This window comes from Xenopus tropicalis, chromosome 4 (genome assembly GCF_000004195.4).
Source record: "Xenopus tropicalis strain Nigerian chromosome 4, UCB_Xtro_10.0, whole genome shotgun sequence".
Lineage (NCBI taxonomy): Eukaryota > Metazoa > Chordata > Amphibia > Anura > Pipidae > Xenopus > Xenopus tropicalis.
The window spans coordinates 490,863-562,496 of NC_030680.2; the positions used below are offsets into that span (position 1 = coordinate 490,863).

The 71,634-nt window shown below is 52.0% G+C and overlaps 3 protein-coding genes across 14 annotated transcripts in view; 1 reads left to right on the forward strand and 2 right to left on the reverse strand.

The window, feature by feature from the left end:
• Positions 1-5,342: 5,342 nt before the first annotated feature.
• Positions 5,343-15,488, forward strand: ldha (lactate dehydrogenase A). Of its 2 annotated transcripts, none has more exons than XM_031899948.1 (8): positions 5,343-5,429; positions 8,859-8,993; positions 12,278-12,395; positions 13,175-13,348; positions 13,837-14,010; positions 14,417-14,534; positions 14,606-14,729; positions 14,960-15,488. In XM_031899948.1, exons 2-8 carry the CDS (start codon positions 8,868-8,870, stop codon positions 15,122-15,124), a joined length of 999 nt encoding a protein of 332 aa, XP_031755808.1. In that variant the 5' UTR covers positions 5,343-5,429; positions 8,859-8,867; the 3' UTR covers positions 15,125-15,488.
• An 8,695-nt stretch (positions 15,489-24,183) lies between these two features.
• On the reverse strand, positions 24,184-39,532 carry tsg101 (tumor susceptibility 101). 2 transcript variants are annotated; one of them, NM_203935.1, is given in 13 exon segments: positions 24,184-24,609; positions 27,329-27,568; positions 27,966-28,168; positions 30,507-30,616; positions 31,039-31,099; positions 33,154-33,280; positions 33,911-34,074; positions 34,697-34,762; positions 36,734-36,754; positions 38,240-38,251; positions 38,254-38,260; positions 38,262-38,306; positions 39,424-39,516. In NM_203935.1, coding segments are annotated over 13 exon segments (1,188 nt in total). In that variant the 5' UTR covers positions 39,466-39,516; the 3' UTR covers positions 24,184-24,519.
• Positions 39,533-58,997: 19,465 nt separating this feature from the next.
• The window catches only part of ush1c (USH1 protein network component harmonin), a 66,224-nt gene continuing 53,587 nt past the window's right edge, over positions 58,998-71,634 (reverse strand). For 6 of the 10 annotated variants that reach the window (XM_031899754.1, XM_031899756.1, XM_031899755.1 and 3 more), the window contains 5 exons: positions 70,757-70,810; positions 70,249-70,348; positions 65,482-65,591; positions 63,323-63,378; positions 61,246-61,456 (listed from right to left, as the gene is read on the reverse strand). In XM_031899754.1, the coding sequence (XP_031755614.1) occupies positions 61,261-61,456; positions 63,323-63,378; positions 65,482-65,591; positions 70,249-70,348; positions 70,757-70,810 (516 nt within the window). In that variant the 3' untranslated portion in view covers positions 61,246-61,260. 10 annotated transcript variants of the gene reach the window in all.

Sequence of the window (71,634 nt, forward strand, 5' to 3'; positions counted from 1 at the left end):
TCTCTGGGCTGGGGGTATGAGGCTGTCTCTCTGGGCTGGGGGTATGAGGCTGTCTCTCTGGGCTGGGGGTATGAGGCTGTCTCTCTGGGCTGGGGGTATGAGGCTGTCTCTCTGGGCTGGGGGTATGAGGCTGTCTCTCTGGGCTGGGGGTATGAGGCTGTCTCTCTGGGCTGGGGGTATCAGGCTGTCTCTCTGGGCTGGGGGTATCAGGCTGTCTCTCTGGGCTGGGGGTATGAGGCTGTCTCTCTGGGCTGGGGTATGAGGCTGTCTCTCTGGGCTGGGGGTATGAGGCTGTCTCTCTGGGCTGGGGGTATGAGGCTGTCTCTCTGGGCTGGGGGTATCAGGCTGTCTCTCTGGGCTGGGGGTATCAGGCTGTCTCTCTGGGCTGGGGGAATCAGGCTGTCTCTCTGGGCTGGGGGTATCAGGCTGTCTCTCTGGGCTGGGGGAATCAGGCTGTCTCTCTGGGCTGGGGGAATCAGGCTGTCTCTCTGGGCTGGGGGTATCAGGCTGTCTCTGTGGGCTGGGGGAATCAGGCTGTCTCTGTGGGCTGGGGGTATCAGGCTGTCTCTCTGGGCTGGGGGTATCAGGCTGTCTCTCTGGGCTGGGGGTATGAGGCTGTCTCTCTGGGCTGGGGGTATGAGGCTGTCTCTCTGGGCTGGGGGTATGAGGCTGCCTCTCTGGGCTGGGGGTATGAGGCTGTCTCTCTGGGCTGGGGGTATGAGGCTGTCTCTCTGGGCTGGGGGAATCAGGCTGTCTCTCTGGGCTGGGGGAATCAGGCTGTCTCTCTGGGCTGGGGGAATCAGGCTGTCTCTCTGGGCTGGGGGTATGAGGCTGTCTCTCTGGGCTGGGGGTATGAGGCTGTCTCTCTGGGCTGGGGGTATGAGGCTGTCTCTCTGGGCTGGGGGTATGAGGCTGTCTCTCTGGGCTGGGGGTATGAGGCTGTCTCTCTGGGCTGGGGGTATGAGGCTGTCTCTCTGGGCTGGGGGTATCAGGCTGTCTCTCTGGGCTGGGGGTATCGGGCTGTCTCTCTGGGCTGGGGGTATCGGGCTGTCTCTCTGGGCTGGGGGTATGAGGCTGTCTCTCTGGGCTGGGGGTATCAGGCTGTCTCTCTGGGCTGGGGGTATGAGGCTGTCTCTCTGGGCTGGGGGAATCGGGCTGTCTCTCTGGGCTGGGGGAATCGGGCTGTCTCTCTGGGCTGGGGGTATCGGGCTGTCTCTCTGGGCTGGGGGAATCAGGCTGTCTCTCTGGGCTGGGGGAATCAGGCTGTCTCTCTGGGCTGGGGGTATCAGGCTGTCTCTGTGGGCTGGGGGAATCAGGCTGTCTCTGTGGGCTGGGGGTATCAGGCTGTCTCTGTGGGCTGGGGGTATGAGGCTGTCTCTCTGGGCTGGGGGTATCAGGCTGTCTCTCTGGGCTGGGGGTATCAGGCTGTCTCTGTGGGCTGGGGGTATCAGGCTGTCTCTCTGGGCTGGGGGTATCAGGCTGTCTCTCTGGGCTGGGGGTATCAGGCTGTCTCTCTGGGCTGGGGGTATGAGGCTGTCTCTCTGGGCTGGGGGTATGAGGCTGTCTCTCTGGGCTGGGGGTATGAGGCTGTCTCTCTGGGCTGGGGGAATCAGGCTGTCTCTCTGGGCTGGGGGAATCAGGCTGTCTCTCTGGGCTGGGGGTATGAGGCTGTCTCTCTGGGCTGGGGGTATCAGGCTGTCTCTCTGGGCTGGGGGTATCGGGCTGTCTCTCTGGGCTGGGGGAATCGGGCTGTCTCTCTGGGCTGGGGGTATCAGGCTGTCTCTCTGGGCTGGGGGTATCAGGCTGTCTCTCTGGGCTGGGGGTATGAGGCTGTCTCTCTGGGCTGGGGGTATGAGGCTGTCTCTCTGGGCTGGGGGTATGAGGCTGTCTCTCTGGGGCTGGGGGTATCAGGCTGTCTCTCTGGGCTGGGGGTATCGGGCTGTCTCTCTGGGCTGGGGGTATCGGGCTGTCTCTCTGGGCTGGGGGTATGAGGCTGTCTCTCTGGGCTGGGGGTATCAGGCTGTCTCTCTGGGCTGGGGGTATGAGGCTGTCTCTCTGGGCTGGGGGAATCGGGCTGTCTCTGTGGGCTGGGGGAATCAGGCTGTCTCTCTGGGCTGGGGGTATCAGGCTGTCTCTCTGGGCTGGGGGTATCAGGCTGTCTCTCTGGGCTGGGGGTATCAGGCTGTCTCTCTGGGCTGGGGGTATCAGGCTGTCTCTCTGGGCTGGGGGTATGAGGCTGTCTCTCTGGGCTGGGGGAATCAGGCTGTCTCTCTGGGCTGGGGGAATCGGGCTGTCTCTCTGGGCTGGGGGTATGAGGCTGTCTCTCTGGGCTGGGGGTATGAGGCTGTCTCTCTGGGCTGGGGGAATCAGGCTGTCTCTCTGGGCTGGGGGTATGAGGCTGTCTCTCTGGCTGTCAGTGTGTAAGACAGGGAGGAAATTAGACAGTTATTGCCCCCCCCCCCCCCCCATAGTGGGACCCGGGATGAACCCGAGTGTTGGGGGCCCCCGAGCTGCACCCACAGGGCAAAGTCTGGGTCTGACGGCAACTGGGCAACTCCCTGCAGCCTAAATATACACGGGGTAAGGGCCCCCCCTCTATGGATTAACCCCCGAGTCACAGGCCCCTCCCTGCAATGACTCAGCAGGAAACAGCGACTGTATCATCTCCCTGCAGCCTCCTGGGGGGGCAACATGGCAGCACCCACAGCCCATCCCCACACTGGGGGTTATTGTTATTATTTGATGTAGGTACCCCCAAAGGCACTGGGGCAACACTTGGTCGGTGCCGGGGTAATAACCGGTGTAACAGGGGCCCCCCAGCAATATTCCCTCTAATTGCACTTGGGCAGTGGGCGGAGTTTGCTATATGGGCTCCTGGGGGGCAGTGCCAAGGGCAACAGCTTTGGGGGTCAGTCTGTGGGCTTCCCCCCTGCCCAGTGTTGGACTGACCCACTGGGAATCCAGGACCCCCCCCCCCCGGGGCACTTTGGCCCTTCCCTGCTTCTGTACAGGAACAAAGAGACCAACTGAATGGGGGCAGAGACCCAGTGTGGGAGAGTTATAGTCTGGGGGTTGTTATGCCCCTGGCACCCCCGCCCCATATGGGCCCCCTGACCTGCTCTGATAGCTGGGGGGGGGGGGGCGATATACCAAGATTTGCCCCAGGGTGTGGGTGATGGGGGCTATTCTCATTTCTCCAACCCACTGTAACAGCTCCTGGTACCGCAGGGGCATCATGTTCCTACCCCGGGGGCAAATGTACCTACCCCAGGGGCATCATGTACCTACCCCGGGGGCATCATGTACCTACCCCGGGGGCATCATGTACCTACCCCGGGGGCATCATGTACCTACCCCGGGGGCAAATGTACCTACCCCAGGGGCATCATGTACCTACCCCGGGGGCAAATGTACCTACCCCGGGGGCATCATGTACCTACCCCGGGGGCATCATGTACCTACCCCGGGGGCAAATGTACCTACCCCGGGGGCAAATGTACCTACCCGGGGGCATCATGTACCTACCCCGGGGGCATCATGTACCTACCCCGGGGGCATCATGTACCTACCCCGGGGGCAAATGTACCTACCCCGGGGGCATCATGTACCTACCCCGGGGGCATCATGTACCTACCCCAGGGGCATCATGTACCTACCCCGGGGGCATCATGTACCTACCCCAGGGGCAAATGTACCTACCCCGGGGGCATCATGTACCTACCCCGGGGGCATCATGTACGTCCCACAGTCACTATTTATTGGGCCCCAGGGGCGAGTCTGAACCCCAGTCCCGGTAGGGTTAATGGTATAACGGGGGCACTTACAGGACTATGGGGGGGCCTCTATGCAATTGGTCACTTCTAACAATCTGCGCCAGTCCTGCCCCCCCCCCATCTGGCACTACTTGGGGTAACTCACCCCAGTATCCCCCCCCCGCCCCCCCCCACCTGGCATTACTTGGGGTAACTCACCCCGGTATCCCTCCCCGCCCCCCCCACCTGGCATTACTTGGGGTAACTCACCCCGGTATCCCCCCCCATCTGGCACTACTTGGGGTAACTCACCCCGGTATCCCCCCGCCCATCTGGCACTACTTGGGGTAACTCACCCCGGTATCCCCCCCCCCCATCTGGCACTACTTGGGGTAACTCACCCCGGAATCCCCCCGCCCATCTGGCACTACTTGGGGTAACTCACCCCGGTATCCCCCCGCCCATCTGGCACTACTTGGGGTAACTCACCCCGGTATCCCCCCGCCCATCTGGCACTACTTGGGGTAACTCACCCCGGTATCCCCCCCCATCTGGCACTACTTGGGGTAACTCACCCCGGTATCCCCCCCCCATCTGGCACTACTTGGGGTAACTCACCCCGGTATCCCCCCCCCCCCCATCTGGCACTACTTGGGGTAACTCACCCCGGTATCCCTCCCCCATCTGGCACTACTTGGGGTAACTCACCCCGGTATCCCCCCCCCCCCCCCATCTGGCACCACTTGGGGTAACTCACCCCGGTATCCCCCCCCCCCCATCTGGCACTACTTGGGGTAACTCACCCCGGTATCCCCCCCCCCCCCATCTGGCACTACTTGGGGTAACTCACCCCGGTATCCCCCCCCCCCCCATCTGGCACTACTTGGGGTAACTCACCCCGGTATCCCCCCCCCCCCATCTGGCACTACTTGGGGTAACTCACCCCGGTATCCCCCCCCCCATCTGGCACTACTTGGGGTAACTCACCCCGGTATCCCCCCCCCATCTGGCACTACTTGGGGTAACTCACCCCGGTATCCCCCCCCCCATCTGGCACTACTTGGGGTAACTCACCCCGGTATCCCCCCCCCCATCTGGCACTACTTGGGGTAACTCACCCCGGTATCCCCCCCCCCCCCATCTGGCACTACTTGGGGTAACTCACCCCGGTATCCCCCCCCCATCTGGCACTACTTGGGGTAACTCACCCCGGTATCCCCCCCCCATCTGGCACTACTTGGGGTAACTCACCCCGGTATCCCCCCCCCCATCTGGCACTACTTGGGGTAACTCACCCCGGTATCCCCCCCCCATCTGGCACTACTTGGGGTAACTCACCCCGGTATCCCCCCCCCCCCATCTGGCACTACTTGGGGTAACTCACCCCGGTATCCCCCCCCCATCTGGCACTACTTGGGGTAACTCACCCCGGTATCCCCCCCCCATCTGGCACTACTTGGGGTAACTCACCCCGGTATCCCCCCGCCCAAACCCAATAACCTGCTGCGCGGCACGTCCCTCCGCCTGGGTGATGTCATAGTCCGGCCGGTGAGTGACAGCTGCAGATATCCGTGCGCGGCCGGCCCTCCCACTGACAGGTATAAAGATCCCTCCGCGCCGCCTCCCCGCACTCACTGACTCACTGACTCACTGACTCGGAGGGAGAAGCCGCGCAGGGTGAGTGGGGCCCGGGGGTCCGGGGTGGAACCGTTATTTCCCTGTCTCTATGGCAACTGCTCCTGCATCCTATAATATCCCATCAGCATCAGGGGGACCGGGCCCATCGCGTTATTAACATTTATTTATAAAGCGCCAACATACCCCGCAGCGCTGTACAGTAAGTGGGTTCCATACATTCCCTTACCTACCCCCATGCCCCATCCCATTGCCCCCTTACCTACCCCCATGCCCCATCCCATTGCCCCCTTACCTACCCCCATGCCCCATCCCATTGCCCCCTTACCTACCCCATGCCCCATCCCATTGCCCCCTTAACCTTACCCCCATGCCCATCCCATTGCCCCCTTACCTACCCCATGCCCCATCCCATTGCCCCCTTACCTACCCCCATGCCCCATCCCATTGCCCCCTTACCTACCCGCCATGCCCCATCACATTGCCCCCCTTACTACCCCCATGCCCCATCCCATTGCCCCCTTACCTACCCCCATGCCCCATCCCATTGCCCCCTTACCTACCGCCCCATGGCCTTATGCCATCCATTGCCCCTACCTACCCATGCCCATCCCATCCCCTACCTACCCCATGCCCCATCCCATTGCCCCTTACCTACCCCCATGCCCCATCCCATTGCCCCCTTACCTACCCCCATGCCCCATTCCCATTGCCCCCTTACCTACCCCCATGCCCCATCCCATTGCCCCCTTACCTACCCCCATGCCCCATCACATTGCCCCCTTACCTACCCCCATGCCCCATCACATTGCCCCCTTACCTACCCCCATGCCCCATCACATTGCCCCCCTTACCTACCCCCATGCCCCATCCCATTGCCCCCTTACCTACCCCCATGCCCCATCCCATTGCCCCCTTACCTACCCCCATGCCCCATCCCATTGCCCCCTTACCTACCCCCATGCCCCATCCCATTGACAGTTAACCCCTGCATGGCCGGGGAGGGTGCCAGGGAGTAGCATTGACAGTACAGAGAGTTAACCCCTGCATGGCCGGGGAGGGTGCCAGGGAGTAGCAGTGACAGTACAGAGAGTTAACCCCTGCATGGCCGGGGAGGGTGCCAGGGAGTAGCAGTGACAGTACAGAGAGTTAACCCCTGCATGGCCGGGGAGGGTGCCAGGGAGTAGCATTGACAGTACAGAGAGTTAACCCCTGCATGGCCGGGGAGGGTGCCAGGGAGTAGCAGTGACAGTACAGAGAGTTAACCCCTGCATGGCCGGGGAGGGGTGGGATAAATGGGGTCCCCGGTATTTAGGGGCAGTGTTACAACCTGTGTCAAGGACGACCTGTGCAGGGCATAGGGCAGTTACCATAGCAACCAGTCAGCCGGTGGTTGGGCAGTTGCTAGGGGGAATGGTAACTGCAGAGAATAACTATGGGATGTGTAATATGGGGGACCAGAGTGCATTCTGGGATATTTCTGCTCACTGGGGGGTCAGACAGCAGGGAAGAAAACAGACTTCAACCCTTGAAACTCCCAGAACCTGCTCTCTATTCCTACCTGCCCCTGTTTGTACCCCAGCGGGGGTTATTTGTGCGACAGAGTGGGGGGCTGTGGGTCTGGCTGGTATAGGGCTCACCCCTTTAATCCCTGCATGGCTGGTATAGGGCTCACCCCTTTAATCCCTGCATGGCTGGTATAGGGCTCACCCCTTTAATCCCTGCATGGCTGGTATAGGGCTCACCCCTTTAATCCCTGCATGGCTGGTATAGGGCTCACCCCTTTAATCCCTGCATGGCTGGTATAGCGCTCACCCCTTTAATCCCTGCATGGCTGGTATAGGGCTCACCCCTTTAATCCCTGCATGGCTGGTATAGGGCTCACCCCTTTAATCCCTGCATGGCTGGTATAGGGCTCACCCCTTTAATCCCTGCATGGCTGGTTGGCAATTCATTTACCTGCATGGCTGCATTGCAATCAGTTCAGTCTGCAGCATGGAATGTGATAGCCATTCAGGGTGTGGATTCAACATGTGGCCCCCGGCTGGGGGAGTGGGGGCAACACTAGGCTGGGGGAGCGGGGGCAACACTAGGCTGGGGGAGTGGGGGCAACACTAGGCTGGGGGAGTGGGGGCAACACTAGGCTGGGGGAGTGGGGGCAACACTAGGCTGGGGGAGTGGGGGCAACACTAGGCTGGGGGAGTGGGGGCAACACTAGGCTGGGGGAGCGGGGGCAACACTAGGCTGGGGGAGTGGGGGCAACACTAGGCTGGGGGAGTGGGGGCAACACTAGGCTGGGGGAGTGGGGGCAACACTAGGCTGGGGGAGCGGGGGCAACACTAGGCTGGGGGAGCGGGGGCAACACTAGGCTGGGGGAGCGGGGGCAACACTAGGCTGGGGGAGCGGGGGCAACACTAGGCTGGGGGAGTGGGGGCAACACTAGGCTGGGGGAGCGGGGGCAACACTAGGCTGGGGGAGTGGGGGCAACACTAGGCTGGGGGAGTGGGGGCAACACTAGGCTGGGGGAGTGGGGGCAACACTAGGCTGGGGGAGCGGGGCAACACTAGGCTGGGGGAGTGGGGGCAACACTAGGCTGGGGGAGTGGGGGCAACACTAGGCTGGGGGGAGTGGGGGCAACACTAGGCTGGGGGAGTGGGGGCAACACTAGGCTGGGGGAGCGGGGGCAACACTAGGCTGGGGGAGCGGGGGCAACACTAGGCTGGGGGAGCGGGGGCAACACTAGGCTGGGGGAGCGGGGGCAACACTAGGCTGGGGGAGTGGGGGCAACACTAGGCTGGGAGAGTGGGGGCAACACTAGGCTGGGGGAGCGGGGGCAACACTAGGCTGGGGGAGCGGGGGCAACACTAGGCTGGGGAGCGGGGGCAACACTAGGCTGGGGGAGCGGGGGCAACACTAGGCTGGGGGAGCGGGGGCAACACTAGGCTGGGGGAGTGGGGGGCAACACTAGGCTGGGGGAGTGGGGGCAACACTAGGCTGGGGGAGTGGGGGCAACACTAGGCTGGGGGAGTGGGGGCAACTCTAGGCTCTAAGCTCTTAAAGGGGCGGCGCCTGTGACATCCTGTAACCCGGAGAAACTGCCCGGCGCCTCCGAGGGGGGGGGGGATCAGAACCGCCCCCAGGCCCAATTCCCACAGACTGTATCTGGGCAGGGAAAGGCTTGGCCCCCCTCCCTCACTGCTGGGCCCCCCGTATTCCCTGCACAGTAACAGCAGAGACGCCTCCATCACTCACACTCAGACTCACACTCAGACTCACACTCAGACTCACACTCAGACTCACACTCAGACAAGATCGATACAAAGCCTGACACTCCCGTCTCTTATCTGCCAGGGTGGGGGCCTCCTGTCTCGCCAGCTGATTCCCAGGGTGGGGCCCCCCAGGAGATAACCGTGCCCTGTGGGTTAATGGGTAACGGGGCAAATCCCCAGATTAACCCCTTGTCTCCCTCAGCAGAGCAACATGGCGACCGTAAAGGATAAACTCATTCACAATCTGCTCAAGGAGGAGTCGCTCCCCCAAAACAAGGTCACCATTGTGGGTGTCGGGGCCGTTGGCATGGCCTGTGCCATCAGCGTCCTGCAGAAGGTATGGGGGTACGTCTGTTATTGGGGGGCAGGTTTATCCTGCAGAAGCTATGGGGGTACGTCTGTTATTGGGGGGCAGGTTTATCCTGCAGAAGGTATGGGGGTACGTCTGTTATTGGGGGCAGGTTTATCCTGCAGAAGCTATGGGGGTACGTCTGTTATTGGGGGGCAGGTTTATCCTGCAGAAGGTATGGGGGTACGTCTGTTATTGGGGGGCAGGTTTATCCTGCAGAAGCTATGGGGGTATGTCTGTTTCTGGGGGGCAGGTTGATCCTGCAGAAGGTATGGGGGTACGTCTGTTATTGGGGGGCAGGTTTATCCTGCAGAAGGTATGGGGGTACGTCTGTTATTGGGGGGCAGGTTTATCCTGCAGAAGGTATGGGGGTACGTCTGTTATTGGGGGCAGGTTTATCCTGCAGAAGGTATGGGGGTACGTCTGTTATTGGGGGGCAGGTTTATCCTGCAGAAGGTATGGGGGTACGTCTGTTATTGGGGGCAGGTTTATCCTGCAGAAGGTATGGGGGGTACGTCTGTTATTGGGGGGGCAGTTTATCCTGCGAAGGTATGGGGGTACGTCTGTTATTGGGGGGCAGGTTTATCCTGCAGAAGGTATGGGGTACGTCTGTTATTGGGGGGCAGGTTTATCCTGCAGAAGGTATGGGGGTACGTCTGTATTGGGGGGGCAGGTTATCCTGCAGAAGGTATGGGGGTACGTCTGTTATTGGGGGGCAGGTTATCCTGCAGAAGGTATGGGGGTACGTCTGTTATTGGGGGCAGGTTTATCCTGCAGAAGGTATGGGGGTACGTCTGTTATTGGGGGGCAGGTTTATCCTGCAGAAGGTATGGGGGTACGTCTGTTATTGGGGGGCAGGTTTATCCTGCAGAAGGTATGGGGGTACGTCTGTTATTGGGGGGCAGGTTTATCCTGCAGAAGGTATGGGGGTACGTCTTGTTTCCATATGGGGTTGGGGCAGGTTTATCCTGCAGAAGGTATGGGGGTACGTCTGTTATTGGGGGGCAGGTTTATCCTGCAGAAGGTATGGGGGTACGTCTGTTATTGGGGGGGCAGGTTTATCCTGCAGAAGGTAATGGGGGTACGTCTGTTATTGGGGGGCAGGTTTATCCTGCAGAAGGTATGGGGGTACGTCTGTTATTGGGGGGCAGGTTATCCTGCAGAAGGTATGGGGGTACGTCTGTTATTGGGGGCAGGTTTATCCTGCAGAAGGTATGGGGGTACGTCCTGTTATTGGGGGGCAGGTTTATCCTGCAGAAGGTATGGGGGTACGTCTGTTATTGGGGGCAGGTTTATCCTGCAGAAGGTATGGGGGTACGTCTGTTATTGGGGGGGCAGGTTTATCCTGCAGAAGGCTATGGGGGTACGTTGTTATTGGGGGGCAGGTTTATCCTGCAGAAGGTATGGGGGTACGTCTGTTATTGGGGGGCAGGTTTATCCTGCAGAAGGTATGGGGGTACGTCTGTTATTGGGGGGCAGGTTTATCCTGCAGAAGGTATGGGGTACGTCTGTTATTGGGGGGGCAGGTTTATCCTGCAGAAGGTATGGGGTACGTCTGTTATTGGGGGGCAGGTTTATCCTGCAGAAGGTATGGGGGTACGTCTGTTATTGGGGGGCAGGTTTATCCTGCAGAAGGTATGGGGTACGTCTGTTATTGGGGGCAGGTTTATCCTGCAGAAGGTATGGGGGTACGTCTGTTATTGGGGGGCAGGTTTATCCTGCAGAAGGTATGGGGGTACGTCTGTTATTGGGGGGCAGGTTTATCCTGCAGAAGGTATGGGGGTACGTCTGTTATTGGGGGGCAGGTTTATCCTGCAGAAGGTATGGGGGTACGTCTGTTATTGGGGGCAGGTTTATCCTGCAGAAGGTATGGGGGTACGTCTGTTATTGGGGGCAGGTTTATCCTGCAGAAGGTATGGGGGTACGTCTGTTATTGGGGGCAGGTTTATCCTGCAGAAGGTATGGGGGTACGTCTGTTATTGGGGGGCAGGTTTATCCTGCAGAAGGTATGGGGGTACGTCTGTTATTGGGGGGCAGGTTTATCCTGCAGAAGGTATGGGGGTACGTCTGTTATTGGGGGGCAGGTTTATCCTGCAGAAGGTATGGGGGTACGTCTGTTATTGGGGGGCAGGTTGATCCTGCAGAAGGTATGGGGGTACGTCTGTTATTGGGGGGCAGGTTGATCCTGCAGAAGCTATGGGGGTACGTCTGTTATTGGGGGGCAGGTTGATCCTGCAGAAGGTATGGGGGTACGTCTGTTATTGGGGGGCAGGTTGATCCTGCAGAAGTATGGGGTACGTCTGTTATTGGGGGCAGGTTGATCCTGCAGAAGGTATGGGGGTACGTCTGTTATTGGGGGGCAGGTTGATCCTGCAGAAGCTATGGGGGTACGTCTGTTATTGGGGGGCAGGTTGATCCTGCAGAAGCTATGGGGGTACGTCTGTTATTGGGGGGCAGGTTGATCCTGCAGAAGGTATGGGGGTACGTCTGTTATTGGGGGGCAGGTTGATCCTGCAGAAGGTATGGGGGTACGTCTGTTATTGGGGGGCAGGTTGATCCTGCAGAAGGTATGGGGGTACGTCTGTTATTGGGGGGCAGGTTGATCCTGCAGAAGGTATGGGGGTACGTCTGTTATTGGGGGGCAGGTTGATCCTGCAGAAGGTATGGGGGTACGTCTGTTATTGGGGGGCAGGTTGATCCTGCAGAAGGTATGGGGGTACGTCTGTTATTGGGGGGTGGGATTATCTCGCAGAAGGTATGGGGGTACGTCTGTTATTGGGGGGCAGGTTGATCCTGCAGAAGGTATGGGGGTACGTCTGTTATTGGGGGGCAGGTTTATCCTGCAGAAGGTATGGGGGTACGTCTGTTATTGGGGGGCAGGTTTATCCTGCAGAAGGTATGGGGGTACGTCTGTTATTGGGGGGCAGGTTGATCCTGCAGAAGGTATGGGGGTACGTCTGTTATTGGGGGGCAGGTTGATCCTGCAGAAGGTATGGGGGTACATCTGTTATTGGGGGGTGGGATTATCTCGCAGAAGGTGGGGGCAAATGGGAGGGTGTATCTGTTATCAGATTGGGGGTGCCAGCAGAAGGTGGGGTGAAACTGATTTATCCTGCAGGTCGGACCCCCAGCTTTGAAAATGAGGGGGTGTTGGGAGCTTGGCTGAAGGAAGCATTGGCCTGTGGAATTCTGGGGGGGGGCAGTGTCGGGGTGCAGATGCAGAGAAAGGGGGCACTGATATTCCTTCTGTTTCCCCCCTTTCTGTTCTGCAGGATTTGGCAGATGAGCTTGCACTCGTTGATGTGATTGAGGACAAACTAAAGGGGGAAATGATGGATCTGCAGCACGGCAGCCTCTTCCTCCGTACCCCCAAGATTGTGTCTGGGAAAGGTCAGTGGGGTTGGAATCTAGGGGTGCCCCATGGGGGGCTGATGGCTTGGGGTCCCCCCATTGCAACCTGGGACTTTTCCCATGTTAAAGGGAAACTAAACCCAACCGTAAAGCTGCCCCCCTGCCCCCCCAGTTCTCTATAGATGCCGATAATAACCCTAATTACACATGGAAACTGATTCCCCAATGAGAATTCTACTTCATTATAGATGCAGGAGAAGTGACCAATGAGAATGCTGATTCCCTGTGTCAGGCCCCTTGCTGGTACCTTACATATAGAGATAATGATGGCATTTTCCCCTCATTATAGATGCAAGAGAAGTGACCAATGAGAATGCTGATTCCCTGTGTCAGGCCCCTTGCTGGTACCTTACATATAGAGATAATGATGGCATTTTCCCGTCATTATATGGCACAGGAATCAGACATGGGGATAAAGGGACAGACTTGTTCAGTGCTGGGAAACTGTGCTTATTGCTCCCAACTCCAATTGCAGGAACAGAGAACAGGGAGCCGGATTTACTCACATCAGCTGGGATTCTCATTGGGGGATTCTTTTGCATATTAATTGGCCCTAGAGAGCTGGGAAAGTTTTATTGGGCAATATTGCTTTAAGAATATAACGCTGATGTTGCTGGACTACAGCTCCCAGCATGCCTCACCCTTCATTATATGTTACATTATTCTGGGATTTGTAGTCCAACAACAGCTGAGTAACGACCCCATATTTTGCTTTTGTACATTTTCCTCACCCCCCAATACCCTTCCTGCCCCCCCAGATTACAGCGTCACAGCAAACTCCAGGCTGGTGGTGGTGACGGCGGGGGCCCGGCAGCAGGAGGGGGAGAGTCGCCTCAACCTGGTTCAGCGCAACGTCAACATCTTCAAGTTCATCATTCCCAACATCGTGAAGTACAGCCCCCACTGTACCCTCCTCATCGTCTCCAACCCCGGTAAGTGCCCCCCCCCCCCCCCCCCCCAGTAACAGCCCCCACTGTACCCTCCTCATCGTCTCCAACCCCAGTAAGTGCCCCCCCCCCAGTAACAGCCCCCACTGTACCCTCCTCATCGTCTCCAACCCCGGTAAGTGCCCCCCCCCCCCAGTAACAGCCCCCACTGTACCCTCCTCATCGTCTCCAACCCCGGTAAGTGCCCCCCCCCCAGTAACAGCCCCCACTGTACCCTCCTCATCGTCTCCAACCCCGGTAAGTGCCCCCCCCCCCCCAGTAACAGCCCCCACTGTACCCTCCTCATCGTCTCCAACCCCGGTAAGTGCCCCCCCCCCAGTAACAGGGTGCCAGCCCCTGGGCTATCCCATTTCAGCCCAACCCAACGACCAGCCCCTCTAAAGGCGGGGGGGGGGGGGTGTATAAGAGCTGTACCTACCCCCCCCCCCCCCCCCCCCCGGGGCCCCACTGACTGTCGCTCCTCCCTTTCCCAGTTGACATTCTGACCTACGTGGCCTGGAAGATCAGTGGTTTCCCCAAGAATCGCGTGATTGGCAGCGGCTGCAACTTGGACTCCGCCCGGTTCCGTTACCTCATGGGGCAGAAGTTCGGGATCCACACCCAGAGCTGCCACGGTTGGGTCATTGGGGAACACGGAGACTCGAGCGGTGAGTGACCCCCTAATTATAGCCCCCGGCCCCCGGGGATAAGGTGGTGCTGGGAAATCACTTGTAACCGGACCCGACTCCGTGCTGCCCCCGGTGTCTCTGAGGGTGAAGTTCACCTTTATATTTAGTAACACTATTCTGCCCCTGTCAGGGTCATTAGGGCGTCTGCCAGTCAGGGTCACCGGGGCATCTGCCAGTCAGGGTCACCGGGGCATCTGCCAGTCAGGGTCACCGGGGCATCTGCCAGTCAGGGTCACCGGGGCATCTGCCAGTCAGGGTCACCGATGCCCTGTGTCTAATTAACCCCTTAACATGGAGGTGCCCGGGCACAGGGTGGCACTGTCGGTTGCCTAGCACCGGTTCTGGCCCAGTTGTGACCCTGTTTGTAACCCTTGGTGCCTTTCAGTGCCAGTCTGGAGTGGGGTGAACGTGGCGGGCGTCTCCCTGAAATCCCTGCACCCCGACATGGGCACGGAGTCGGACAAGGAGAACTGGAAGGAGGTGCACAAGCAGGTAGTGGACAGGTGAGTGTGAGTGCGGTGCCCCCTGTGTGCCCGTTGGTTGGCGCGGCTCTTACCCCCCTCTCTTGCCCCAGTGCCTATGAAGTCATCAAGCTGAAGGGCTACACCTCGTGGGCGATTGGCCTGTCCGTGGCCGACCTGTCCGAGAGCATCCTGAAGAACCTGCGCCGGGTCCATCCCATCTCCACCATGATCAAGGTACGTTCTGCCCGCCTGACCCCCCCCCGGGGCAAGCGGTGCCCGCCTGACCCCCCCCCCCCCGGGGCAATCGGTGCCAGCCTGACCCCCCCGGGGCAAGCGGTGCCCGCCTGACCCCCCCCCCGGGGCAATCGGTGCCAGCCTGACCCCCCCCGGGGCAAGCGGTGCCCGCCTGACCCCCCCCCCCGGGGCAATCGGTGCCAGCCTGACCCGCCTCTCCTTTCCTGCAGGGCATGTACGGGGTGAATGACGACGTCTTCCTCAGCGTCCCCTGCGTCCTGGGCAACTTGGGCATCACCGACGTGGTGAACATGCCGCTGAAGGCCGATGAAGAGGAGCGGCTGCGCAAGAGCGCCAGTACCCTGTGGGCCATTCAGAAGGAGCTGCAGTTCTGACCCGTTGGTCCAACTTGCACTAAGGATTAGGTCAATGTGTGTAGTGTTTGTGTCTCTCAAGCCCCTCCCACCCCCGGGCAGATCCCGCCCACAGAACAAACTCCTCGGGGGAGTCTGGGTAATGTCCCCACTTCCATTGGACCAGAATGGGGGGTACCGGGGGGGGAACCCATTTAGAATGCACTTTCCTGAATGTCTCAGGTTCAACCATTCGCCCAAAGAGAAATCTATATAATAATATATGCCGCCATTTTGTCTGTGTGACTCCGCCCCCTTGTGTCCCCGCCCACTGTCTCTCGTCCTCCTTGTTCCCATGTGACAATAAATATTGGACCTGCCGCCTGGTCCCAACTGAACCCCAGAACCAACCGCTGTGTCGGGTTTTATTTCAGGGTAACAGCCAATCAGATTGCTGGGTGATTTGGTCACATGACAGGACAACTAGTGGCTGCCGATTGGCTGAGAGAGAAGGGAGAGCTTTGGTGGTTGGGGGGGCAGTCACAGTGATATCCGGCCCCCCAGTGTCTATAATGGCTTCTTACCCCTCCCCTGCACTATTGCCCCTGCCCCACTACCCCTGAGGGGACTGCTTGTAGAATGGGAGGTTCCTACTCCCCTGTTGCTTCCCTCTGCCCCCCGGCGCTAAAGGGGTAGTGAAGGCAGGGAGCTATGCACTGTATAGGATGAATGCAAATAAAAGGAGGGGAGGGGTCACCGTTAAGGTAACTTTTAGCCCAACTTCCAAATGGGGGTCAGTGACCCCGGCAACCAAACCCTATTGCTCTGTGAGGCTCCAGTTTTATTGTTACTTTTTATTCCTTATCTTTCTATTCAGCCCCTCCCCTATTCATATTCCCGTCTCTCGTTTAAACCACTGCCTGGTTGCTAAGGTTACTTGGACCCTAGCAACCAGATGCCTGCTGCAATTCCAAACTGGAGAGCTGCTGGAAAAAAGAGGCGTCAGTGCCAGTCGGCCGTGTATGTGCCCCCTGCCAGCTGCCCTTCCCCCAGCGCTTTGGTTACTTACACTCACAGAGTCATAGGGATTGGCTGAAATGTCCCCTATAAGCAAATGGGGGAAATATGGCAGGAAGTGCTGCACAGGTTGGGAGAGTATTAGGGGGTATTGGGGGAGTATTTGGGGGTACTGGGGGAGTATTTGGGGTACTGGGGAATATTTGGGGGTACTGGGGGAGTATTCGGGAGTATTTGGGGGTACTGGGGAGTATTTGGGGGTACTGGGGAGTATTTGGGGGTACTGGGGGAGTATTCGGGAGCATTTGGGGGTACTGGGGAGTATTTGGGGGTACTAGGGAGTATTAGGGGGTACTGGGGAGTATTTGGGGGTATTGGGGGAGTATTTGGGGTATTGGGGGAGTATTTGGGGGTACTGGGGGAGTATTAGGGGGTACTGGGGAGTATTTGGGGTACTGGGGAGTATTTGGGGGTATTGGGGGAGTATTTGGGGGTACTGGGGGTATTGGGGGAGTATTTGGGGGTACTGGGGAGTATTAGGGGGTACTGGGGAGTATTTGGGGGTATTGGGGGAGTATTTGGGGGTACTGGGGGAGTATTAGGGGGTACTGGGGAGTATTAGGGGGTACTGGGGAGTATTTGGGGGTATTGGGGGAGTATTTGGGGGTACTGGGGAGTATTAGGGGGTACTGGGGAGTATTGGGGGAGTATTTGGGGGTACTGGGGAGTATTTGGGGGTATTGGGGGAGTATTTGGGGGTATTGGGGGAGTATTGGGGGGGTACTGGGGAGTATTAGGGGTACTGGGGAGTATTTGGGGGTACTGGGGGAGTATTAGGGGGTACTGGGGAGTATTAGGGGGTACTGGGGAGTATTTGGGGGTACTGGGGAGTATTTGGGGGTACTGGGGAGTATTTGGGGGTACTGGGGAGTATTTGGGGGTACTGGGGGAGTATTTGGGGAGTATTTGGGGGTACTGGGGGAGTATTAGGGGGTACTGGGGAGTATTTGGGGGTACTGGGGAGTATTTGGGGGTATTGGGGGAGTATTTGGGGGTACTGGGGGTATTGGGGGAGTATTTGGGGGTACTGGGGGAGTATTAGGGGGTACTGGGGAGTATTTGGGGGTACTGGGGGAGGATTTGGGGGTATTGGGGGAGTATTTGGGGGTACTGGGGAGTATTAGGGAGTATTAGTGGGTGGGTAAGGAATGTACCAAATGACGGGGTGGGGGGGGGGGGAAGCTACCAGTAGATACAGTAAAACAGAATAATGACTGGTCGGCTCCCAAACCTGTGAAGCAGCTACAACATTAGTCTCCATTTCCCGCTCACTTTCTGACACTGCTGTGAAAATGATCAAATGTGACAACGCAGTAAATACAGGTGAATTGAAAATGGCAAAAACTGAGCAGAATTTGGCGGAATGGAATCGAATGATTCTGTGTCGGAGCCAAAACTCCCGGAGATTCCGACAGCAGGAAATAAAGGGGAACTCGCCCTCTGATGTTAAATGTGTTTGTTTCATTAGCAACACAGGCTCCTCCCCATACGGCCTGTTACTGGCGGCAACCATTGTTATAGGTGGGGGGGGGGGAGTGATGGAAATGATCAGGAAAATGATAGGGGGGGCGGCACATGGAGGGTTAAATGTGTGCACCCCTAAATGTTGGCAGAAGGGGGGGCGAGAGCACAGGCAGCACAGTCCTATCAGGAGAGTAACAGATCCCTTGGGGGCGGGGACATGTCATGTGACAGGCACAACAGCAAAAATATCCAGTAGCCACTGAAGATGCAAGCCGTGAAAAAAATTGTGTTTTATTTGCCCCAGTACATATAAACCAGCAAAGGGCAACGTTTCGGCCCCTCCGGCCCCTTTCTCAAGCTCATGGGGCACTATTTAGTGTGCAAGTTATAAAGGTAGTGATATGGGGGGGGATAGAGAAACCCTCCCCTGCTCCAGTCATAGCAGGGTTAATTACAGCAATTTAACCCCATATGTGCATACTGACAACCAGTCCTTAAATATTCTTATATGAAAAAGTGTTAAGAAACCTACAAATATACATTTAGTCCACATTTGTCATTGTGTCAAATATCAGCATCGTGTATAACTGGAACTCTCATCTCTGAGACGTATAGAGGAGTAGTTCAGCACATCATACTCACTCCCTCCCTGAGACTCATTGTAGTATGGGATAGTCTCCCACCCTCAGCGGATCCAGTTTATCCACTTAGTAACCTTTAAATAGAGAAAGATATAAATATATATATATTGGTACAGATATAAAAATACACTAATATATGTACATTCACAGGTATCGACTCCCTTATAGAGAAACATTGCAGGTTTATATTCTCTATTCCGGCCCCGGGGCCAAATTGTGTCCAGTTTATTCATCCGGAACATTTCTCTTTGTTTCAATTGCAACAATCTCTCTCCCCCTCCTCTGGGAATTTCACCTGTATCTGTCACTTGGAGTTAAAGTTGGCTGCCGGAGTGTTTGGCCCGATGGGAATGTGCCGGAGCCGGTGCCGGAGTGTTTGGCCCGATGGGAATGTGCCGGAGCCGGTGCCGGAGTGTTTGGCCCGATGGGAATGTGCTGGAGTGTTTGGCCCGATGGGAATGTGCCGGAGCCGGTGCCGGAGTGTTTGGCCCGATGGGAATGTGCCGGAGTGTTTGGCCCGATGGGAATGTGCTGGAACCGGTGCCGGAGTGTTTGGCCCGATGGGAATGTGCCGGAGTGTTTGGCCCGATGGGAATGTGCCGGAGTGTTTGGCCCGATGGGAATGTGCCGGAGTGTTTGGCCCGATGGGAATGTGCCGGAGCTGGTGCCGGAGTGTTTGGCCCGATGGGAATGTGCCGGAGCCGGTGCCGGAGCGTTTGGCCTGATGGGAATGTGCCGGAGCCGGTGCCGGAGTGTTTGGCCCGATGGGAATGTGCCGGAGCCGGTGCCGGAGTGTTTGGCCCGATGGGAATGTGCCGGAGCCGGTGCCAGAGTGTTTGGCCCGATGGGAATGTGCCGGAGTGTTTGGCCCGATGGGAATGTGCCGGAGCCGGTGCCGGAGTGTTTGGCCCGATGGGAATGTGCCGGAGCCGGTGCCGGAGTGTTTGGCCCGATGGGAATGTGCCGGAGCCGGTGCCGGAGTGTTTGGCCCGATGGGAATGTGCCGGAGCCGGTGCCGGAGCCGGTAGGGCTGTAAGTCCCCTGCGTATAGTGCACTTGTGTTTACAAATGCGCTCCCCTATATCTGTATAGTTTCACCAACATATAACATATAACATATAACATATAACATATAACATATAACATATAACATATAACAAACCACAGGGGCATTTCAATAAATAAACCAATAAGAGGATTTACAAGTAAAATACTGTTTGATCCCATATTATTTCCCAGAGTGCGGATGATGAAAGTGATTGCCTTTAATAACCGAGTTACATTGAGTGCAGTGTAGGCACGGGTATGTTCCAAGGGGGGGGATACTCAAAAACCGCTGTGTAGATTTCTTGCGGGAGCCCCCAATATCCGCCTTAACAAGGGGATCCCCCAGATTTTTACCCCTCCTATAAGCGATAAGATGGTGTATATGGAAGGCAGGATTGTAACAATGTGAATAATCCCGACACGGTGTGTATTTACTTACACAGACAAATCTGTCACTTTTTGTTCCATTAGTCAAGTCTGTCTGTTTGGGAGACAATAAACTCTGTCTCTTTCTGTCTCGCTTGTGACCTACCTTCTTATAATAAGTCTCTGGGGTTCTCTTTGCTGAAAGCGTTCCGCCATTTCCCACAAGTCTCTCACTTCCAACCTGATTATTTACAATCCGTCTGAACCTTGTAAATTGTGTAGAAGGTAAAGACTTTATTAAGGGTATGGGGTGGGAGCGAGAGAAATGTAAGAGACTGTTCTTGTCCGTTTCCTTCCTATACAGGTCTGTTATAAGGGTTGGGGCAGATGTAACTGTACAGCCAAATAACTGAGGGTGCTGGTACTGTACTCATAGGTGAGTGTGAGGGTTTCCTCTAAATCAGTGCTGTCCAACTGGCGGCCCCCCTCTGTGTGGCCCCCCACCTGTCTGGCTGCTTTGATGGCTTACCTTTGAGTAAGCATTAAATGGTATCAGTACTGAGATTAACTGCCCCCCTGCATGGCTCTCACCTCAGATTCAGGCTGTAACCCCCCTGTATTGTTTAAACATGTAATCCCCTGTGTTGTTCCACCTTTTAATCCCTGTATTGTTCCCCCCCTGCAGTGTTCCCACCTCAGGCTCAGACTGTAATCACCCCCATTGTTCACTTCTTCACACCTCAGGTACTGTAGGCAGAGTATGGCACACACAGGCAGCATAGGGCAGGCAGAGTATGGCACACACAGGCAGCATAGGGCAGGCAGAGTATGGCACACACAGGCAGCATAGGGCAGGCAGAGTATGGCACACACAGGCAGCATAGGGCAGGCAGAGTATGGCACACACAGGCAGCATAGGTCAGGGAGGGTATGGCACACACAGGAAGGGTAGGGCAGGCAGAGTATGGCACACACAGGCAGGGTAGGGCAGGCAGAGTATGGCACACACAGGCAGGGTAGGGCAGGCAGAGTATGGCACACACAGGCAGCATAGGTCAGGGAGGGTATGGCACACACAGGAAGGGTAGGGCAGGCAGAGTATGGCACACACAGGCAGGGTAGGGCAGGCAGAGTATGGCACACAGAGGCAGCATAGGGAAGGCAGAGTATGGCACACACAGGCAGGGTAGGACAGGCAGAGTATGGCACACATAGGCAGCATAGGGAAGGCAGAGTATGGCACACACAGGAAGGGTAGGGCAGGCAGAGTATGGCACACAGAGGCAGCATAGGGAAGGCAGAGTATGGCACACACAGGCAGGGTAGGACAGGCAGAGTATGGCACACAGAGGCAGCATAGGGAAGGCAGAGTATGGCACACACAGGCAGGGTAGGACAGGCAGAGTATGGCACACAGAGGCAGCATAGGGAAGGCAGAGTATGGCACACACAGGAAGAGTAGGACAGGCAGAGTATGGCACACACAGGCAGGGTAGGGCAGGCAGAGTATGGCACACACAGGAAGGGTAGGGCAGGCAGAGTATGGCACACACAGACAGCATAGGACAGGCAGAGTGCTGCCTGTGTGTGCCATACTCTGCTTGCCCTATGCTGCTTGTGGGAGGTGAACCTGGCAGGGGTTTGTTGTGGGAGTTTGTTAGCAGTTGGAAATAGCCATTAAATGGTCCCTAAGGTGTGTAATTATGTACTGGGGGTTGCTGTGCTATCCACAGGGGAGGAGGAGCCATATGGATTTAAGGGTGTGTCTTAATAGGACATAATATAATTCTTTCACATATGAATGATGGTTGATATCCCCACAGTAAGGACCAAACATTTGGGATTTTGCTGTGCTACCACCATTGTGATAAAATAGGTGTGGTTTGAAGTGGGCGTGGTTTCAAAAAGGGGAGTGGTCAAAACTGGCTTCCATTAGCAGCCCTCCACCATGTATGCGAGAGAAATCACGGCTCTCGGCACCGTAGAAGTTGGACAGCACTGGTCTAAATCATTAATAAAGTGATAAAACTCAGTTAGGCTGGTTTCTGGGCCGTCCCATGTGACCAAGAGTTTATCTATATAGTGTAAATACAATTTACTGTGCTTTATATACAGAGGGTATTGATATAAATATAATGATCCTCTAGAAAAGCCATATAAAGATGTGCATATGTCGGCGCTACATTACTGCCCATGGCGGTGCCTCTTCATTGCAAATAATAATCATCTCCAAAAAGAATATCATTTTGGTGGTTATTTCACTAACAGAAAGCACCTGAGGGTCAGTGTATTGAGTCAGATAGTGTTTAACCCCCCCCACGCCAGAATGCATCATGTTCAGGGAGTTTCACATTCTGTAATAAATATAATAAATACATAGTGTCTTTTACATATGATGCAGTTTTGTGTATCGGTGGTTGCAATATTTTATCAAGTAACACTGCTATGGGGTTTAACACTGAATCAGTACCTGCTGCAATGGGTCTCCCAGGCGGTGTATAGAGATTCTTATGGATCTTCGGCAATGTATAAAACACGGGGTAATTGGGGTATCTTTAATCAAAAAAGTTTTTAAATCCTCATCCATAATTCCCCCTTGGAATGCATCATACCCGCTACCCATAATACATTGCTGTATCGATACAAGTGGGTTATTATTGAGTTTTATATATATATATACCTCCTTCTGTGACACATAATCCTGTCTATTCATTCCCACTAGGCCCCCCCTTATTGGCTGGTTTCACTGTAATCTTATCATTTAATGACCTTTCTCTGTAATTAACATTAGATTTTTCTCCCATCCACGGGTTTCATATAATTCTCCTTTTTCATTCCCAGTTCCAGCACCGGCTCCGGCACATTCCCATCGGGCCAAACACTCCGGCACATTCCCATCGGGCCAAACACTCCGGCACATTCCCATCGGGCCAAACACTCCGGCACATTCCCATCGGGCCAAACACTCCGGCACATTCCCATCGGGCCAAACACTCCGGCACATTCCCATCGGGCCAAACACTCCGGCACATTCCCATCGGGCCAAACACTCCGGCACATTCCCATCGGGCCAAACACTCCGGCACATTCCCATCGGGCCAAACACTCCGGCACATTCCCATCGGGCCAAACACTCCGGCACATTCCCATTGGGCCAAACACTTTAACTCCAAGTGACAGATACAGGTGAAATTCCCAGAGGAGGGGGAGAGAGATTGTTGCAATTGAAACAAAGAGAAATGTTCCGGATGAATAAACTGGACACAATTTGGCCCCGGGGCCGGAATAGAGAATATAAACCTGCAATGTTTCTCTATAAGGGAGTCGATACCTGTGAATGTACATATATTAGTGTATTTTTATATCTGTACCAATATATATATATTTATATCTTTCTCTATTTAAAGGTTACTAAGTGGATAAACTGGATCCGCTGAGGGTGGGAGACTATCCCATACTACAATGAGTCTCCGGGAGGGAGTGAGTATGATGTGCTGAACTACTCCTCTATACGTCTCAGAGATGAGAGTTCCAGTTATACACTATGCTGATATTTGACACAATGACAAATGTGGACTAAATGTATATTTGTAGGTTTCTTAACACTTTTTTATATAAGAATATTTAAGGACTGGTTGTCAGTATGCACATATGGGGTTAAATTGCTGTAATTAACCCTGCTATGACTGGAGCAGGGGAGGGTTTCTCTATCCCCCCCCATTTCACATCCTTTATAACTTGCACACTAAATAGTGCCCCATGAGCTTGAGAAAGGGGCCGGAGGGGCCGAAACGTTGCCCTTTGCTGGTTTATATGTACTGGGGCAAATAAAACACAATTTTTTCACGGCTTGCATCTTCAGTGGCTACTGGATATTTTTGCTGTTGGATATTGCCCCCCATGCAAGGTGAGGTTCTTCCAGTATTTGCACCTGATACCCCTTTGGGTAAGTTAACAGAGGGTTGAGCTCCCCAATACTGCTATTGCTACGTGACAGCCACAAGGCATGCTGGGAGGCACTGACAGTCACATGATATCAGCAGCCAGTAAAGGTTCCTGTGACCATTGGATCCGCCCATAGGAACCACACAATTCTGACCATTCAGCATTAACGTTACGCACATAATCGCCCAATCAAAACTTTCCATCCTGCCCGATCATCAAGACGACTAGTCCCACCCCCGAGTACCATACACTATCAGGGCTCCTAGGTTCCACCTCTGCCAATCAGTGCCCAGAGAAGCGAGGCCACTCCCCCTGGGGTGCAAGGAGTTTGGGGTACAGAGGGGGTAATACAAGGACCAGCTGATCATGAAGGAGGGGCAGATAGATAGGGGCATTGTCACTACATAAATGCACAAACCAGAACTCGCTTGGGGAGAGGGAGGAGAAGTGCATGCTGGGAACTGGGTAGAAGGCGGCCCTTAAGGCACAGCTTGCAGCTGATTGGCCAGTGACGGCTATGACACTGCCCTGAGAGAGACAATAATAACTAGGGACAAAGAGCAGAACGAATCAGTAGCCATTTAATTCGAATATTAATCAGCCGATTAGCATACAGGGGATTTGGTGCTACGAGTGGCTCCTCCCACCCATGGCACAGAATTCCCAGCATTCCCTCTGTTCCCACACAGAGCCCACCTACTGCTGGTGAAGAACAAGATCCGAAGGGAGCCCCACCCACTGGCGTAATGTTAGTCCGCGGGGGCGGTACCATCAGTCCTCAGCCCAAGGGCACCAAACAAGACGAGCTGCCCCAACTGGGTCTCTAGGAATAAGTTAACCCCCATTTCTAATGTTTGAAGGAAGAGTCTGGGGAGGAGAAAGGGAAGGGGCGGGGCTTCAATACAGATCGCTCAATCCCGCCGTCTTCCTGGCCTTCTGCATGAGGGCGCGGAGCTGGAACTGCTTGCGGGACAGGAGCCGGACGTGCTGTGGGGGCAAACGGACACGTTAGTTGGAGCCAACATACCCCCGGGGCAACTACTGCCCCACTGGGAGGAGCCTATAGTTCAACCCATTACATAGTGTCTCTGAGGGAGTGGCTTATAGTCTCCCCAATAGATATGTGTGCTTATGGGGGAGTGGCTTATAGTCTCCCCAATAGATATGTGTGCTCATGGGGGAGTGGCTTATAGTCTCCCCAAATATATATATATATATATAAATATATATATATATATATATATGTAGCACAAATAGAACAGATGCCGCACTCACAGGACTTTGTGAAAAAAAATAAAATGTACCTTTATTGTGAATATCGTCAATCTAACGTTTCAGCCGTGTCCACAGCCTTTTTTAATACAATTAATACTGTGGAAAATCGGTTACTTCTCATATATTATATATATCGTATTAATTCCCAGTAGTTTAACCTTGGAACAATTGTAGTCACGGCCCTGGGTCTGTGGGTTTATTGACTCTGACGACACTGTGTGTGAGTGAGTTGCAGTTCAGCCATATGGGTTGTGTTTTTGCATCTCTTTTTATTTTTCTCCTTCTCTGCTTTGTTTTCTTTCCATCAATAGGTTATTTATTCACTTTGGTTTACTTTATCTATGGGTGTTTATATATTGTTGGTGGGGGGTGATGGGTCTTACACTGTGTGACGTCATCAGCTACATTTTGGCGCCATTTTGGGGTTTACAATAATTTGATTCGCTTTGAGAAAGGCTGAAACGTTAGATTGACGTTTATTCACAATAAAGGTATATTTTATCTTTTTTACAAAGTCCTGTGAGTGCGGCATCTGTTCTATTTGTGCTACATTAACTTCTATACTGCACCCGGGCCTACTGTGATTTAACAACACCCGAGTGCCTGCTTTCTAGCAGTTTTTTATATACCGTATATACTCGAGTATAAGCCGAGGTACCTCATTTTACCTAAGAAAACGTATTGACTCGAGTATAAGCCTAGGGAGGGAAATGCAGCCGCTATTGGTCTTGATAATCAGATATTTAATAAAAGGACACTCAGCGTCCCCCCATGTGAACTCTTAATAAATATACAATGTTGGCAGCTGCAGATTAGGGAAAGGTGGATGGAGCCTAAAATAATTTTACTCACCCCCATCTGGAAGGCTGTGCCCAATGCCTAGAACTTCTGATAAGGAGCTACTGTGAGCACTGAATCTGCCACCAATCAGGGCAGTGTTCTCAACTGCTGCTTGTCAGAAGTTCTAGGTAAAGATCCTTTAGAGTTAAGCTGCCCATACACAGGCAGATCTGCACGCTTGGCGATATCCCCACCTACGGGTGGGCGATATCGGGGAGCTCGAAGTTAAAAAAAAAAATAATCCGATCGTTTGGCCCATGGGGCAGTCGGTTCGGGGACTGCATCAACGAGCCGATGGGGCCCCCAATCCGACTAGATTTTCTAACCTGCCCGATCAATAAGCTGCCCTCCTACAACTACATAAAGATCCCACCTACACAGCTGGAGTTTGATAGAGCTGATGGAGTTATGCAGGCCGTTCATGCAATGGGAACACTGCCCGACATGTGTCTGTGTGTTTGCCATTAATGCCCAGCGATGGAACAGGAAGCGTACGCACAAGTTTCCAGGACTAGTAGCGATGGAACAGGAAGCGCAAGCAGCACCCCCCCATGTAGTCTGCCATTCATGTGTGCACAAGTCAGTTGCGATCCAAGCGATCCAACAGGAAGCGTACGCACAAGTCAGTTTCCAGGACTAGTAGCGAACGTGTAGCGTGGCGTTCACGTAAGCGGTCATTTGAGCGCGCGCGCACACGGTGACACACACAAACAGCCAACTACACGGGGGGGGGGGGTGCGGCTTGCTCGAGGAATGCCAGTGCAGTATAACTTATACTCGAGTACAAGCCGAGCCTGAATTTTTAAGCACATTTTTTGTGCTCAAAAACTCGGCTTATACTCAAATATATATATATATTTTTTTATATTTTTAGTCTCCCTACATATTTTTGCTCATGGGGGAGTGGCTTATAGTCTCCCCAATAGATATGTGTGCTTATGGGGGAGTGGCTTATGGTCTCCCCAATAGATATGTGTGCTTATGGGGGAGTGGCTTATAGTCTCCCCAATAGATGTGTGTGCTCATTGGGGAGTGGCTTATAGTCTCCCCAATAGATATGTGTGCATATGGGGGAGTGGCTTATAGTCTCCCAAATAGATATGTGTTCATATGGGGGAGTGGCTTATAGTCTCCCCAATGTAGCTGGTGCCTCCCTGCCCCATGAGTAATACCCCCAATCTCAGCTGGTGCCTCCCTTCCCTCCCATGAATAATACCCCCCTGCTTCACATAGCCCCGCCCTCCCATGAGTAATACCCCAACTGCTCCACATAGCCCCGCCCTCCCATGAGTAATACCCCAACTGCTCCACATAGCCCCGCCCTCCCATGAGTAATACCCCAACTGCTCCACATAGCCCCGCCCTCCCATGAGTAATACCCCAACTGCTCCACATAGCCCTGCCCTCCCATGAGTAATACCCAACTGCTCCACATAGCCCCGCCCTCCCATGAGTAATACCCCAACTGCTGCACATAGCCCCGCCCTCCCATGAGTAATACCCCAACTGCTCCACATAGCCCCGCCCTCCCATGAGTAATACCCCAACTGCTCCACATAGCCCCGCCCTCCCATGATGGTTAATAAATGACCTTAAGGAAAACATCGAGGTCGATGACGCCGCGCCGGAGCGCCTCCCCCAGGTAGAAGATGGTGTCCTCGATGGCGTTCTCCTCGGCGTAGAGATTGAGGATCTGTTTATAGAGGGGAGCGGTGGGGACGATCACTTCATCGATGTCTCGGTACTCGGACTGACTCTCCATCTTCTCCACCACCACCCCCAGCTCCTCGTCCTTCTTCCTCAGGGTCTCGATGTTCTTATCCACCTCCGTCTGTCGGGGGGGGGGAACCCACATGTAGGTCAGTGGCACCCTAGCACCCATGGGTCTGCTCAGCATCGGGGGCTGCCATAGGGAGGGGTATCAATGGGGGGGGAACTGCCATATATTGGGGTATAGAGGGGGGAACTGCCACATGGAGAGGTATGGGGGGGGGCGGGGGAAATCTGCCATAAGGAGAGGTAAGGGGGGCGGAGGGAATCTGCCATAATGAGAGGTACCGGGGGGGGGGGAGCCAGAATGCTTTCCATGATTGCGAGACCGCACAGTCTGACCTCTCCTCCCGCCAATGGTAAGACTGCCCCGCCCATGCACATGGATAGGACCCGCCTTTGCAGAACAGTTCTGTTTGGATGGGGAGGTTCTGCCCCAAGGCCTGCCCCCTACTCACCACTTCCTGTTCCAGACGAGTGACCATCTCCTCCAGCTTCTGGTGGCCCTTCTTCAGGTCTTCCTCCGTGCGCTTCAGGGCGTTGAGCTCGGCCTGGGCCCGGTCCATCTCCTCCTTCATCCTCCATCTCAGTTTGTCACTGACCGCCGATATGAGAGACGCGCGGATTGTGTCCTCCCCAATGGTGCCATCCCTGGCGGGGCCTGCAACAGCCAATCACATCTCCCGCTGTCATATCCACTCCCACCAACATGTCTATTGGCTCGTATAGTGGCGCCGGGGCTGCCATACTGTTCCCTGGGGCATAGGGTTAACAGGGTGGGGGCATCTATGTGCTTGGTGGGGGGACAGGTGAGGAGGAACAGTGGAAGGAAGGGGTTAAGAATACCCGGGGGGGGGGGGGGCGCACAGGTGAGAAGGAAGAGTGGAAGGAAGGGGTTAAGAATACCCGGGGGGGGGGGGCGCACAGGTGAGAAGGAAGAGTGGAAGGAAGGGGTTAAGAATACCCGGGGGGGGGGGGGGCACAGGTGAGGAGGAAGAGTGGAAGGAAGGGGTTAATAATACCCGGGGGGGGGGGCACAGGTGAGGAGGAAGAGTAGAAGGAAGGGGTTAATAATACCCGGGGGGGGTGGCAGAGGTGGCACCTCCCTTGGGTGCTTTGCCCGTGACCCTTGGCATTTTCTCCTCCTTCTAATTTTAGCTCAGCTTTGGGCTTAATGTCATTATCCGGCTAAATACGGCTCTAACCTTTAGCCAGCTGCCCCCGGGGGGGGCAATAACCAGTCTGTCAGCAGGAAAATGGCACTGAGCCCCCACGCCGTCTGCTGTACAGTATCATAGCTCTATAGTTACCCACCGAGGGGCAGGGAGTTACAGTTACCCCCCCCGAGGGGCAGGGAGTTACAGCTACCCACCGAGGGGCAGGGAGTTACAGTTACCCACCGAGGGGCAGGGAGTTACAGTTACCCCCCCCGAGGGGCAGGGAGTTACAGTTACCCACCGAGGGGCAGGGAGTTACAGTTACCCACCGAGGGGCAGGGAGTTACAGTTACCCACCGAGGGGCAGGGAGTTACAGTTACCCCCCCCCCGAGGGGCAGGGAGTTACAGTTACCCACCGAGGGGCAGGGAGTTACAGTTACCCACCGAGGGGCAGGGAGATACAGTTACCCCCCCCGAGGGGCAGGGAGTTACAGTTACCCCCCCCGAGGGGCAGGGAGTTACAGTTACCCCCCCCGAGGGGCAGGGAGTTACAGTTACCCACCGAGGGGCAGGGAGATACAGTTACCCCCCGAGGGGCAGGGAGTTACAGTTACCCACCGAGGGGCAGGGAGTTACAGTTACCCACCGAGGGGCAGGGAGTTACAGTTACCCACCGAGGGGCAGGGAGTTACAGTTACCCCCCCCGAGGGGCAGGGAGTTACAGTTACCCCCCCCCCCCCGAGGGGCAGGGAGTTACAGTTACCAACCGAGAGGCAGGAGGGCAGATACAGTTATCTCCCTCCAGGAGTTTTCTTCCAATAGGATTCTATTGCTGACCCGACTGCCTGTGGCGCCCCCCAGTGGTATTGGCACAAAATAACAGAGATAAAATGTAATCACTGGTAATAAATTCACTTCAACTACTGAGACTCACGTACCTGCCCCCTAATGCCCCTCATACTACATGCCCCACCCCACAGTAACTCCGCCCCCTACTCTATATAATAAGGCGCAATCCTTTGACCATATAAAGGCACAAGGCTGCAGGCTGAGTTATACAGGGAACTCTGAGTATCACTCATGTATTATAAGGGATAATGTACCCCCTACTGTAAATGATAAGGATATTAGCAGTCACTGAGGGGTTCTGTGCCCCCCATATAAAGGCACAAGGCTGCAGGCTGAGTTATACAGGGAACTCTGAGTATCACTCATGTATTATAAGGGATAATGTACCCCCTACTGTAACTGATAAGGATATTAGCAGTCACTGAGGGGTTCTGTGCCCCCCATATAAAGGCACAAGGCTGCAGGCTGAGTTATACAGGGAACTCTGAGTATCACTCATGTATTATAAGGATAATGTACCCCCTACTGTAAATGATAAGGATATTAGCAGTCACTGAGGGGTTCTGTGCCCCCATATAAAGGCACAAGGCTGCAGGCTGAGTTATACAGGGAACTCTGAGTATCACTCATGTATTATAAGGGATAATGTACCCCCTACTGTAAATGATAAGGATATTAGCAGTCACTGAGGGGTTCTGTGCCCCCCATATAAAGGCACAAGGCTGCAGGCTGAGTTATACAGGGAACTCTGAGTATCACTCATGTATTATAAGGGATAATGTACCCCCTACTGTAACTGATAAGGATATTAGCAGTCACTGAGGGGTTCTGTGCCCCCCATATAAAGGCACAAGGCTGCAGGCTGAGTTATACAGGGAACTCTGAGTATCACTCATGTATTATAAGGGATAATGTACCCCCTACTGTAAATGATAAGGATATTAGAAGGGATGTGGCTAGAGGGAAGGAGGAGTAGAAATCATGAAACTCACCAGAACTAGTGACGGGGGGCTGTGCAGCCGGGGGCTGAGGGAAGATCTGGGGGCCGGACGTCTGGGGGTACTGCCCGGCGGGTGGGTACCCTGGGAACCCTCCGTAGCCACTGAAAGGAGAGAAGAGAGTCGTTCAGTTTGGAAGAGAAATTGGCCTGAAAATAACGTTTTTGCCCAACAGGAGCAACATGGGCAGGGGGCGGAGTCACCGGGGATCCCAAACTTAAACACAGAGACATAAAGGGCAAGTAAAATCACTAGCAGTTCTTCTATGGCAGGAAATGTCAGTGTAAAGGGGAAGTTAATGCTGCGAATGGATTAAATCCCAGCAACATTGGGGTCAGGAACATCTGAAAATCCCACCAGAAGGAGGATTCGCCCAAAAGTGGGGTTCCATCAGGTCTCGTCCCCTCCCACAGCCTGGGCCCCGTGGTAGTGGCCCCACAAATAAGGGCCACTTGTATCTGTCAAGTCCCTCTCATATTCATCATGCAAATGCCCCACCCATGTGCCCCGCCCTGGCCCACCTTACCTGGGATTGGCCGGATGTGCAGCGGGTGGGTAGGGGGGAATCACCCCGGGCATGTAGGAACCTGCAACACAAACATAAATGATACTGGGACACTGGCACGGGCATTACTAGTGCCCCCATGTGGCAGCATTCCATAAAGACATTCCCTACTGGCCAATGACTGCTGGGCTGGGGGTCCTGTTGCCGTGTACAAGGGGTACATGGGGTAGGTAAGTTGGTAGCAGTAGGAATAGATACTCACTGTTTGGGGATCCTGTTGCCGGGTACATGGGGTACATGGGTGGGTAGGTGGGTAGCAGTAGGAATAGATACTGTTTGGGGGTCCAGTTGCCGGGTACATGGGGTAGGTAGGTGGGTATCAGTAGGAATAGATACTCACTGTTTGGGGGTCCAGTTGCCGGGTACATGGGGTAGGTAGGTGGGTATCAGTAGGAATAGATACTGTTTGGGGGTCCAGTTGCCGGGTACATGGGGTAGGTGGGTAGCAGTAGGAATAGATACTGTTTGGGGGTCCAGTTGCCGGGTACATGGGGTAGGTAGGTGGGTAGCAGTAGGAATAGATACTCACTGTTTGTGGGTCCAGTTGCCGGGTACATGGGGTAGGTAGGTGGGTAGCAGTAGGAATAGATACTCACTGTTTGGGGGGCCAGTTGCTGGGAACATGGGGTAGGTAGGTGGGTAGCAGTAGGAATAGATACTCACTGTTTGGGGGGCCAGTTGCTGGGACATGGGGTAGGTAGGTGGGTAGCAGTAGGAATAGATACTCACTGTTTGGGGGGCCAGTTGCTGGGTACATGGGGTAGGTAGGTGGGTAGCAGTAGGAATAGATACTCACTGTTTGGGGGGCCAGTTGCTGGGTACATGGGGTAGGTAGGTGGGTAGCAGTAGGAATAGATACTCACTGTTTGGGGGGCCAGTTGCCGGGTACATGGGGTAGGTGGGTAGCAGTAGGAATAGATACTCACTGTTTGGGGGGCCAGTTGCTGGGTACATGGGGTAGGTAGGTGGGTAGCAGTAGGAATAGATACTCACTGTTTGGGGGGCCAGTTGCCGGGTACATGGGGTAGGTGGGTAGCAGTAGGAATAGATACTCCCTGTTTGGGGGTCCAGTTGCCGGGTACATGGGGTAGGTGGGTAGCAGTAGGAATAGATACTCCCTGTTTGGGGGGCCAGTTGCCGGGTACATGGGGTAGGTAGGTGGGTAGCAGTAGGAATAGATACTCCCTGTTTGGGGGTCCAGTTGCTGGGTACATGGGGTAGGTGGGTAGCAGTAGGAAATAGATACTCCCTGTTTGGGGGTCCAGTTGCCGGGTACATGGGGTAGGTGGGCGTAGCAGTAGGAATAGATACTCACTGTTTGGGGGGCCAGTTGCCAGGTACATGGGGTAGGTAGGTGGGTAGCAGTAGGAATAGATACTCCCTGTTTGGGGGGCCAGTTGCCAGGTACATGGGGTAGGTAGGTGGGTAGCAGTAGGAATACTCACTGTTTGGGGGCCAGTTGCTGGGTACATGGGGTAGGTGGGTAGCAGTAGGAATAGATACTCCCTGTTTGGGGGTCCAGTTGCCGGGTACATGGGGTAGGTGGGTAGCAGTAGGAATAGATACTCACTGTTTGGGGGGCCAGTTGCCAGGTTTGCCAGGGGGTAGGTAGGTGGTAGGTTGCTGGGTACATGGGGTAGGTGGGTAGCAGTAGGAATAGATACTCACTGTTTGGGGGCCAGTTGCCAGGTACAGGTAGGTGGGTAGCAGTAGGAATAGATACTCACTGTTTGGGGGGCCAGTTGCCAGGTACATGGGGTAGGTGGGTAGCAGGTACATGGGGTGGTGGTAGCAGTAGGAATAGATACTCCCTGTTTGGGGGTCCAGTTGCCGGGTACATGGGGTAGGTGGGTAGCAGTAGGAATAGATACTCCCTGTTTGGGGGGCCAGTTGCCAGGTACATGGGGTAGGTAGGTGGGTAGCAGTAGGAATAGATACTCACTGTTTGGGGGGCCAGTTGCCAGGTACATGGGGTGGGTAGGTGGGTAGCAGTAGGAATAGATACTCCCTGTTTGGGGGGCCAGTTGCCAGGTACATGGGGTAGGTAGGTGGGTAGCAGTAGGAATAGATACTCACTGTTTGGGGGTCCTGTTGCTGGGTACATGGGGTACGGGGCAGGAGCAGTAGAGCGGGAGAAAACTGGAGGTTCTTCTCCGAAAACAACAATGAGGATTTGGATGAGTCCCAGCAAATCAGACGGCGGCTGCAGGAAAGATCAGCAGAATTACCCACGGGGGGGGGGGGGGGGGGGGTAGGTGCAAGAGCTCACTTGGGGATCCCTGAGTCTCTGCCTGTTCCCTACATGCATACAGGCCAACCAATCACAGTCCTGTCTGGCACTTTGAGCTTGGGGAGAGACTTTAGCTGAATCCTTATTGGGTGACTTTTCTTTCCCCCTTGTTACACAGGATAGAAACACCGGCAGAACTTACAGTCACTGAATTCAGCCCAATTATTTATATACATTATATTCTCAATACTCTCTATTGGCTTTAGTTGTGGGGATACAAACCAATCACTTCTGTCACAGTGTTTATGAAGCAGTTGCATGGGGGTGTGTGTGCATTACACACGGGGAGAGGCCAAACTGTGCCAGTAGGTGTATAGTAAAGTAACTGAGCATGTGCGTGCCCTTACAAAAGAGGGTCTAACAAAGTAACAAGATGGCGGCCCCTGGTGGACAACTTTGGAAGTATAAATCATTACTGTAATTGGGCCCCTCAGCCTCTGGGCAGTGAGGTCAGAATGTTTGTGTTCTACATACTATATACTGCATTTGTAATGATATTCTATGTTAGGCTTTAGTTCCCCTTTAAGGGAGGGCGGTACTTACGTGTTTCCACTCGTGCAGATACGGGAGATAGATTTTGCCGTTGGCGTCAACGTGTTTTCCTGTTTTGATGGTCATCGTACTGGTGGGCTTGACAAAACAGATGGGGGGGTTGAAGGGGTAGGTGTCCAGGAGCCACAGGCAGATTGGGATGTTGTATGTGTTCCCTGCGGTGGGGGGGAAAGAGTTGCTCAGCTCAGGCATTAGGGGTTGCACCTCCCCCACCCATCAAGGGGTTGGACCTCTCCCCCCCAGGCATCAAGGGGTTGGGCCTCCCCCCCCCCAGGCATCATGGGGTTGGACCTCTCCCCCCCCCCCCAGGCATCAAGGGGTTGGACCTCCCCCACCCAGGCATCAAGGGGTTGGACCTCCCCCACCCCCCAGGCATCAAGGGGTTGGACCTCCCCCACCCAGGCATCAAGGGGTTGGACCTCCCCCCCCCAGGCATCAAGGGGTTGGACCTCTCCCCCCCAGGCATCAAGGGGTTGGACCTCCCCCACCCCCCAGGCATCAAGGGGTTGGACCTCTCCCCCCAGGCATCAAGGGGTTGGACCTCCCCCACCCCCCAGGCATCAAGGGGTTGGACCTCTCCCCCCCAGGCATCAAGGGGTTGGACCTCCCCCACCCCCAGGCATCAAGGGGTTGGACCTCTCCCCCCAGGCATCAAGGGGTTGGACCTCTCCCCCCCAGGCATCAAGGGGTTGGACCTCCCCCCCCCCCCAGGCATCAAGGGGTTGGACCTCCCCCACCCCCCAGGCATTGGTACCTGTGAGGTTGAGGGGCAATTACCTTTATAGGGCACAGGAATGGTACCGGACAGACTCAGCAACTCCCGGGAGGAGCCATCGTTGAACACTACAATCAGAGAAAGGAAAAAGAGTGGGCGGAGACAATAAATCAGTGACTTGCACTACTACACACCCAGATGCAACTAACTGCTCCCTATGGATCAGGCCACACAGGAGAGAACTGAGCTACAGGCGTTTGGTGGCAGACCCCCCCAATCCTGGGGTGTTGGTGCCATGGCATTGGCAGGGCACTCCATACACCCTCAGGGCTGGCACACTGGCTGGCACACTGACTGACGCTGCCATTCTCTGTATAGTCAGATCTGTCACCAAACCAGCAATGCGCCCCCCGAGTTGGTGGAACCCTAATTCCCTCTTGGTTTGGTGCCAATTCAGTGCTTATGGGAAGGGGACCAGGGGGCGGGGCTGCTGTAGACCAATGACAAAGGCAAATGGTCCTCTGCTCCATCTGTTCCTTCGCGCATGTACTGTATGGGGTTAACTGTCCCCCCAAATTCTAATTGGCTCAGTCATGCCATTGAGACACCATATGGCTTCCCTTATGGGCTAGTATTAGGGTACCGGTACCCCCATATAAGGCACATACGTAGGAGTCCCTAATGGGCTAGTATTAGGGTGCCAGTACCCCCATATAAGGCACATACCGTAGGAGTCTATGATGGGCTAGTATTAGGGTGCCGGTACCCCCATATAAGGCACATACCATAGGAGTCACTAATGGGCTAGTATTAGGGTGCCAGTACCCCCATATAAGGCACATACCGTAGGAGTCCCTAATGGGCTAGTATTAGGGTGCCAGTACCCCCATATAAGGCACATACCGTAGGAGTCCCTAATGGGCTAGTATTAGGGTGCCAGTACCCCCATATAAGGCACATACAGTAGGAGTCCCTAATGGGCTAGTATTAGGGTGCCCAGTACCCATATAAGGCACATACCGTAGGAGTCCCTAATGGGCTAGTATTAGGGTGCCGGTACCCCCATATAAGGCACATACCGTAGGAGTCCCTAATGGGCTAGTATTAGGGTACCCAGTACCCCCATATAAGGCACATACCGTAGGAGTCCCTAATAGGCTATTATTAGGGTGCCAGTACCCCCCATATAAGGCACATACCGTAGGAGTCCCTAATGGGCTAGTATTAGGGTACCCAGTACCCCCATATAGGGCACATACCGTAGGAGTCCCTAATGGGCTAGTATTAGGGTGCCAGTACCCCCATATAAAGGCACATACCGTAGGAGTCCATGATGGGCTAGTATTAGGGGTAGACCAGTACATACCCATATAAGGCACATACCGTAGGAGTCCCAAATAGGGCTAGTATTAGGGTGCCAGTACCCCCATATAAGGCACATACCGTAGGAGTCCATGATGGGCTAGTATTAGGGTACCAGTACCCCCATATAGTAGGCACATACCGTAGGAGTCCCTAATAGGCTATTATTAGGGTGCCAGTACCCCCCATATAAGGCACATACCGTAGGAGTCCCTAATGGGCTAGTATTAGGGTACCCAGTACCCCCATATAAGGCACATACCGTAGGAGTCCATGATGGGCTAGTATTAGGGTAGCGCGGTACCCCCATATAAGGCACATACCGTAGGAGTCCCTGATGGGCTAGTATTAGGGTGCCGGTACCCCCATATAAGGCACATACCGTAGGAGTCCCTAATGGGCTAGTATTAGGGTGCCGGTACCCCCATATAAGGCACATACCGTAGGAGTCCCTAATGGGCTAGTATTAGGGTGCCAGTATCCCCCATCATAAGGCACATACCGTAGGAGTCCATGATGGGCTAGTATTAGGGTGCCAGTACCCCATATAAGGCACATACCGTAGGAGTCCCTAATGGGCTAGTATTAGGGTGCCAGTACCCCCATATAAGGCACATACCGTAGGAGTCCATGATGGGCTAGTATTAGGGTGCCAGTACCCCCATATAAGGCACATACCGTAGGAGTCCCTAATGGGCTAGTATTAGGGTGCCAGTACCCCCATATAAGGCACATACCGTAGGAGTCCATGATGGGCTAGTATTAAGGAGTGCCGGTACCCCGCGTCCATAATAGGCACATACGTAGAGTACTATGGGCTAGTATTAGGGGTGCCGTGGTACGCCCATATGAAGGCACATACCGTAGGGTCCCTAAGTGGGCTAGTATAGGGTGCCGGTACTATATCGCGGCGGACCATATAAGGCACATACGTAGGGTCCTAATGGGCCTAGTATTAGGGTGCCGGTACCTCATATAAAAGGAGCATACCCATCGTCAAGAGTCCCTAATGCGGCTAGTAATTAGGGTGCCGGTACGAAAAGAAGGTATGAGCCCATATAAGGCACAAATACGTAGGAGTCCCTATGGCTAGTATTCAGGGTTGCGGTACCCAGCCCATATAGGCCCATACCGTAGGGTCATGATGGGGCTAGTATATAGGGTGCCGGGTACGCCAATAAGGCCCAATATCCGTAGGAGTCACTCATAGGGCTAAGTATTAGGGTGGGTACCAACGATTTCAAGCTCCATATACAGGCAAGTACCGTAGGAGTCCCTAATGGGCTAGTATTAAGGTGCCGGTACCCAATGACTGCCATAATAGGCACATACCCGTAGAGTGCGCTAATGGGCTAGTTTAGAGGGTGCAGGTACCCCGGCCAGCCATATATTAGGCACAGGTACGCGTAAGAGTCCCTAGATTGGCTAGTATTGGGTAGCCAGTACCCGCCAGTCCCCATATAAGGCACATACGTAGTAGGATCCTAATGGGCTAGTATTAAGTGGTGCAGTACCCATTAAGGACTACCGTAAGAGTCCCTAATGGGCTAGTATTAGGGTGCCGGTACCATACAAGAGAGTGTTAAGGCGCATACTCGTGGAAGTCTAATGGGCTAGTATTGTGCCAGTACCACACGCCGCATAATAAGCGGCTACAACCGTAAGGGTCCTAAATCGGGGCTTAGTATTAGGTGCAAGTACCTGCCCATGGTAAAGGCACATACCGTAAAGGTCCTCTATGGGCTAGTATTAGGGTGCCGGTCCGACGCCATTATAGGCAACATAGACCGTAGGAAGGTCCGCTACTGGGCTAGTATTAGCGTAATGCCGGTACAGGGCCCCATATAAGGCACATAACGTGAGGAGTCATGGATGGGCTAGTATAGGTACCGTACTGTACATCCTCGCATATAAGGCACAGATGCCGTCAGGAGTCCTTGGGCTAGTTTAAGGGTGCCGAGGTATGGTAGCGCATATGCATAAAGAGCACATCCAGGTAGAGGAGTTCCCTACTTAGGGACCTAGTATTAGGGTACCCGCGAGTACGAGTCTCAGACCGCATAATTAGAGAGCAGACATCAGACAGGTTAAAGGAGTCCCTGATGGGCTAGTATTAGGGTGGAGTGCACGCACCCATCACAAAAGGGCACATACGTAGGGAACCCTGCATGGGCTCGTATTAAGGTGCGAAGTACCATGTAGCCCCATATAAGGCACAATACCGTAGGGTCGCTGGATGGGCTTGAGGTCTCTGTAGAGAGGGACGGTGACATTGAGAATTTCCCGCACTGAGAGGTCCCTGTATTTGTACTGAGGAGAGAAGGGGGAGTCACTGTTACACGGGTAGGTTACGTTGGGGTACAGACTATTACTATGTGGGGGACTATGGGGCAGGGGGTATAAAGGAGGCACAGGAGTGTGGCAGGAGGGTATAACTTGGGTACAACAGGTTTGGGGTGTATAGGGCAGGTCAGTAAGGGGTGGGGGGTACTAGGAGTTTAAGGACGATACGGGGTAACAAAGGGGAACAATGGGACCACAAAGGGAAACTTGAGGGGTATATACAGGGAGGTGTAAGGCAAGGGGCTCTATGGGGGGGTGGGCGGGGGAGGCAAGGGGCATAACAGGGAATATACAGAGAGGGAACAGGCTGTATTGCGGGGGTACCCAGTGAGGGTTACAGGGGTACAAGTGGGGGTACCAGAGGGGCACATAGGGGGCATAACAGGGAATAATACAGAGGGAACGGCTGGTATTGCGGGGGTACTACAGTGAGGGTTGACGGGGTACAAAAGTGGGGTACTCAGAGGGGTAACAAGGGGGCATAACAGGGATGAGTAGAAGACGAGGGAACGGCTGTTAATTAGCTGGGGTACCTCGTGCAGGGTTACAGGGTACGAGAGGTGGGGGTACGAAGAGGGGCGTACAATGGGGCATAACGGCGCTATACAGAGAGGGAAGGCCTGTATTGCTCGGGGGTACCAGTGAGGGTTCACAGGGGTTGACAAGTGGCGGGTACCGAGAGGGGGCACGAGGGGAAATCAGGGAATGATACAGAGAGGGAACCAGGCTGTATTGCGGGGTACCCAGTGGAAGGGTTGCAGGGGTAAAGTGGGGGATATAAGGGGGGTTCAAGAGGGGGTAACAAAGAGGGGGGGTATCAGTGGGGGTTCAGTGGGGTACCAGAGGGGGGTCACCCAGCAGGGGTATAACGACGGAGGGAAAGGCTGTATTGTGGAGTACCAGTGAGGGTTACAGGGGTACAAGGGGAGGATACAGAGGAGTAACAGGGGTAGCATGGGAGGATGCAGAGAGGGGAGGGTACAAGAGGGAGTACAAAGGGGTACTGCAGTGGGGGTATCGGTGGGGGTACCAGTCGGGGGTACAAGGGGGGGCACAGGGGTTAGGAGACACAGAGGGAACTCACCTTCCCGAGCAGTTTCTTGAGCTGGGCCTCAGACAGCGCCATGGTACAGCCCGACTCTCCCACTACCTGTTTGGACTTTCCCGGAAGTTCTGAAGCTGTCACTCATTTCCTGCTCTTGCCGTGACGTCACTTCCCTGGATACAGGCGCCGGCTCTCCTGCTGTCTTCCGCGCACATTTTCGCTTGACGGGCAGCAGCTCGCGATATGCAACTTCCGCCGAAATGCTGTTATTGGTATAATTTCTATTCCCCGCCCCCCCATGATTGTAATATAACTTCTCATCTATTCCCAGCGCCATATTGCTATAGAATATACTCTCACATCTATTCCCCTCCCATCCATATTGTATAAATACTCCGCCTCTCATTCCCCCCATGATTGGTAGATAAATATTCTCTACGCCTCTACTTCCCCCCATATTGGTATTATAACTAGTCTCAATCTATTCCCCCATAATTTGTATAAATACTCTCCATCTATTCTCATATTGTATACAATACTTCTGCATCTATTCCCACCAATATCTTGTATAAATACATCTCGCAATCTATTCCACCCATATTGTTAAATACTCTCGCATCTCCCCATATTGTATAAATACTTCCATCTAGTTCCCCCCCCCAGTATTGTTAAATACTTCTCGCATGCTATTACCCCATATTGTATAGAATACTCTCTCATATATTCCCTTCATTATTGTATAATACTCCATGTATATCTCCCCCCGTATATTGTATAAATAGCTTGCCCGCCTTCACCCCCCATCTATTCCCCCCCATTAGTTGTATAGATAGCTCTCTCATTGCCCCCACGCCCATATGTGTATATAATTGTCGCTCCTCTATTCCCCCCTATTGTATAAATAACTCTCCTCTATTACGCCCCCCAATATTGTATAAACTACTCTCCATCCCCCCCCATATTGTATAAAATACTCTCCATCTATTCCCCATATCTGTATAAAATATGCTCACATCCCCCGCCATATTGTATAAGATATCTCATCCTCTATTCCATTCACTTCCGGCATATTGTATAAAACTACTCTCCATTCCCCCGCCATATTAGTATAAATACTCTCCTTCTATCCCGACCCCATATTGTATAAATACTTTTCTCTTTCCCCCCATATTGTACTAAATACTCTCTTCTATTACACGGCGATATTGTTATAAATACTGTCCATCTATTTCCCGCCCCATATTGTATAAATACTACCCATGCTATTCCCGCCCCATATTGTTAAATACTCCCCCATCCTATTCACCCCATATTGTTATAAATTCTCCTGTCTATTACCCCCATATTGTTAATAAATACTCTCCATCTTATTCCCCCATATTGGTATAAATAATTCCGCCATCTATTCCTCCCCATTATTGTATAAATACTCTCCATGCTATTCCCCGGCATATTGTATAAGTACTGCTCCTCTATTCCCCCCCATATTGTATAATGACTCTAATTATTCCCCATATTGTATAAATACTTCCCATCTATTCCCCCCCATATTGTATAAATACTCCCCATATATTCCCCCCCCCATATTGTATAAATACTCTCCATCTATTCCCCCCATACTTGTGATAAATAGCTCTCCATGCTATTCCCATCCCCGCATGATGTATAAATACTCTCCATCTAATTACCGATCCCCCCATATTGTATAAATACTCCCCATCTATTCCCCATTAATTGTATTTAATATGCCCCAATCTATTCCGCCCCCCCATATGTATAAATACTCTCTTGGCTATTCCCACTCCATATTGGTATAAATACTCTCACATCTATTCGCCCCATATTGTATAAAGTAGTCCCTTATTCCACCCTCACCCATATTGTTGAATATACTCCATGCTATTACCCCCCTATTGTATAAATACTCCACACTCTCATTCCTCCCCATATTGTATTACTACTCTCCTTCTATTCCCCCCCATATTGTATAATCTCTCTTCTATTCCACGGCCCATATTGTTATAAAATAAGCTCTCCATCTATTCAGCCCCCATAAAGGTTATATTACTCTCATGCTATTCCTTCCCGCCCATTAATTGTTATAAGAATAACATCTCCATTCTCCCCCACCATATTGTAATAAATACTCTCATCTATTCCCCTCATATTCGTATAAATACTCCCCATCTATTCTTCCCATAATTGTAATAGAATACTCTCCATTAATTCCCCACCGCCATATTGATATAAATACGTTTCCATGTATTCTTCCCCCATATTTGTATAGAATACCTCTCCATCTATTTCCCACCGCATATTGTATAATACGCCATACTATTCCCCCACCCAATATTGTGAGTAAATACTTCCATTTTCCCCCCCCATATTGTATAATCTCCCCATTAATTCAACCCCATATTTGTAATAAAATACTCTCCATCTATTCCGCCCCATATTGGTCTAAATCCAGTCCATCTATTCCCTGTCCGCCATTTGTATAAATAGCTCTCCATCTATTCCCCCCATATTGTATTAAATACTGCTCTTTCTATTCCGCCATCATTGTATTAATACATTCTTCTATTCCCCCCATTGTTTATACAATACTCCCATCTATTCCACCCATATTGTATAGAATAATCTCACATCTATTCGCCCACATTATTGTATAAATAGCTCTCCATCTTATTCCGCCCATATTGGTTATAAATTATCTCCATCTATCCCACCCATATGTATAAATCTCTCTTCTCTATTCCCATATTGTATAAATACTCTCCTCTATTCCCCCCATATTGTTAAATTCTTTCCTTCTATTCCCCCCATATTGTATAGCATACTCGCTCCAGTGCTATTCCTCCCATATTGTATCAGTAATACTCTCTTCGTATTCCTCCATAATTGTATAAATACTCTGCATCTTTCCGCGCCATATTTGTATGAGATCTCTCGCTTCTATTACCCCCGCGCCCCACGCTATGTTAAATACTCTCATCTATTCCACCCATATTGTATAAGTCATGCCTCTATTCCGCCCCAATATTGTATAAAATTAGCTTCCCCATCTACTTCGCCCCCCCCAACCACATGATTGTATAAAACTACTGCTCCATCTATTCCCGTCGCCCCCGCATGTTGTATAAATGACTCCAATCTATTCGTCCCCTATAATTGGTTAAATATCTCCATCTATTACAGCTCCATAATTGTAATAAATACTCCATCTATTCCCCCCCCAATATTGTATCAAATTAGCTCCCATCCTATTCCCCCCCCATTTGTATTAATAATCCATCTAATTTCCCCCTATTGGTATAGAAGTCTCCCATTATTCCCGCCCCATATTGTATAAAATACTCTCCATCTAATTCCACCCCATATTTGTATAGATAAATACTCTCTTCTATTCCCCCCCCATATTGTATAAATACTCTCCTTCTATTCCCCCCCATTATTGTATAGATACTTCCCCATTGCTATCTCCCCCTCATATTGTATAAATACTCTCCATCTATTCCCCCCATATTGTATAAATCTCCCATCTATTCCCTGCATATTGTATAATAACTCTCCATCTTATTCAACCACCGCCATATTGTATTAAATAGCTCCCTCTATTCCACCAGTCCCCATATCTGTAATAAATACTCTCGCATCTATTCCCGGCCTTCCCATTTTGTAATAAATACTCCCATCTTTCAACTCCCCCCACCCCATATTTGTATAATACTCTCCATCTATTCCCCCACCCATATTGTATACTAATCTCTCCATGCTATTCCCATACCGATATTGTATAAGATATACTCCATTGCTATTCAACCCCCATAGTTATTGTATAAATACTCTCCATCTATTCCGCCCCCATATTGTATAAATACTCTCCTTCTATTCCCCCCCCATATTGTATAAATACTCTCCATCTATTTCTTCTGTATGGATGCATTAATAGGTGAGTAGGGACGGAGACTAGAGAGAGAGGCAGGCAGGGGCTGGGATTAGGTTAGTGTGTATGCTGATTAAAGTGATAGGGCGGAGACTAGAGGGAGAAAGCAGGCTAGGGATGGGATTTGGTTGTAGTGTATGGCACTGATTATAGTGAAGTAGGCGGAGACTATGAGGGAGAAGGCAGGGCTGGGATTGGTTAAGTGTGTATGCGATGATTTAATAGTGAATCGTGTGGAGACATAGAGGGAGGAAGGCCGACAGGGTGGGAATTGGTTGTGTGGTCTATGCATGATTAAATAGTGAATACGGCGGAGACTTTAGAGGGAGAGGCGGGCAGGACTGGTTGGTTCAGTGTGATATGCATGATTAATAGTGAATCGGCGGAGACTAGAGGGAGAAGGCAGGCAGGGCTGGGATTGGTTAGTGTGTAGATCGCATGATTAATGTGAATGGCGGAGCTAGAGGGCAGAAGGCAAGCAGGGCTGGATTGTTAATGTGTATGATGATTAATAGTGAATAGGCATGAGACTAGAGGGAAGAAGGCAGGCAGGGCTGGGATTGGCTTATGTGTTGCATGATTAATAGTGAATAGGGGGAGACTAGAGGGAGAAAGGCAAGGCTCGGGTTTGGTTTCAGTGGTGTATCGCATGATTAATAGTGAATAGGGGCGGAGACTAGAGGGAGGAAGGAAGACGGGCTGGGATTGGTTAGTGGTGTATGCATGTTAATAGTGAATGGGAGACTCAGAGGAGAAGTGAGACACGGACTGGGATTGGTTAGTGTGTATGCATGATTAATAGTGAATGGGCGGAGACTAGAGGGAGAAGGAAGGTGGGATTGGTCTAGTGTATATGCATGATCATAGTGAATAGGCAGGAGACTAGAGGGAGAAGGCAGGGCTGGGATTGGTTAGTGGTGTATGCAATGATTAAATAGTGAAGTCGGGCTGGAGACTTAAGGGAGAAAGGCAGGCAGGTGTGGGTTGGTGTGTATATGCATGATTAATAGTGAGTAGGCAGAAGACTTAGAGGGAAGTGCAGAAAGGGCTGGGATTGGTTTAGTGTGTATGCATGATTATAGTGAATAGGCGGAGACTAGAGGGAGAAGGCAAGGCTGGGATTGGTTAGTGTTATGCATGATCAATAGTGAATAGGCAGAGACTGAGAGGAGAAGTGAGAAAGGTGGATTGGTTAGTGTGTATGCAATGATAATAGTGAATGAGGAGCAGAGACTGCAGAAGGGAGAGGCAGACAGGGCTGGGATTGTTAGTGGTGTATGCAATGATTAATAGTGGTTAAATAGGACGGGAGACTAGAGGGAGAAGGCAGGCACTGGGAGTTGGGTTAGTGTGTATGCATGATTATAGTGCATAGGCGGAGACTAGAGGGAGAAGGCAGGCAGGGCTGGGATTGGTTAGTGTGTATTTCATGATTAATGCCGTGAATAAGGGAGACTAGGAGGGCGAAAGGGCAGAGAAGGCGCTGGGAGATGGTTAGTGGTGTATCGCATATAGTCTTTACATAGTTACATGCTGAGGGGTCAACGGCGGAGGCCATCCTTTCGCGGAAAGACCATGTGTCATCAAGTTCAACCATCAGTAAACCAGCACACCTAACCCACACTTACCAATCTATACACTTCAGCATACATAATATATATACAGCGCAACACTACTACCTATACCACTCAGTATGATAACTATCGTATACAGACCACTAGTTTACTAACTGTAGGTATTAAGTATACAACAATATGCGCCCTTGGGTAATTCTGATGGGTGGTCAAGGAACATCATCCGGCCCTCTTATAGGCATTAGGACAGAATCGCTGCCATTACAGCATCCTCTTGCTAGGGAGCATTTTCCCCAACCCGCCCTCACTTGCCCCTACGTGAGGAACCCCTTATCAGACATACCCCCGCGCAAGGGGCATTCCACACCCCCTCACTCGCCCTCATCCGGTGAAGGAACGCTCCCGTACATCATCCCGCAGGCTATTCCCGAACCCCGCTGTCACTGGGATCCCTGCAACCGTGAGGACCCCTGACCCACATCCCCGGCAGGGCATTCCCCAACCCGTCACTGCCTCACGTGAGAACCCCTAACCCAACAATCCCCGCCGGCAGGGCGAATAGGTCCGTTAACCCCCCTGCACTAGGCTACACGACCGCTGAGGAACCCCTACCCAACAATCCACGCGGCAGGGAGTGTCCCCAACCTGCCTCATGCCCTGCGAGCGTGAGGACCCTACCCACTCCCCGGCAGGTGCATTCCCACCCCTCACTTGCCTCACGTGAGGGGACCCCACCCCCCATACAACATCCGGCAGGCGCATTCACAACCCTCATTGCCCTCATACGTGAGGAACCCTACCACCTTCATCATCCCCGGCAGGCATTCCCCAGCCCCTCACTGCCCTCACGTGAGGAACCCCCTACCAACACCCCCCGGCAAGGGCATTCCCCAACACCCTCACTGTGAGATCCACTCCCGTCAACATTCCCGTGTCGCGCTTCGGCAAGCGAGGCCCGAGCAGGGCATTTTCCAACCCCTATCTGCCTCGACCAGTGACGGCCACCCTAAGCCGACAATAGCTTAGGGAGCAGATGCCGGGTCCGGCGACGGGCAGATGTTCGCTATAGCAATGCTCCATGTGGAGGCCTTTCCAACATCGAGTACGGCTCGGCAGGGGCATTACCACCAACGCCCCATCATCATGTGGCACCAGGGCATCATGAATGCAAATGGTGCCAGTGAAAAGCCAGAAACACTTACGGCTGGCGCTAACCGCCGGCGGATACACCACCATGGCCCCCGAGAGTGTCCGGATATCATCCCCGGCGGGAGCGCCTTCCCCCAACGTCACCGTGTCCTCACTGCAACCTACTCGGTTGAGGAACCCCCGATAACGCAGAACAATCCGGCACGGCACCAAGGGCATTCCCCACCCCCTCACTGCCTCTACGTGAGGAAAACCCTCTAACGCGTTGAAATGAGACAAGCTCCGTTCTCTAAAATCGTATAGCGGGGGGCGTCTGTGTGCGTTGATTGGTTTTATATATGGGGTGAAAGAGAACGCCCATAACTAGCCATATGCAATGTCCCGCTAATGGTAGAGCGCTTGTACTTCCACTGATTGAAGTCGCTGAAAAGTAGTCGCACGGAGGACTGGTAGAGAAGGGACCTAGAAGAACAAAGGTAGTCGAGGTAGGATGTCGACAGGAATAGGGACTGGGATTGACCGTTAGTGTGTATGCATCGAATTTAGTGATATAGGGCGGAGACTAAGGGGGAGAAGGCAGGGCAGGTATGGGACAATGGATGTAGTTTGTATATGCCATGAGATATAAGTCAGTGAGAGTAAGGCGGAGAGGCTATAGAGGGGGAAGGGGGGCAGGACTGGGATTGGTTAGTGTGTATGCATGATTAATAGTGAGTAGGCGGAGATTAGAGGGGGAAGGGGGGCAGGACTGGGATTGGGGATCTGTGACTTGACGTTTTTCTCCAGATAAATATTCAATAAGATTTTGACCTGATTCTCTACCCTAATATTATATTGTGTCATTTGGTGTCTGTGGTTTCCGTCCCGTATTGGGGTGAGCCGGGTATGTGGGTCCATTCCAGGTTGTTCCATCTCCGGCAGCTGTTGGGGTACATAGTGTTTAGCTTTAGGGGTGAGTGCTGCCACCTTGTGGTCAGTTTGTAAATGGCTTTATTTGTGCTGAAGGCTCTACGTGTTTATACCGAGTATTCAGATATGTTTGTGTTCCCTTCCCATGCTGAGCAATAGGGGCTGATGGGAACGGCTTGGCACTAAACACAAGTCTATAAGCTTTAGGGGTTTATTTATCTCTAGGGAATCCGTCATTATTCCTTCCCAGTGAGATAGCAGCCAATTACAGTTCTTACATTTATTAGTCACAATAAACGAGCGGAGTTGGTTATAACTCCATGTGTCTCTTGGGTGAGGCCCAACCGTCACTCTATTATCATTAATAAAATGGCAGATTTTGGTATGTTTGTCCTCCCAACTATCCCAATGACTATCCCAATGACTATCCCAATAACTATAACTATCCCAATAACTATCCCAACGACTATCCCAATGACTATCCCAATGACTATCCCAATGACTATCCCAGTAACTATCCCAATAACTAACTATCCCAATAACTATCCCAATAACTAGCCCAATAACTAACTATCCCAATAACTAACTATCCTAATAACTATCCTAAATAACTAACTATCCCAATAACTATCCCAATATCTATCCCAATAACTATCCAATAACTTTCCCAATAACCAACTATCCCAATAACTATCCCAATAACCAACTATCCCAATAATTAACTATCCCAATAACTACCCCAATAACTAACTACCCAATACTACTTCCCAATATAACTTATCGCAGTACTATCCAATGAACTATCCCAATATAGCTTATTCCAATACCTATCGGCATATCTATGCTAATAACTACTGATCCAATAACAACTATCGCCAATAACATCCGCAATATCTAATCAACCAATCACTAACTATGCGCACAATCTAACTATACCAATAACTTCAACCAATATCTCATCCGAATAACTACCTATCTACAATAACCTAACTATCCCAATATCTCTTCCGAATACTAATCCCAATATCTTAAGTCCAATAATATCCCAAATAACTATCGCATATATCGTGATCCCATAACTATCCCAATGCTTCCATATGCAAGTAATCCCAATATCATCCCAATAGACTATCACCAATTATAATCAAATTAGACGTATGCGCCAATACGTATCCAATAAACTTTATAGCCAACAGAAATAGTCGTACGTAAGCGCCAGATAGCTAGACGTAATCCATCCTACGCCTACACGCGTATGGTTCCGCCAACATGATTATAATCACAGTCATAATCATCCTGATATATATCCTATATTAGTCAGCACAGCATACGACTTAATGCTCTAATACATTACCAATAAGCTATCCCAATAACTATCCCAAATAATATATTCCAATAACTATGCCCAATTATATCCGCAATTAACTATGCCCAGATATCATATCAAAGTATTCCAATATATAATCCACTATCTATCCGCAATAGACTACCCACCTGCCTGAACTCAATATATATAGAGCGAATATCGTATCCCATAACTATCGACCAAATAACTATCTCATACTATCATATCTATTCTTCTTCCGAGAAATAGACGTCTCGTGATCCAGATGCACTAAGGTGGCCATAAACTTATCACACAATATCTATCCAATAGTACTAGCTCCAAGATAACTACTAGTCAGATAAGATGCGATCCCAAGATAAGCCTTATTCCCAATATCTATCCCAATAAACTCAGAGAAGCAATACGGTCTGTGAGTTGGGCATCTGATTCAGCTATTTTGTCCGCGCTTGCTGCCTATTAAAACCATTGGGTGGCTGCAAGCCTATGAAGGGGATAACACCATGTAACATTGATGATGTTTTTTAGGTGTTTGGATTGAATTTGCGCAAAGATATTCATTTTTATGTTGATATTCTGTATCTGTAAAGAGGGCGAGTCTCCTTCAATACTTAATGTAATTTGTTTCGTTTTTGTGCTCAGTACGACAGTTACCCCTATGTCGTGGGGATAGAGTAGAGGTGAAGTAATGTTGCATGTGGCACTCACCCGCTTTATGTTTTTGGAGCGGCGGGCGAAGTCAGCCCATGTAGTGTTATTTATTAGACGTGGGCCGTTGTAATCCTCCCGTTGATAACTCATTAGGTGATTACAGGATTTGACTGTAATTGAAAACGGAGTGCTGCCGGGAAGAGCGGGGATTCGGTAAAGGAGCACCTCGTTTGTCCCATTTAGAACTTTGCACCTTGGGGGATAATACACCATTTACTCTTGACTTTCAAGAAATGTCTGAGATATGGAATCTGCCCCTGAATTGGGAACATGGTTTTTTTACTTTAGTGGTGCGATCGTCTCAGAGTACCCGCGCTTATCGCTTTGTTGATATTATTATAGTCCAGAGGAACTGGTGTATGTAAGACGAGACTCCTCGACGCACACCAGAGATCAGTGTCCCCGTAGGTGCCAGTTTGTGCTGCAAAAGCCACTACGCTCCGGATGCCAAGGGGGTAGGAAGATACGCTTGCACAGAATCAAGCTGAATATCTTGGAGCCGTCACGATGAATTCCCGACAGAAATACGTCTTCTGCGACCAGAAGGATATAGATAATTCAAATGTTGCCCCCCCATTCCCTGATCAAGCGATCCCATTGGCTCAGAGACACAGGTGCATCATGGGTACAGGTACATATAAACTAGTGCTGTCCTATTATACACATGGGGTTACAGCACATCATATACACACTGCCCTCTCCCCAAGCTTTAGCTGGGTATTTAGGCCTTGCTATCATTCTATAAACAACTCACTTTACTGAGAGTTACAGCACAACCACAACACAACACAAAGCGAGGGCTTGCTGAGCAGCCTGGGGGTGCCATACAGACTGGGGGTACCATACAGACATATCATGTTGTTCTGCCTATACACCTACTGGCACAGTTTGGCCTCTCCCCGTGTGTAATGCACACACACCCCCATGCAACTGCTTCATAAACACTGTGACAGAAGTGATTGGTTTTGAACCTCAATAAGTTTCTGACTGCACAGCGAGTTTGGGAGCTGCTAGCGAGTGTTGCATGTAATCTAAAGTGTTGCATGTAAATTTAAGTGTATAGCAGGCGTTTAAAACAAAAAAGGCGTTTGAAACTTAAAAGGCACTATACAAGGGATTGCACTCGGGAGACTGTAAGTACCAGTTGCAATATGAGTTGCAGTATGATTGCTGGTGTTACTCAGTGTGCATCTTGTCGCATGTATGTGGTCCTGGAGCAGCAGTTCCATGCAGCATTTACTTGTGAGAGATGCAGGTGGGTTTTCCTCTTGGAATCTGAGGTGCAGAATCTAAGGGGGGAACTGGCAGCACTGAGGGCAGCTGCAAACATGGGGGAGAACAGGAGGCTCACTGAGCAACCACTGGCAGGGGCCAGTGTAGTGGGGGGGGGAGAAGGGACAGTGGAGGTTAATGAGGGAGACAAATTTGTAACAGTTAAGAGGGGCAGTAGGGGACACAAGGGTAGGGGGGCTGGTTCAAAGCTTGTACAAACCAACAGATTTGCCGCGTTAGGTGAAGATGCTGGGGAAGGCAGCTCTGAGCTGGCATGTATGGAGCGGGCTGACTCTCAGAGCACCCTGGGAGCCGGCACCTCTAATACAGGTGGGGGGAATAGTGCTAGGGAGGGAAGGCAGCTCTGAGCTGGCATGTATGGGGCAGGCTGACTCTCAGAGCACCCTGGGAGCCGGCACCTCTAATACAGGTGGGGGGAGTAGTGCTAGGGAGGGAAGGCAGGCTATAGTTGTAGGGGATTCAATTATTAGAAAGGTGGATAGGGTAATTTGTCGCAAAGACCCTACATGCCGAACTGTGTGTTGCTTGCCTGGTGCTAGGGTTCGGCATGTGGTGGAACGAGTGGACAGATTGTTGGGAGGGGCTGGGGAAGACCCGGCGGTCTTGGTACACATAGGTACCAATGACAAAGTTAGAGGAGGGGGGGAAGTCCTCAAGAACGATTTTAAAAAGCTAGGTGCGAAGTTGAGGGCGAGGACTTCCAAGGTAATTTTCTCAGAGATATTCCCTGTGCCACGAGCAACATTAAGAAGGCAGCGGGAGCTCAGGGAGATTAATGCGTGGCTGAGAGATTGGTGCAGGGAGGAGGGCTTTGGGTTTCTCCAGAACTGGGCTGATTTCTCAATCGGCTACAGGCTCTTTGCCAGGGATGGGCTGCACCTCAATGATGATGGGGCAGCTGCTTTGGGGGAAAAGATGGCTAGAGGGTTGGAGGAGATTTTAAACTAGGAGTGGGGGGGGAGGGTGCAGCGGGAAATTCTGTGGTAGACAGGATAGATGAGGTAGTGGGCATAGTAAGGAAAATTGGGGGAGGAGACTTGCTTCGGGATACTGATAATGGCAGGGAGGCCCATAAGTTGTTTACACGTCATTCTCACGCCGGAACCAGTATTAAATGTATGTTTACCAATGCAAGGAGTCTGACTGGTAAAATGGGAGAGCTGGAGGTACTGGCGTTGGAGCGGAAATATGATGTGATTGGAGTTGCTGAAACTTGGTTGAATGAGTCTCATGACTGGGCAGTTAATATTGGGGGGTATACATTGTTTCGGAGGGACAGGGGCAATAGGAAAGGAGGAGGAGTGTGTCTGTTCATTAAGCACGACTTAAAAGCAAATATTAAGGAGGAAGTGATGGGGTTAACAGAGGGAGCTGAATCCTTATGGGTTGAGCTTCTCACAGATAGTAAAGAATCTACCAAACTAATTGTAGGGGTATGCTATAGCCCCCCTAATGTAAGCGAAGAGGAGGAGGCCCAGCTCCTGTTGCAAATAGAAAAGGCTGCTAGTTTGGGGCAAGTGATAATAATGGGGGATTTTAATTACCCTGATATTGACTGGGGCAATAGTACTGCCAGGACAGTAAATGGGAACAAGTTTATAAACTTGCTGCACGACAACTTTATGTCACAGGTTGTTGAGGAGCCAACCAGGAACCATGCTATACTAGATCTAGTGATCTCTAATGACCCAGAACGTATAGCAAATGTGCAAGTGGTTGAACCCCTGGGTAATAGTGACCATAATGTTATTTCATTTAATGTTTGGTGCAGGAAACAAATTTACACGGGGGCAACAAAGACACTGAATTTTAGGAAGGCAAATTTTAGCTCCTTAAGGGCAGCGCTTCAGGGCATAGATTGGGGCATTATGTTTTCTGATAAAAATACAGAGCAGAAATGGTTGTCATTTAAAATGATATTAAATCATTACTGTTCTCAATTCATTCCATTAATAAGAAAAAGTAGAAGTGTTAAGAATCACCCTATGTGGCTTAACTCTGAGGTAAAGAAGTTAATAGGGAAAAAAAGGAAAGCTTTTAAGAAATATAAGTCAGAGGGGACAGTAGCTGCGTTTAATGAATATAAACACTATAACAAGTGTTGTAAAACAGCAATCCGGAAGGCAAAGATAGAAAATGAGGAGCGCATCGCGGCCGAGGCCAAGACTAACCCCAAAAAGTTTTTTAAGTATATTAATAGTAAAAAGATGCAGGTTGAGGGTGTGGCCCCATTGAGTTATAATAACAATATGGTTACAGCGGATACAGAAAAGGCAGATGTGCTTAACCAGTTCTTTTCTTCTGTGTATACAGTAGAGGAGCCAGTGGGCCAAGTCTCACCCAATAGCTTCACTGTTGCCTCAGCTCCAACTACACAGTGGTTGGCACAGGATATGGTGCTTAAAGGGTTACACACGATAAATGTAAACAAGGCACCTGGGCCAGATGGAATACACCCTCGGTACTGAGAGAGCTAGGGGCAGAATTGCAGTGGCCCTTGTTTCTGATATTCTCAGACTCTCTTTCATCAGGTATGGTACCTAGTGATTGGAAGAAGGCGAATGTCACTCCCATATTTAAAAAGGGAATAAGATCTCAGCCTGGCAATTATAGGCCTGTAAGTCTGACATCCGTGGTGGGCAAGTTATTTGAAGGCTTGTTAAGGGATCACATTCAAAATTATGTAGTGGAGAATGGCATTATGAGCAGTAATCAGCATGGCTTTATGAAGGGCAGGTCATGTCAGACCAATTTAATTGCTTTTTTATGATGAGGTAAGTAAGAAGCTGGACAGTGGGGGGGCAGTAGATATAATCTATTTGGATTTTGCCAAAGCATTTGATACCGTTCCCCACAACGACTGCTTTCTAAGCTAAGGTCTATTGGTCTTAGTGAAGTCGTTTGCACATGGATAGAAAACTGGCTACAGGATCGGGTACAGAGGGTGGTTGTTAATGGCACATTCTCTACTTGGAGTAAGGTTCTCAGTGGGGTCCCTCAGGGTTCTGTACTGGGTCCACTTTTGTTTAATTTGTTCATAAATGACTTAGGGGAGGGTATTATGAGTAATGTATCAGTGTTTGCAGATGACACAAAACTCTGCAGACCAGTCAATTCTATCCAGGATGTGACATCCCTGCAGCAGGATCTTGACCAACTGGCAATCTGGGCAGCTAAGTGGCAGATGAGATTTAATGTGGATAAATGTAAGGTCATGCACCTGGGGTGTAAAAATATGCAAGCCCCGTATACCCTTAATGGGACTGCACTAGGCAAATCCATAATGGAGAAGGATCTTGGAGTCCTTGTAGATAATAAACTTGGCTGTAGCAAGCAATGCCAGGCAGCAGCTGCAAGGGCAAACAAGGTTCTGAGCTGTATTAAAAGGGGTATAGATTCACGGGAGGAGGGGGTTATTCTTCCCCTTTACAGAGCACTGGTAAGGCCCCATCTAGAATATGCTGTTCAGTTTTGGTCTCCAGTGCTCAAACGGGACATTACTGAGTTAGAGAGGGTCCAGAGAAGGGCAACTAAGCTGGTAAAGGGTATGGGAAGTCTCGGTTATGAAGAAAGACTGGCCAAGTTGGGTCTGTTTACACTGGAGAAGAGGCGCTTAAGAGGTGACATGATAACTATGTATAAATATATAAGGGGATCATATAATAACCTCTCTAATGTTTTATTTACCAGTAGGTCCTTCCAACGGACACGAGGGCACCCACTCCGTTTAGAAGAAGGGAGGTTCCATTTAAATATTCGGAAAGGATTTTTTACAGTGAGAGCTGTGAAGTTGTGGGGTCCCCCCTCCCCGAATCAGTCGTACTGGCTGATACATTATATAGCTTTAAGAAGGGGCTGGATGGATTCTTAGCAAGTGAGGGAATACAGGGTTATGGGGGATAGCTCTTAGTACAAGTTGATCCAGGGACTGGTCCGATTGCCATCTTGGAGTCAGGAAGGAATTTTTTCCCCTCTGAGGCAAATTAGAGAGGTTTCAGATGGGGTTTTTTGCCTTCCTCTGGATCAACTTGTAGTTAGGCAGGTTAGGTATAGGCATTATGGTTGAACTTGATGGACGTATGTCTTTTTTCAACCCAACTTACTATGTTACTATGTTACTATGTTACTATGTTACTATGTTACTATGTTACTATGTTACTATGTTACTATGTTACTATGTTACTATGTTACTATGTTACTATGTTACTATGTTACTATGTTACTATGTTACTATGTTACTATGTTACTATGTATCCCCACAACTAAAGCCAATAATGCTCTGTACATTGGGGAGACCATAAGGTGCATATATCACTATATTATATACAGAGAGACCTTTGTAATGGGGGAATGTATTCCCGGGGGGGCTGTTTGTATCAGCAAAGGGACTGGGACTTTGGCCATAGTTTGTGTCTCTGTATAATAACCAGTCAGTGCCGGAATCTCCATTGACTTTGCTTTATAATAATAACAATAAGGATTCAGCTAAAGTCTCTCCCCAAGCTCAAAGTGCCAGACAGGACTGTGATTGGTTGGCCTGTATGCATGTAGGGAACAGGCAGAGACTAGAGCAAGCAGGCAGGGGAAAGAAGAATATTGTGAGTCGCTCCCTAAGCTCAGTGACATCAGCCGGGTGAGAAGATTGAAGGCTACATCTTGGGGGGGCACTTGGTAGTGAGACAGGATATGTATGGGGGTGTCACACTGTGTTATATAGGGGGGCACTTGGTAATGAGACAGGATATGTATGGGGGTGTCACACTGTGTTATATAGGGGGGCACTTGGTAATGAGACAGGATATGTATGGGGGTGTCACACTGTGTTATATAGGGGGGCACTTGGTAATGAGACAGGATATGTATGGGGTGTCACACTGTGTTATATAGGGGGGGCACTTGGTAGCGAGACAGGATATGTATGGGGGTGTCACACTGTGTTATATAAGGGGGCACTTGGTTATGAGACAGGATATGTATGGGGGTGTCACACTGTTATATAGGGGGGCACTTGGTAGCGAGACAGGATATGTATGGGGGTGTCACACTGTGTTATATAGGGGGGCACTTGGTAGCGAGACAGGATATGTATGGGGGTGTCATACTGTGTTATATAGGGGGGCACTTGGTTATGAGACAGGATATGTATGGGGGTGTCACACTGTGTTATATAGGGGGGCACTTGGTAATGAGACAGGATATGTATGGGGGTGTCACACTGTGTTATATAGGGGGGCACTTGGTTATGAGACAGGATATGTATGGGGGTGTCACACTGTGTTATATAGGGGGGCACTTGGTAGCGAGACAGGATATGTATGGGGGTGTCACACTGTGTTATATAGGGGGGCACTTGGTAGCGAGACAGGATATGTATGGGGGTGTCATACTGTGTTATATAGGGGGGCACTTGTAGCGAGACAGGATATGTATGGGGGTGTCACACTGTGTTATATAGGGGGGGTACTTGTAGCGAGACAGGATATGTATGGGGGTGTCATACTGTGTTATATAGGGCGGCACTTGGTTATGAGACAGGATATGTATGGGGGTGTCACACTGTGTTATATAGGGGGGCACTTTGGTAGCGAGACAGGATATGTATGGGGTGTCACACTGTGTTATATAGGGGGGCACTTGGTAGCGAGACAGGATATGTATGGGGGTGTCATACTGTGTTATATAGGGGGGTACTTGGTAGCGAGACAGGATATGTATGGGGGTGTCACACTGTGTTATATAGGGGGGCACTTGGTAATGAGACAGGATATGTATGGGGGTGTCACACTGTGTTATATAGGGGGCACTTGGTTATGAGACAGGATATGTATGGGGGTGTCATACTGTGTTATATAGGGGGCACTTGGTAGCGAGACAGGATATGTATGGGGGTGTCACACTGTGTATATAGGGGGGCACTTGGTTATGAGACAGGATATGTATGGGGGTGTCACACTGTGTATATAGGGGGGCACTTGGTAGCGAGACAGGATATGTATGGGGTGTCATACTGTGTTATATAGGGGGCACTTGGTAGCGAGACAGGATATGTATGGGGGTGTCACACTGTGTTATATAGGGGGGCACTTGGTTATGAGACAGGATATGTATGGGGTGTCACACTGTTATATAGGGGGGCACTTGGTAATGAGACAGGATATGTATGGGGGTGTCACACTGTGTTATATAGGGGGGCACTTGGTAGCGAGACAGGATATGTATGGGGTGTCATACTGTGTTATATAGGGGGCACTTGGTAGCGAGACAGGATATGTATGGGGGTGTCACACTGTGTTATATAGGGGGGCACTTGGTTATGAGACAGGATATGTATGGGGGTGTCATACTGTGTTATATAGGGGGGCACTTGGTAGCGAGACAGGATATGTATGGGGGTGTCACACTGTGTTATATAGGGGGGCACTTGGTTATGAGACAGGATATGTATGGGGGTGTCACACTGTTATATAGGGGGGCACTTGGTAATGAGACAGGATATGTATGGGGGTGTCACACTGTGTTATATAGGGGGGCACTTGGTTATGAGACAGGATATGTATGGGGGTGTCACACTGTGTTATATAGGGGGGCACTTGGTAGCGAGACAGGATATGTATGGGGGTGTCATACTGTGTTATATAGGGGGGCACTTGGTAGCGAGACAGGATATGTATGGGGGTGTCATACTGTGTTATATAGGGGGGCACTTGGTAATGAGACAGGATATGTATGGGGGTGTCATACTGTGTTATATAGGGGGGCACTTGGTAATGAGACAGGATATGTATGGGGGTGTCACACTGTGTTATATAGGGGGGCACTTGGTTATGAGACAGGATATGTATGGGGGTGTCACACTCTGTTATATAGGGGGGCACTTGGTAATGAGACAGGATATGTATGGGGGTGTCACACTGTGTTATATAGGGGGGCACTTGGTAATGAGACAGGATATGTATGGGGTGTCACACTGTGTTATATAGGGGGGCACTTGGTAATGAGACAGGATATGTATGGGGGTGTCATACTGTGTTATATAGGGGGGCACTTGGTAATGAGACAGGATATGTATGGGGGTGTCACACTGTGTTATATAGGGGGGCACTTGGTTATGAGACAGGATATGTATGGGGGTGTCACACTCTGTTATATAGGGGGGCACTTGGTAATGAGACAGGATATGTATGGGGGTGTCACACTGTGTTATATAGGGGGGCACTTGGTAGCGAGACAGGATATGTATGGGGGTGTCACACTGTGTTATATAGGGGGGCACTTGGTTATGAGACAGGATATGTATGGGGGTGTCACACTGTTATATAGGGGGACACTTGGTAATGAGACAGGATATGTATGGGGGTGTCACACTGTGTTATATAGGGGGGCACTTGGTAGCGAGACAGGATATGTATGGGGGTGTCACACTGTGTTATATAGGGGGGCACTTGGTAATGAGACAGGATATGTATGGGGTGTCACACTGTGTTATATAGGGGGGCACTTGGTAGCGAGACAGGATATGTATGGGGGTGTCATACTGTGTTATATAGGGGGGCACTTGGTAGCGAGACAGGATATGTATGGGGGTGTCACACTGTTATATAGGGGGGCACTTGGTAGCGAGACAGGATATGTATGGGGGTGTCACACTGTTATATAGGGGGGCACTTGGTAGCGAGACAGGATATGTATGGGGGTGTCACACTGTGTTATATAGGGGGGCACTTGGTAGCGAGACAGGATATGTATGGGGGTGTCACACTGTGTTATATAGGGGGGCACTTGGTAGCGAGACAGGATATGTATGGGGGTGTCACACTGTGTTATATAGGGGGGCACTTGGTAATGAGACAGGATATGTATGGGGGTGTCACACTGTGTTATATAGGGGGGCACTTGGTAGCGAGACAGGATATGTATGGGGGTGTCACACTGTTATATAGGGGGGCACTTGGTAGCGAGACAGGATATGTATGGGGGTGTCACACTGTGTTATATAGGGGGGCACTTGGTAATGAGACAGGATATGTATGGGGGTGTCACACTGTGTTATATAGGGGGGCACTTGGTAGCGAGACAGGATATGTATGGGGGTGTCACACTGTGTTATATAGGGGGGCACTTGGTTATGAGACAGGATATGTATGGGGGTGTCACACTGTTATATAGGGGGGCACTTGGTAATGAGACAGGATATGTATGGGGGTGTCACACTGTGTTATATAGGGGGGCACTTGGTTATGACTAGTCTTGGCCCTTCCGTCCTGTTTGCACATTATCAGCCCCTGCCTGATCATTACCCCCCCCCCCCCCCCAGACCCACATCTTCCTGCACCGTTGGGGGCCCCACAGGCTCCTCAGGATCAGTATTGGGAAGGCCCAACTCAAACATGTCTTCTTTCAGCCTCACCCACCATTTAACTATGATTGGTCCAATTCTCATCCCTGTAAGGAAGCCCCGCCCTCCACTGTTCCCTCTTACTTCATGGCTTTTTGTGTTGAGCAAACTTCAGTGTGGGCAGTGGGAGTGGCTCTGTGGGGGCTACTTATATAGGGGTCCAACAAGCTCTCTGATTGGCTGCACATACAAAGGACAAGCCCAGCCACTCCCCCCATTGTAGGGAAGTCCCATTCATGCCCAAGAGATGCCAAATGGCTTCCCACACAGAGGGATAGGGAGACACTGGCGTTGGGGCCCTTAGTGGTATTTCCATATTTATTAATGTACCGAATGTGACAATGACAGTTGGACCCGGTACTGTGGGGATTGGGCCCATTAATAGTCCGTATGGATCAGCTCCGCACATTAATATTGATCCAACGCGTTGATCTTGGGGTAAAATCACGTCCCGAGCGCAGAGATTTCACGGGAAAAACTCATTGAATTCTGTGTTACAGCAATTAGGCTCCTCCTCCGCAGAACCGGCACAGTAAGACCCTCCTCCGCGGATCCTGATTGGCAGTTTCTCCTCAAAATAACGTTCTAGAAAGAAGGGGATTAGACTTAGCGGAATGAATGGGCAGGAACATAGATCATGCAGGTTATTATGGTCTGTCTATAGAATCCCGGGCGGGAACCCACACCCTGCAGGTTATTATGGTCTGTCTATAAAGTCCCAGGCAGGAACCCACACCCTGCAGGTTATTATGGTCTGTCTATAGAGTCCTAGGCGGGAACCCACACCCTGCAGGTTATTATGGTCTGTCTATAGAGTCCCAGGCAGGAACCCACACCCTGCAGGTTATTATGGTCTGTCTATAGAGTCCCAGGCAGGAACCCACACCCTGCAGGTTATTATGGTCTGTCTATAAAGTCCCAGGCAGGAACCCACACCCTGCAGGTTATTATGGTCTGTCTATAGAGTCCTAGGCGGGAACCCACACCCTGCAGGTTATTATGGTCTGTCTATAGAGTCCCAGGCAGGAACCCACACCCTGCAGGTTATTATGGTCTGTCTATAGAGTCCCAGGCAGGAACCCACACCCTGCAGGTTATTATGGTCTGTCTATAAAGTCCCAGGCAGGAACCCACACCCTGCAGGTTATTATGGTCTGTCTATAAAGTCCCAGGCAGGAACCCACACCCTGCAGGTTATTATGGTCTGTCTATAAAGTCCCAGGCAGGAACCCACACCCTGCAGGTTATTATGGTCTGTCTATAAAGTACCAACACTGCACCCACAGCACAAGGACTAATGACAATAAGGTGAATTTACTGAAGTGGGGGGGTAACTGGGGGTTTGGTTGGGGGGGGGGAAGACATTTCGGGTTTAGGAAGCACAAAGAAGATAGAATTGAAGAGAATCAGAAATGTTTCCCCGAATTGGTCGGGGGGGGTTGGAGCTATTTTGATTGTAACAGTATTATATTAATGGGATTGTACCCCCCCCCTTGGGCAACATAATGGGTAGTTCATGTACAACATGAATGCAATGACTAGGGATTTAACATCATGCCCGGGGCTCTTGGAATCACAATGATACCCCCCCTCTCCCCCCTGGGTATAGACACATTTTTAGGAAAATTTCTGATTCCCTTTATACTTATAGGGACACTAAACCCAACCGTAAAGCTGCCCCCCCTGCCCCCCCAGTTCTCTATAGAAGCTGATAATAAACCTAATTACACATGGAAACCAATTCCCCAATGAGAATTCTACTTCATTATAGATGCAGAAGAAGTGACCAATGAGAATGCTGATTCCCTGTGTCAGGCCCCTTGCTGGTACCTTACATATAGAGATAATGATGGCATTTTCCCGTCATTATATGGCACAGGAATCAGACATGGGGATAAAGGGACAGACTTGTTCAGTGCTGGGAAACTGTGCTTATTGCTCCCAACTCCAATTGCAGGAACAGAGAACAGGGAGCCGGATCTGCTCACATCAGCTGGGATTCTCATTGGGGGATTCTTTTGCATTTCTGCCAATGCGGGCCCTAGAGAGCTGGGAAAGTTTTATTGGGCAATATTGCTTTAAGAATCCAACCCTGATGTTGCTGGACTACAGCTCCCAGCATGCCTCACCCTTCATTATATGTTACATCTCTGCTGGCAGCACAGAGAGGTGGGTACAGCTGGCAGCACAGAGAGGTGGGTACAGCTGGCAGCACAGAGAGGTGGGTACAGCTGGCAGCACAGAGAGGTGGGTACAGCTGGCAGCACAGAGAGGTGGGTACAGCTGGCAGCACAGAGGGGTGGGTACAGCTGGCAGCACAGAGGGGTGGGTACAGCTGGCAGCACAGAGGGGTGGGTACAGCTGGCAGCACAGAGGGGTGGGTACAGCTGGCAGCACAGAGGGCGGGTACAGCTGGCAGCACAGAGGGGCGGGTACAGCTGGCAGCACAGAGGGGCGGGTACAGCTGGCAGCACAGAGGGGCGGGTACAGCTGGCAGCACAGAGGGGCGGGTACAGCTGGCAGCTGCCAAGAGACCACAGAGGGCATCACACAGTCATGCAGTAAAGCCCAGTAAGGCCCAGTACCACGCGCCACACATGCAGGTAACAGCACAGAAGCACCTGGGTGGCACCCCACTGCCCGCGGCTGCTCCCTGCCCAGCCTTCTGCCGCTGCAGGATGAACCCTTGTCTGTATACAGAATCGGCATTGCCAAAACTGTCTCCCATAATGCTCTCTGCCGCCGGAAAGCTAAACGGAAACACAGAGAGGGTCTCTGGTTACGGATATATTGCAGAGAGGTACCCCCATAACTATAAGGAGCCCCTACTGATAGAGAGGTACCCCCATAACTGTAAGGAGCCCCTACTGATAGAGAGGTACTCCCATAAGTGTAAGGAGCCCCTACTGATAGAGAGGTACCCCCATAACTGTAAGGAGCCCCTACTGATAGAGAGGTACCCCCATAAGTGTAAGGAGCCCCTACTGATAGAGAGGTACCCCATAAGTGTAAGGAGCCCCTACTGATAGAGAGGTACCCCCATAACTGTAAGGAGCCCCTACTGATAGAGAGGTACCCCCATAACTGTAAGGAGCCCCTACTGATAGAGAGGTACCCCCATAAGTGTAAGGAGCCCCTACTGATAGAGAGGTACCCCCATAACTGTAAGGAGCCCCTACTGATAGAGAGGTACCCCCATAACTGTAAGGAGCCCCTACTGATAGAGAGGTACCCCATAACTGTAAGGAGCCCCTACTGATAGAGAGGTACCCCCCATAACTGTAAGGAGCCCTACTGATATATAGGTACCCCCCCCATAACTGTAAGGAGCCCCTACTGATATAGAGGTACCCCCATAACTGTAAGGAGCCCCTACTGATATAGAGATACCCCCCATAACTGTAAGGAGCCCCTAGTTATAAAGCAGTACCCCCCATAACTGTAAGGAGCCCCTACTGATATAGAGGTACCCCCATAACTGTAAGGAGCCCCTACTGATAGAGAGGTACCCCCATAACTGTAAGGAGCCCCTACTGATAGAGAGGTACCGCCCATAACTGTAAGGAGCCCCTACTGATATAGGGGTACCCCCATAACTAAGGAGCCCCTACTGATATAGAGGTACCCCCATAACTAAGGAGCCCCTACTGATATAGAGGTACCCCCATAACTGTAAGGAGCCCCTACTGATATAGAGGTACCCCCATAACTGTAAAGGAGCCCCTACTGATAGAGGTACCCCCATAACTGTAAGGAGCCCCTACTGATATAGAGGTGCCCCCATAACTGTAAGGAGCCCCTACTGATATAGAGGTACCCCCATAACTGTAAGGAGCCCCTACTGATAGAGGTACCCCCATAACTGTAAGGAGCCCCTACTGATATAGAGGTACCCCCATAACTGTAAGGAGCCCCTACTGATAGAGAGGTACCCCCATAACTGTAAGGAGCCCTTACTGATATAGAGGCACCCCCATAACTGTAAGGAGCCCCTACTGATATAGAGGTACCCCCATAACTGTAAGGAGCCCCTACTGATATAGAGGTACCCCCATAACTGTAAGGAGCCCCTACTGATATAGAGGTACCCCCATAACTGTAAGGAGCCCCTACTGATATAGAGGTACCCCCATAACTGTAAGGAGCCCCTACTGATATAGAGGTACCCCCATAACTGTAAGGAGCCCCTACTGATATAGAGGTACCCCCATAACTGTAAGGAGCCCCTACTAATATAGAGGTACCGCCCATGCCGCGCTGCTCCCCCCCTATTGGTTTAGCCATTGACCAGACAAACATATCACAGGCTTCCCCTGCATTCAGGGCTGTATGTTCCTTATTAGGAGTAAAGGAGAAAGTCTGACAAAGGGCAAAATAACAGACAGGGGGTGCAAATGTGTGACCCTAAACTTATTGTGGCCCCTAAATATGTTTGTCACCCACTTGCTCCATCGGGCCCTGAGTTCTAGTACCAATTACCCAATTACCCATGATGCAGCTGCCTCAGAATTCACTTTGTCATTAATCCCCTGTACAGCGCTGCAGTATAGGTTGGTGCTTTATAAATACCCGGCACTGGGGCAGGTTGGGAATCTGGGGGTCCGTGCAGTACTTACACTTCATCATCATACTCCTTGGGGGGCGAAACAGCGATGACCAAGTCTATCCAGTCCTGTAGGAGATACAGATTGTCAGCCTCGCGGCTGTAACCAGCGCAGATAGTGGTGCCCCCCCATTACCTACACAGGGTACCCCGGCGGTGCCACTCACATTCCCGTAACCAGCGCAGATAGTGGTGCCCCCCATTACCTACACAGGGTACCCCGGCGGTGCCACTCACATTCCCGTAACCAGCGCAGATAGTGGTGCCCCCATTACCTACACAGGGTACCCCGGCGGTGCCACTCACATTCCCGTAACCAGCGCAGATAGTGGTGCCCCCCCATTACCTACACAGGGTACCCTGGCGGTGCCACTCACATTCCCGTAACCAGCGCAGATAGTGGTGCCCCCCCCATTACCTACACAGGGTACCCCGGCGGTGCCACTCACATTCCCGTAACCAGCGCAGATAGTGGTGCCCCCCATTACCTACACAGGGTACCCTGGCGGTGCCACTCACATTCCCGTAACCAGCGCAGATAGTGGTGCCCCCCATTACCTACACAGGGTACCCTGGCGGTGCCACTCACATTCCCGTAAACAGCGCAGATAGTGGTGCCCCCATTACCTACACAGGGTACCCCGGCGGTGCCACTCACATTCCCGTAACCAGCGCAGATAGTGGTGCCCCCCATTACCTACACAGGGTACCCGGCGGTGCCACTCACATTCCCGTAACCAGCGCAGATAGTGGTGCCCCCCATTACCTACACAGGGTACCCTGGCGGTGCCCACTCACATTCCCGTAACCAGCGCAGATAGTGGTGCCCCCCATTACCTACACAGGGTACCCTGGCGGTGCACTCACATTCCGTAACCAGCGCAGATAGTGGTGCCCCCCATTACCTACACAGGGTACCCCGGCGGTGCCACTCACATTCCCGTAACCAGCGCAGATAGTGGTGCCCCCCATTACCTACACAGGGTACCCCGGCGGTGCCACTCACATTCCCGTAACCAGCGCAGATAGTGGTGCCGCTCAGTGCCCCCCATTACCTACACAGGGTACCCTGGCGGTGCCACTCACATTCCCGTAACCAGCGCAGATAGTGGTGCCCCCCCATTACCTACACAGGGTACCCCGGCGGTGCCACTCACATTCCCGTAACCAGCGCAGATAGTGGTGCCCCCCATTACCTACACAGGGTACCCCGGCGGTGCCACTCACATTCCCGTAACCAGCGCAGATAGTGGTGCCCCCATTACCTACACAGGGGTACCCCCGGCGGTGCCACTCACATTCCCGTAACCAGCGCAGATAGTGGTGCGCTCAGTGCCCCCCATTACCTACACAGGGTACCCTGGCGGTGCCACTCACATTCCCGTAACCAGCGCAGATAGTGGTGCCCCCCCCATTACCTACACAGGGTACCCCGGCGGTGCCACTCCACATTCCCGTAACCAGCGCAGATAGTGGTGCCCCCATTACTACACAGGGTACCCTGGCGGTGCCACTCACATTCCCGTAACCAGCGCAGATAGTGGTGCCCCCATTACCTACACAGGGTACCCTGGCGGTTGCCACTCACATTCCCGCGTAAACAGCGCAGATAGTGGTGCCCCCATTACCTACACAGGGTACCCCGGCGGTGCCACTCACATTCCCGTAACCAGCGCAGATAGTGGTGCCCCCCATTACCTACACAGGGTACCCCGGCGGTGCCACTCACATTCCCATAACCAGCGCAGGATAGTGGTGCCCCCCATTACCTACACAGGGTACCCTGGCGGTGCCACTCACATTCCGTAACCAGCGCAGATAGTGGTGCCCCCCATTACCTACACAGGGTACCCTGGGCGGTGCCACTCACATTCCCGTAACCAGCGCAGATAGTGGTGCCCCCCATTACCTACACAGGGTACCCCGGCGGTGCCACTCACATTCCCGTAACCAGCGCAGATAGTGGTGCCCCCCATTACCTACACAGGGTACCCCGGCGGTGCCACTCACATTCCCGTAACCAGCGCAGATAGTGGTGCCGCTCAGTGCCCCCCATTATCTTCACAGGGTACCCCGGCGGTGCCACTCACATTCCCGTAACCAGCGCAGATAGTGGTGCCCCCCATTACCTACACAGGGTACCCCGGCGGTGCCCACAGACGTACAACTTACCCCTCCCTTGTTCCAAGCTTTCGTCAGCGTTGCCTGAGCCTCCGTCAGTGTCACGTCGGTCAGTATCTTCCCATTAACGGCCAGAATCTCGTCCCCCTGCACGATGCCACCTTGGGGAGACAGAGGGCAGGATGAGTGCCCACGTAAGGCTAGTAGGGTGGCACAGTTACAGCACTGCTGCCTGGTTTACTGCTGGTTGATGTGCACAAGCAGGGGAACCACATGCAATAGAAACCTAGCAACTGAAATGGGACCATCACAGGGTACCTTGGCACAGGGGGGTACCTTGGCACAGTGGGGTACCTTGGCACAGTGGGGTACCTTGGCACAGTGGGGTACCTTGGCACAGTGGGGTACCATGGCACAGTGGGGTACCATGGCACAGTGGGGTACCATGGCACAATGGAGTACCATGGCACAGTGGGGTACCTTGGCACAGTGGGGTACCTTGGCACAGTGGGGTACCTAGGCACAATGGGGTACCTTGGCACAATGGGGTACCTTGGCACAATGGGGTACCTTGGCACAATGGAGTACCTTGGCACAATGGAGTACCTTGGCACAGTGGGGTACCTTGGCACAATGGAGTACCTTGGCACAATGGGGTACCTTGGCACAGTGGGGTACCTTGGCACAGTGGGGTACCTTGGCACAATGGAGTACCTTGGCACAATGGGGTACCTTGGCACAGGGGGGTACCTAGGCACAGTGGAGTACCTTGGCACAGTGGGGTACCTTGGCACAGTGGAGTACCTTGGCACAATGGAGTACCTTGGCACAATGGGGTACCTTGGCACAGTGGGGTACCTTGGCACAGTGGGGTACCTTGGCACAGTGGGGTACCTTGGCACAATGCATGTAGTGCATACAGATGAGCTCTATCTGACCAGTTTATTTCCCAGAATCCCCCTGTGCATGCCCTAAGGCAAAGCAAACTTCAGCGCTAGGGGCAAGTGATGCCCAATACACGTGCCTGTTAGTAAATCTTGTGGCGGCAGGGCACAGCACTGTAGGGATGGCACATTATTGTGTGTCGCCAGTATAATGGGCACAGCGGGTATAATGAGCCCCCCCCTTATTGCTTCTGGGGCCTGGAGCTGCGGGGGCCCCCAGAGACTGTAATACTTTATAGTGCAACATATAGATGGGCCCTGTAACCATAGAAACAATCAGGAACTCCCAGGGTTAGAACCAGAGACCCGGTGCTTAAAGGAGAACTAGAGTCTAAAATTAAATATCAGTAGAAATGCTGTATTTTGTATACAGAACATAAACACAAACATTCTGCCCTCACTGCCCGGGCCCAGGGGCTGAGGGGCCCAATTACAGTAATGATTTATACTTTCAAAGTTGTCCACCAGGGGGCCGCCATCTTGTTACTTTGTTAGACCCCGTTTTGTAAGATTTAGGGCTTGCACATGCTCAGTGGGCTCTGGGCTGCTGTTGGGAGGCGGAGCTTAGGGAACGTAGTAAATTATCAAAACAGCACATCAGGTAATATCTGCCATACAAGCTGATTAATAATTAAAAGCAGAATATGCAGCCTGCACTGGTTCCTGTGTTGCCCTGTAATGTAATGTGGGGTTTCCCAGCTCCCCAGAGCCAGTGGCTGCATTAATATGCAAAAGAATCCTCCAATGAGAATCCCAGCTGATGTGAGTAAATCCGGCTCCCTGTTCTCTGTTCCTGCAATTGGAGTTGGGAGCAATAAGCACAGTTTCCCAGCACTGAACAAGTCTGTCCCTTTATCCCCATGTCTGATTCCTGTGCCATATAATGACGGGAAAATGCCATCATTATCTCTATATGTAAGGTACCAGCAAGGGGCCTGACACAGGGAATCAGCATTCTCATTGGTCACTTCTCTTGCATCTATAATGAAGGGAAAATGCCATCATTATCTCTATATGTAAGGTACCAGCAAGGGGCCTGACACAGGGAATCAGCATTCTCATTGGTCACTTCTCCTGCATCTATAATGAGGGGAAAATGCCATCTTTATCTCTATATGTAAGATAAGATCAAAATGGCTGACACAGTGCTGGGAATCTGATGGGAATTCTCAGAGGACTAAGGGGATCTCAGAATGACTCCTGGAGGGATCCCCATAAATGATCCCATTGGCTCAGAGACACAGGTGCATCATGGGTACAGGTACATATAAACTAGTGCTGCCCTTCCCTATAGAGGGTTTGGCTCAGTATTTAGACATAACTTGTTTATAACAGACCCCCATATATTCCCGTACCCCCCCCCCCCATAGTATTAGTTAGGAAAGTAATTTTGGCTTCTAACCAAGCAGCTTTCTCTGATGATATCGAATCACTGCCGGCGACTCCTACCTGAAGGCTCCGATACCCACGAGTCCCAGGATTCCACCAACAAACCCCATGGGCAGGTAGGTCAACCACTGCCAAAGCTAGGGTAAGCCCCCCCAGGTCATTGGACCCCCCTTTAACTTGCAGCTAGGGGGGGTCTGCATATGCCTTTCACTGTTACAGCACAATCAAAACATTGACCAAAGCGAGGGGGGGCTGAGCAGACTGGGGGTGCCATACAGACTGGGGGTGCCATACAGCCTGGGGGTGCCATACAGCCTGGGGGTGCCATACAGACTGGGGGTGCCATACAGACTGGGGGTGCCATACAGACTGGGGGTGCCATACAGACCGGGGGTGCCATACAGACCGGGGGCGCCATACAGACCGGGGGCGCCATACAGACCGGAGGTTCCATACAGACTGGGGGCGCCATACAGACTGTGGGCTCCATACAGACTGGGGGGCTCCATACAGACTGGGGGGCGCCATACAGACTGGGGGTGCCATACAGCCCGGGGGTGCCATACAGACTGGGGGTGCCATACAGACTGGGGGGCTCCATACAGACTGGGGGGCGCCATACAGACTGGGGGTGCCATACAGCCCGGGGGTGCCATACAGACTGGGGGTGCCATACAGACTGGGGGTGCATATGGTGCTGTCACTCTATGGTATATAAGTGATAGAATCAGCCTATATTTATGTTTAATTAAGAATATAATGTATATAAATAATTGGGCTGAAATGTTTAGCTGTGGGGTTTGAGCCCCTGTACCAGCCCAACGGCACCAAAGCTCTATAGAAATAAAGCCCCATGCCCCTGAAGATGCCCCCAGTAGCTCTCCATCTTTTGCCCAACTACTGCACATGCTCAGTCTGCTCTTGGCTGATGTCACTGAGCTTAGGGAGCGACTCCCAATATTCTTCTTTCCCCTGCCTGCTTGCTCTAGTCTCTGCCTGTTCCCTACATGCATACAGGCCAACCAATCACAGTCCTGTCTGGCACTTTGAGCTTGGGGAGAGACTTTAGCTGAATCCTTATTGGGTGACTTTTCTTTCCCCCTTGTTACACAGGATAGAAACACCGGCAGAACTTACAGTCACTGAATTCAGCCCAATTATTTATATACATTATATTCTCAATACTCTCTATTGGCTTTAGTTGTGGGGATACAAACCAATCACTTCTGTCACAGTGTTTATGAAGCAGTTGCATGGGGGTGTGTGTGCATTACACACGGGGAGAGGCCAAACTGTGCCAGTAGGTGTATAGGCAGAACAACATGATATGTCTGTATGGCACCCCTAGTCTGTATGGCGCCCCCAGTCTGTATGGCGCCCCCAGTCTGTATGGCACCCCCAGGCTGCATGGCACCCCCAGGCTGCATGGCACCCCCAGGCTGCATGGCACCCCCAGGCTGCATGGCACCCCCAGTCTGTATGGAACCCCCCAGGCTGTATGGCACCCCCAGTCTGTATGGCACCCCCAGTCTGTATGGCACCCCCAGTCTGTATGGCACCCCCAGTCTGTATGGCACCCCCAGGCTGTATGGCACCCCCAGGCTGTATGGCACCCCCAGTCTGTATGGTACCCCCAGTCTGTATGGCACCCCCAGTCTGTATGGCACCCCCAGTCTGTATGGCACCCCCAGTCTGTATGGCACCCCCAGTCTGTATGGCACCCCCAGTCTGTATGGCACCCCCAGTCTGTATGGCACCCCCAGTCTGCTCAGCAAGCCCTTGTTTTGATAAAAGCGGAGGAGCTGGGTTCCCATAAGGGAGAGTGCTGGATTATTTTTAGTTGGGGGCACATGCTCCTTCTGCCCAATCAGCTTCACTTCCTTTACCCCAGCCATCGGACAGGCTGGAAATTTTTTTTTCTTTTCTGGCTGGCGCCTCACTGAGGCAATCAATGGCATTGCACCCACTCACTTCAACACATTTTCCCCATCATTATATGGCACAGGAACATTGGGAACAGTGGGAACATCGGGAACATTGGGAACAGTGGGAACATCGGGAACAGTGGGAACATCGGGAACAGTGGGAACAGTGGGAACATCGGGAACAGTGGGAACAGTGGGAACATCGGGAACAGTGGGAACAGTGGGAACATCGGGAACAGTGGGAACAGTGGGAACAGTGGGAACATCGGGAACAGTGGGAACAGTGGGAACATCGGGAACAGTGGGAACATCGGAACAGTGGGAAACATGCTGCGGAACGTGGGGAACAGTGAGGAAATCTGGAACAGTGGGAACATCGGGAACAGTGGGAACAGTGGGAACATCGGGAACATTGGGAACAGTGGGAACAGTGGGAACATCGGGAACAGTGGGAACAGTGGGAACATCGGGAAACACAGACATTAAATCTTTTTGTCCAAGTGAACAAGGAAGAGGGAAACAGCCTGATAACAAGGGGGACAATTGCCCCGGGGCCTCACCGTGTTTGTCGGCTGCACCCCCATCGTACACGGCAGAGACCACAATCTTCCCAATGGGCGACTCGATTCCCCCCTCCACTGCCAGGTCCAGCGCCCCCTCCTGTGGGAAACACAGCATCAAAGGTGAGAAAGGCGGAGCTAATGCCAATTGGGCCAGGACAGAATCCAAAAGCCTACGGCACCCGGTATTCCCAGGCGGGCTCCCACCCACACATGGAAGGGAGAGAGAGAGGAGGGTGGGTGCAGAGAAGTGGGTGGAGTCAAGTGGGTGGGTGCAGAGAAGTGGGTGGAGTCAAGTGAGTGGAGTCAAGTGAGTGGGTGCAGAGAAGTGAGTGGGTGGAGTCAAGTGAGTGGGTGCAGAGAAGTGAGTGGGTGGAGACAAGCGGGTGGGTGCAGAGAAGTGAGTGGGTGGAGACAAGTGGGTGGAGACAAGTGGGTGGGAATCCTGGATGAACTACTTACCGTCCCTTTGGGTTTTGCCCCCAGAACCTACCCGGCCCCTATTTACCTTCTTTATTCGCAGCAGCCGGACGTCCTTCCCACAAATCTGATCCGCCGTGAACTGTAGGGGAAACATGGGCACAGTAAGTGGCACTTACCCCCTAGTTATGGGTGGGACCCCCCGTCTGTAGCGCTGACTGGCACAGTAAGTGGCACTTACCCTATAGTTATGGGTGGGACCCCCGTATGTAGCGCTGACTGGCACAGTAAGTGGCACTTACCCTATAGTTATGGGCGGGACCCCCCGTATGTAGCGCTGACCGGCACAGTAAGTGGCACTTACCCCCTAGTTATGGGTGGGACCCCCTGTATGTAGCGCTGACTGGCACAGTAAGAGGCACTTACCCCCTAGTTATGGGTGGGACCCCCCGTATGTAGCATTGGCTGGCACAGTAAGTGGCACTTACCCCCTAGTTATGGGTGGGACCCCCTGTATGTAGCATTGGCTGGCACAGTAAGTGGCTGTTATGGGTGGGACCCCTGTATGTAGCGCTGACTGGCACAGTGGTAGTATGGGTTGGGACCCCTGTATGTAGCGCTGACTGCACAGTAAGTGGCACTTACCCCCTAGTTATGGGTGGGACCCCTGTATGTAGCATTGGCTGGCACAGTAAGTGGCACTTACCCCTAGTTATGGGTGGGACCCCCATGTATGTAGCGCTGACTGGCACAGTAAGTGGCACTTACCCCTAGTTATGGGTGGGACCCCCTGTATGTAGCGCTGACTGGCACAGTAAGTGGCACTTACCCCCTAGTTATGGGTGGGACCCCCTGTATGTAGCATTGGCTGGCACAGTAAGTGGCACTTACCCCCTAGTTATGGGTGGGACCCCCTGTATGTAGCATTGGCTGGCACAGTAAGTGGCACTTACCCCCTAGTTATGG

What these genes read in the sequence shown, in the direction of transcription:
- tsg101 (XM_031899964.1), bottom strand. Translation starts at nt 39,465, where the DNA reads ATGGCGCTGTCTGAGGCCCAGCTCAAGAAACTGCTCGGGAAG. An exon ending in AGCAACAGGACCCCCAAACA is followed by an intron (nt 31,100 to 33,153) that starts GTGAGTATCTAT and finishes TTTGTGTTGCAG; the next exon opens with GTTCCTACATGCCCGGGGTG. An exon ending in CTCGTCTGGAACAGGAAGTG is followed by an intron (nt 27,569 to 27,965) that starts GTGAGTAGGGGG and finishes CCCCCCCGACAG; the next exon opens with ACGGAGGTGGATAAGAACAT.
- ldha (XM_031899948.1), top strand. Translation starts at nt 8,868, where the DNA reads ATGGCGACCGTAAAGGATAAACTCATTCACAATCTGCTCAAGGAGGAG. An exon ending in CCATCAGCGTCCTGCAGAAG is followed by an intron (nt 8,994 to 12,277) that starts GTATGGGGGTAC and finishes TCTGTTCTGCAG; the next exon opens with GATTTGGCAGATGAGCTTGC. An exon ending in CCATCTCCACCATGATCAAG is followed by an intron (nt 14,730 to 14,959) that starts GTACGTTCTGCC and finishes CCTTTCCTGCAG; the next exon opens with GGCATGTACGGGGTGAATGA.